Genomic DNA, 71,454 nt, shown 5'->3' with positions numbered 1-71,454 from the left:
CATGAGTGTAAAAATAGTTTAAATTATAATAAACTAATTGGTTTGCTACTTATATACATGTGCCCTCATTATCAACATTACTGATTAATTAGCATATTAGCATATCAGTAACTCTGACACAAAATTATACATTACGAGGAAATTGGCACCTAAAAATAATTACTATTTATTGATTACAAATAAACGCTGTTTAAATATTTTATTTAATTTCCTTTCGAGTTTGACCTAAGAGGAATATCGAAAAATTAGGAATGCCACACGTTCAACCATTATATTAGCCATATTATTTTGTTGGGTTATTTTAGTGGGTACACGCAGAGAAAAAAATATGTTTGATCCAACAATATTCCAAGAGCAAAATATGTATTGTTAACATATTGTTGGATTCCTTATGTGTAGACAGCGGAATTTTATGCAACCCCTATTTTTGGTCCGATTCATGTCAAATTTTGGGACTGGGCATATTTTTGGCTTCTGATTACATTGCAATCGAAACATATGACATATGCAAAATTATGCAAAATGCATAAAAATTTGCATATGCAAAATTTATGCATTTTGCATATCTTCGTATGCAACAAATATTTCAATAATAGATACAAAAAATGTTTGTATGTAAAATGTTTCTGTTTAAAACTCTCTTAAGACAAATCAATAAAATAGAGAAATGTATGATTTAACTGAAAATACATATGATAATTAGTTTCTAATCTAAATATATGGGAAATAATTTTAAAACTAAAGGATTCCAACCATTTTTGTTGTACTTACAAATTTGATTCAATTTTAAAAATCCACCTAGCTGCAATTTAAATAATTCATACCTAGTTTAAATTTAAATAAAGGCAGTTATTTTTTATTTATTAAAATACTATGAAATATAATTGATATTGCAGTATGTAAGAAGGATCATTTCCAAATTGTCTACGGTTAAATTTCGCCGTTTTTCTGAAAATATAATTTTGTAAGCGAAAAGCTTCGTTCGACGTCACATGAAGTCATTGGTGCAAATTTGTATTTCATAATATTTTTCTTGTTTACATCTTCGAAATCAGCCAATGCAGCATAGTTGTTGTTTATAATTTAGTTAAGATGTTTAATTGTCTGAAAATAGGGATTTCTTTCCAATATTTTATTTAATTTTGTACGTAGTGCATCACCCAAATCACCGTGTATTGTTTCTATTACATGCTCAGCATCATTAAATAGTTTAAAATATTCATTTAAAGGCATGCCCTTTTCTTTCATATGTTTAATAATAAAATAAAGCTGCTCGAAATTATTTTTAATAAAAACTAAGTCGTTAAACAACAGATTTTTTTCCAATAAATTTTGTGCAGATTTTATTGAAGCGGCTTCATCAGGGTCTAGTGATTTAATTACCTAAAACGATAGAGGATTACTTAATTATTGACAAATTAACCTTTTAAACTTTTTATGCCATTATAATTATTAGAATAGAATGCTGCCGCTTTAATCCACGTTCCCCATCTCGTTAGTTTAGGTTCTGGGGGAAGTTCGATATTTACCATACCTTTATATAAAGTTATTCGATGTGGAGCTTTCAAAAATATTTTTTTAACGTCAGATATATAATCATTGACCAAGGGAAATGCAAATCTTATTGATTCCGATATAAAATTGAGAGCATGTGCTAAGCTAAGCATGTTTGGATACACAACTTTCAAAGTTTTATCTGCTTTAATCGTATAAGAAGCTCCATCACTCACAAACAAGAGAACTTTTTCTTCATTCTTATAACAATCGGAGTCCACTGTTTACAAATCTTGTTATTGAACCACTGTTAACCTCGTGCAACTCTTTACAAGATCACAAATAAGGGCTAGTAGACAACACATCAAGTTTTCCAATAATTAAGTTTGCTATAGAGCGACCAGACTTGTCTGTGGTCTGATCAATTGCTTTTTAACTCTCTACGAATTTTAGTTAATTCAGTATTATAACATTTGGTAAGATATGATTTTCGTATTGCACTTTCATCAAGGATATTTTTCTTTGTATATTTCTTTAAAAAGGATTTAAATGTGTTTTTATTAAGGGCCCTCCATGGAATGTTGGCTCCTATTAAGGCTTTGCAGAGATCAAAGTTGAAATTATTAATATATGTAGTATCTATACATTCAATATCTGGTATTGAATGTTCTAACAGTTGTATAAATGAATGTATTTAATGAAGAAATAATAATCTGTTCTTGACGTTCCTTAGTTTACTTTATTTTTTTAACACAAATGTTGTCTAAAAATATTTCATAAAGCAAACGATAATTTTTTTCACTTTTATTTCTTTTCTGATTTGCTTTATGAAAAATATTAGACTACATTTATGTTTTTAAGAAATTAAAGTTATGAAACATCAAGAACAAATTATTATTATATTAATTCTCCATTAAATACTCTCATTTATCATTTTACTCTGCATTGGTTTACGCACGTACTTTTTCTTAAACCATTCTGTCTACCCGTTTTGTTTTTTTTCACTGATTCTCATTACCATTTACGTATACAGCACTAACAGAACACTCAATTATCTTTGACAATTTACTTTTGGCACTTAAATACTCTATTTTATTATTTTGCTCAGCATTTATATAAATGATTAAATTTAGTAAAATTAAGACACTTTTAGATTAAAAAATCAGATCTTTGAATACAGTAGCTCCAAGTAATTGTCTAATATTTGAATGGTTCCATTGACAAATACTTGGAGGTAAAAAAATAAATTAATTAATGCCGTTAAATAAACAGTTTATTATCATATCATTTCAATTACGTATGTATATTAATTATTGTTACAACACATTAATTACATAAATAATTCAATGTCTGAAATAAACCGAAAACTTGTTCTTGTTTGAATATAAGTTAACAATAATTGCTCTGTTACAGAACATCAAATGATCTACTAGTTTTACCTTTCTTCGATAATATACAGGAAAAAATTGTTATCCTAGCTATAAAATTGTAGATTATTCAAGTTTATGGAACAACAATAGTATAAATTAAAGACGTCCTCTTCGAAGACGTCAAAATGTGGGCGAGAATCACGGATATTTTCGAATATTTTTGATTCGTTGTTTAAAGTAATACATATATGATTTTTCAAAATAGTCTGGCTTAATCCCTTTTGTTGTTTTAATATTTATAACAACAAGTTTATAAGTGGAGAAGGTTTGGCATTGTTCGCCAAGGGGTAAGGCAAGGAAGACTAGTTTCGATCCACGCCACTGGATCTCATCAGTTCCCTTTGTTTCTTGTTTGTGGATATTCTCCACCGAAGTTATTTTTCAATAACTTCTTCAACAAGAAACTTTTTATACCCAAACATCAATCGTCAGCTCGAAGTATAAACGTAAACAAAGAAAAACATTCAATGAGAAGTTTTTCTTTGGTAACCTAACACAACTCCGACGAAAGTGTTTACGAAACAAAGCAAACCTTCTTCCACTCGTATGTGTCGTTGATTTTTCAACAAATGCACATACCCAAATGCTGTTTGGTAGCTTATATACCAACAACATACAAAACCGTGCCAGTGTTTCTCAAATAGAACATTGGTGGCGTTTATTTAATTGGGATAGCTGTTACAATTTTGATTTTTCAAAATAGTCTGGCTTAATCCCTTTTGTTGTTTTAATATTTATAACAACAAGTTTATAAGTGGAGAAGGTTTGGCATTGTTCGCCAAGGGGTAAGGCAAGGAAGACTAGTTTCGATCCACGCCACTGGATCTCATCAGTTCCCTTTGTTTCTTGTTTGTGGATATTCTCCACCGAAGTTATTTTTCAATAACTTCTTCAACAAGAAACTTTTTATACCCAAACATCAATCGTCAGCTCGAAGTATAAACGTAAACAAAGAAAAACATTCAATGAGAAGTTTTTCTTTGGTAACCTAACACAACTCCGACGAAAGTGTTTACGAAACAAAGCAAACCTTCTTCCACTCGTATGTGTCGTTGATTTTTCAACAAATGCACATACCCAAATGCTGTTTGGTAGCTTATATACCAACAACATACAAAACCGTGCCAGTGTTTCTCAAATAGAACATTGGTGGCGTTTATTTAATTGGGATAGCTGTTACAATTTTGATTTTTCAAAATAGTCTGGCTTAATCCCTTTTGTTGTTTTAATATTTAAAACAACAAGTTTATTAGTGGAGAAGGTTTGGCATTGTTCGCCAAGGGGTAAGGCAAGGAAGACTAGTTTCGATCCGCGCCACTGGATCTCATCAGTTCCCTTTGTTTCTTGTTTGTGGATATTCTCCACCGAAGTTATTTTTCAATAACTTCTTCAACAAGAAACTTTTTATACCCAAACATCAATCGTCAGCTCGAAGTATAAACGTAAACAAAGAAAAACATTCAATGAGAAGTTTTTCTTTGGTAACCTAACACAACTCCGACGAAAGTGTTTACGAAACAAAGCAAACCTTCTTCCACTCGTATGTGTCGTTGATTTTTCAACAAATGCACATACCCAAATGCTGTTTGGTAGCTTATATACCAACAACATACAAAACCGTGCCAGTGTTTCTCAAATAGAACATTGAAAAATAACTTCGGTGGAGAATATCCACAAACAAGAAACAAAGGGAACTGATGAGATCCAGTGGCGTGGATCGAAACTAGTCTTCCTTGCCTTACCCCTTGGCGAACAATGCCAAACCTTCTCCACTAATAAACTTGTTGTTTTAAATATTAAAACAACAAAAGGGATTAAGCCAGACTATTTTGAAAAATCAAAATTGTAACAGCTATCCCAATTAAATAAACGCCACCAATGTTCTATTTGAGAAACACTGGCACGGTTTTGTATGTTGTTGGTATATAAGCTACCAAACAGCATTTGGGTATGTGCATTTGTTGAAAAATCAACGACACATACGAGTGGAAGAAGGTTTGCTTTGTTTCGTAAACACTTTCGTCGGAGTTGTGTTAGGTTACCAAAGAAAAACTTCTCATTGAATGTTTTTCTTTGTTTACGTTTATACTTCGAGCTGACGATTGATGTTTGGGTATAAAAAGTTTCTTGTTGAAGAAGTTATTGAAAAATAACTTCGGTGGAGAATATCCACAAACAAGAAACAAAGGGAACTGATGAGATCCAGTGGCGTGGATCGAAACTAGTCTTCCTTGCCTTACCCCTTGGCGAACAATGCCAAACCTTCTCCACTAATAAACTTGTTGTTTTAAATATTAAAACAACAAAAGGGATTAAGCCAGACTATTTTGAAAAATCAAAATTGTAACAGCTATCCCACTTAAATAAACGCCACCAATGTAATACATATATGTTTTCTATTGTTTCGTCTTTTATTTTGGCCAATAGCTTTATGTATTTCGTCCGTATTTTAATCAACTTACAACAAACTACATTTTATCTTTCGATTTGGTGGAAAGTAAATATAACGATAAAAGTTATTTTCATATGAATGCAGAATTTTTTAGAGAAAGTCCAGATTCAGGGAAAACTATACGTTATAGAGGAAAAAGTTATTTGGTAAAAATGCTTGGAAAGAGCACAAAAATTAAATTTTCATAAAAAAATAAATTCTCTAAAAAAGGCTCAGAAAAATTTTGCATACGGTTTTGCATATGCTAATTTTATGCAGATATGTCAAAATATGTCAAAATATGCACGATATGCAAAATTTTCTGGGCCTAATTCGTTTTATTTTTTGATGAAACGAATTTCTGTCTAATCAGATTTTCTCTACGACCATCCTCACCAAATATGCATTTGCATAGGATTCCGCAGTCTACTTATGTGGTATTGTGAATCCAACAATCGGTTTTGTTAAATCCAAAAATAGTTTGTGTCAACTGAACAATATTTCTCTCTTTTCTTCGAAAAATTTGTTCTCTTCTCTCGCTATTCGATGCCGTGTTGAAAAAAAAATTTTGGTGAGTTGTGGTGTTTGTATGACATGCTGCCTTTATCTTTGTTTTTGTGTGTATGTATACCAGGGACGAGCTTCTTTGCTTAGATCGTATAGTGAGGGCGCCCACTGAGTTGTTCTTGCATTTGCTTCTCTCTCTCACGTACAGTGTAAATGAATGAAAACAAACAAAAACATAATGTGGCTGTTGCTTTTTTCACTCCTACGTTCATTCATGTCTTCGCTTTGGTTGTATTTCTGTGGTCGTCGCTGGTATATATTGGTATACATTGTATACCAACAATGAGACTCTTGTTTTTATTTGTTTCTGTTTTGGTTTCATTCTTTTTCTTTATTTCATTCTGCTTTCCTTTTCATGTTTGTTATGGTGTTTAATTATTCCTTATGTTGTGGTGGCTGCTTGTGGCTTTTTGTTTGTCTTTGTTGTCAGCTAAAGTAGCAAACCATGTATTGCGTTCATCAATGCTCGTAATATTATACGCGATATTTATATCAAAGTTGAAGAAAGTGTATATGAGAAGTATATACACTCAAATCAAAAAATTTAGTATCTGGTTTTCAGGGCTGACAATATGTTTTGTAAAAAATTTAGATTATGATTGTTCCTACAATCGGTATTGTTAACGATTTTTACAATATTGCGGAAATTCGAAAGTTGTTTTTGTTTTCTATGTTCGGAACAAAATATGGTATTTTTGGATTTGGATTACAATGTTTGCACAAAACGAACACATTTTTGGAACCAAAAGAGATATTTTTGTTCCAACAAAACCGAAAAATATTTTTTCTCTGCGTGTAGACGAAGACTAAGCTTGGTAACTACCATTTATACGTAAATCATATCAAAGACATAAATACAACAAGATAAGACATTTTTTTGCTATCATTCTTCAGTGAATGGCTTTTGAATTTAACATAATGTTATATTACGATATGGTGATATAACATTTTTTTCTTTTATACATTTTTACGTATTTAACCGAATTTACCGATCCAATTGACATAGAATTATTCTAGAATAGATCCTTGAATTCATAAATTTCGTTTCTGATACCATTACATGAAATGTTCCTCCTTGGTTGCGATTTTGAATTAACTGCAACCTGTTAAGGGTAATGTTTCTATACAAAGTTTCGTAAACATTTTTTGTTGCATGCATTTTGTCTAGTCTTAGTTGTATTTATGTCTTTGATCATATCGTATATTCGAATGTTAGTATTTTAAATCAAAACTTTTAATGTAATGCCTGTCCGTGTACTCGATAATTTGTAATGAACATTATTTATAAATATTTCCAATTATGACAGTTCCACAATGGAAAAGTTCCTAAACAACGTGTTTCATCAACATGTAGTAAAAATTATCAAATACAAGGACAAGCCAAAGTAGAGTTGTGCCAAAGGAACTATATGGAACTACCTAGTTTACTTCGCAGTTCCAATGGCCCACATTTTTTCTTTGAAAAAACTGCGTATACTTACTATCACACGTTATATTTCATGATGTTACTCATACGTTCTGGAACTAGTACAAGGAACTAGGAACTAGATTACCCAACTCTAAGCCAAAGACATAGAAGAAATAAGACTAGACAAAACGCATGCAACAAAACAATGTTATTGAAACAATGTATAGAAACATTACCCCTAACAGAAACAATGCAGGTTGCAGGTATTAGGTAACATTTTGTCCAAACTTAGTTAAAGTTTGAAGAAGAGCGATATCGGTCCACTCTTTCATGTACCTCCCCCACGAAAGTTCAAAAATATTCGGGAAAATTGTGTGCACGATATCTCTTGAAAGGAGTAACCAAATTGGTGCATATTTTATATATAAGGTTCCAATATGGAGTGTATCGGTTTAATCCTTCAGGTACCTCCCACACAAAGTTTCGGATAATTTCCGCTGAAGACATGCTCTTAAATAGCTTTGGTTTGTATTGTAATAACTTGTATTCGCTTCCACCATAAGAACGGTAACATTTTTTTAGGGACAACTCTCGAACGGATCGACCGATTTGCTCCAAAATTATGTATTATTATTTTGTCCAAACTTAGTTTAAGTTTAAAGATAGGCCATATCGGTCCACAACTCCGGTACCTTCCCCCAAAAAAATTAAAAAATGTCACTTAAATGTTACACGCTATATCTATTGAATGGTGCAACCGATTTGGTCCAAACTTTGGATCTCCTAATATTTCCTCCACAATCGAAAATGGCCCATATCGGTCTCCTCCTTAGGGTACCTCCCCCACAAAAGTCTTGTTTATAGCGATATTATGTTTTTCGTGGGCAAGTCCATGCTTCCTGACAAAAGTTATACGTTGTCCAACTGAAATGACTAGTGAGCGCGATATATATCGAAAAGAAATAATTCTCAAAAAAAGATCCACTTCCAAAATGGACTATGTCGCAACACTTTTTAGCATTAATCCTAATCCACAATTTTATTGGCAAGATTTAATGTCTAACAAGTAAAAAAGTGTCAGTCGGCTTTGCCGACAGAGGTATACCCTCAGCCAATGTGAAGTTAAACTTTCACCTACGGACAGATCGAATGTATTTAAGGTCTCTTCAGAATTTTGTGGCCCTTTTTGGACATTTGAACTTGCCGACAAAAATGTAGATTAGGAATTAACTGCACTAAGACACAAATGCTGAACTTTTATAGTGCAGGTACCCTTAGGGAGGACCGATATGGGCCAATTTAGAAGTGAAACTAAATTTTGATAAAATATTAGGAGATCCAAAGTTTGGACCAAATTGGTTGTCCCATTCAAGTGATATCGTCCTAGCATTTTAGTGACATTTTTTAAATATTGGGGAGAAGTACCGAAAGTTGTGGGCCAGTATTGCCTATGAAACTAAGTTTGGATATAATATGACGAAGACCAAATGTTGGACCAAATCGTTTGAACAGTTCGAGAGTTATCGTGCTCTCCGACCGCCACATATGGTGACATAGGGGGTTTTTACACCTTTCGGGCTGCCTTCCCAAAAAATATGGACTTGACCCTGAAAAAACTTTTACCGTCGTAATGGATGTGGAGAATGCAAATCGCTTCAACAAAAATCAAAGTGATTCGAGAGCAGGTCTTAAAGTGATCTTATCCGAAATTTTGTGTGAGAGGTACCAGAAGGAGTAGACAGATATAGTCCATATTCGAACCTGATCTATATCTGGTAGATATATTAGGATGTGAAAAGTATAGATTACATCGGTCACTCCCTTCAAGAGTTATTGGGCGCACAATTTTTACGAACATTTTTGAAGTTTTGTGGGGGAGGTACCTGAAGGGGTGGACCTATATAGCCCATCTTCGATTTTAAACAATGTTTTGATAAAATATTACGATGGCCAAATTATGGACCGAATCGACAGTTCCTTTCGAGAGTTATCTTGCCCTCCCTTTAACGAACGAACTGACGGACGGACGGACATGGTTATAGCGACGAATATTTCGATATGTTACAAACGTAATGACAAACATTATTATACCCTCTATATTATGGTGGAGGGTATAATAAACATTTCCGGAGATATCACCCACCCTGGGAAACCCCCTGTTTCACTTTACGGGACTTGAACATCTTGTTCCTGAATTCCATTAAGTATTGGCGTCCACACATACAATTGATCATCCAGTGTTTCAATGTGCTCAATGTCCTCAAACAACGTGGAGTGCTGGACAGTAACAAAGGCTTTTCATATGTCGACCTCCACCAACCCTGCCCGATCGCATAGCTTGCTATGGTTGAGTCCTCGACAAATATGTTTGCAGATGACGCGCATCGATGTTGGCATGCTGTGCTGCTTAGGGAAGGAGGAGTAAAGCCTCAAGAGACTTTGCTGTAGTCATATACTCGGCTCCCTGCTCATTCAGCATTACCATGCAGATTCCACAAGGTCTGAACACTTTGAGATTTGCAACACCATTGTGAATTGCGGTTGTTTCTCCTCGGCAGGAAGAGATCCTGTTTTCAATTGGTTTTGATGTAAAGAGTAATTACCGCACACGGAGTGATTACCAAATACACAATTTTATACCCTCCACCATAGTATGGAGGGTAGGTATGGTAAGTTTGTTTTTCCGTTGAAATAATCATTTGCCACCCTATAAAGTACATAAAATTAAAATTCTGAGTCGGTGTATGCATGTGCGTCCGTCCGTCTGTCGTAATCACTATATCATACCAATAAATTGAGATAGGACGCTAATTTTGCACAGATTTGTTTTTTGTTTGCAATCAGGTCAAGTTCGGAGATAGGCTATATCAGCCCACATTTTGAACTAGGCCCCGTATAACAGTAACACCCGATTTCAGGTAGTTTGAAGTTCTAAAATGTATTTTCGGCGCAAATTTGATATAAATGGTAATTTGGATTCCCAGTGGTCGCAATAAATTGTGGACGCTGCACAGTGGTCCCACTTGTATGGGAAGGTGCGACAAAAATATTTATAATCGTCGGATCAATCTGATTTTTTAAGTATATGCCAAAAATAATTAAAAAATACTTTAGCCAAAAAATCATCAATATCGGTCCAGTTTTTCCTATAGCTACGGTGACCAACCGTACTCTATTATAGAGGACAGTACTCTGTTAAGGGTACGCTTTCTTTACAGCGTACTCTATGTGTCCTCTATTTTCATCACGTGTACTCTATGTCCTCTATTTTTGATTTATTTTACAATTACATGTGAATACAAAGGTAATACAATGAAATCAGACAATTAACCAAATATTGTCGTTGTTTAAATGAAATCAGTGGTTTCTAATCTAATCAGATTTAAACACTTCTGCACGCGCTCAAACCAATTGATGAAGCACTTTTTCCACTCCTATTGAAACACCTCCAAAACGTGGTTTTTGAACGTGTCAACAGCGTGTTCTATCGATTGCTGTTTTGTTTCGGGCTTATACGCATCGTATAAGGCTTATATAGCGATCGTATTTTTTGGGATTTCTTGCACCAATCGGTACGGAATCCATCGATAAGAAACCTTTTTTACGGCCAGGTTTCCATGCAGTATGGAATTGAACCCGCTGAAAGAAATGTCCAAGGATGCCTCTATCAAGGTGATCTTGATTTATCAGTTTACTCACGGAATCAATATTTTCTGTCACATGATTGAATTCATTAAACCAGTTTTTCACAGAGCTACATATGCCGTAGTCACACGTAAACATTTTTCGGTGAAGGTAATTTTGGGACAGAGCTCGGTCAATGAGGATGCCCCTACCAGAATTAGTGGCAAGTGTAAGAGACATAACCATCGTGTCACCTGCCCGGCCAAATGATGCCGTTTCCCTTGGACATACAAAGTTTGAATAAATATATTGAGTGTTTGGTAGAGAGCGGAAAGGATAGAGCTCCTCTACAATCAATTTCACAAATCTCAAATTACTTTACACTAAACTTTTTATGTGTGACTACCAAGGTTCGGAGTCGAGCCATTTTTGATTCGACTCCGACTCCGGAGTCGACTCCGAGGGTAATTCCGAAAAGCACTCAACACGCAGAGAAAAAATATTTTTCGGTTTTGTTGGAACAAAAATATCTATTTTGGTTCCAAAAATGTGTTTGTTTTGTACAAACATTGTAATCCAAATCCAAAAATACCATATTTTGTTCCGAACATAGAAAACAAAAACAACTTTCGAATTTCAGCAATATTATCAAAATCGTTAACAATACCGATTGTAGGAACAATCATAATCTAAATTTTTTACAAAACATTCTGTCAGCCCTGAAAACCAGATACTAAATTTTTTGATTTGAGTGTATATACTTCTCATATACACTTTTCACATAACTTGGATATAAATGTCGCGTATAATATTGCAATCATTGATGAACACAATACATGGTTTGCTACTTTAGCTGACAACAAAGACAAACAAAAAGCCACAAACAGCCACCATAACATAAGGAATAATTAAACACCATAACAAACATGAAACAAAACAGAAACAAATAAAAACAATAAGTCTCATTGTTTGGTATACATCAGGGTCGTGCTTCTTTGCTTCTTTCTATAGTGAGGGCGCCCACTGAGTTGTTTTTGCATTTGCTTCTCTCTCTCACGTACAGTGTAAGTGTACATAAACAAACGATGAATATGATGTGGTTGTTGTTTTTTTCACCCATGCATAGGCATATGCTTTAGTATTGATGGAAATATTGTGGTCGACACTGGTATACATACACACAAAAACAAAGATAAAGGCAGCATGTCATACAACAATTACCACAACTCACCAAAATTGTTTTTTCAACACGGCATCGAATAGCGAGAGAAGAAAAAAAAATTTCGGAGAAAAGAGAGAAATATTGTTCAGTTGACACAAACTATTTTTGGATTTAACAAAAACGATTGTTGGATTCACAATACTACATGAGGAATCCAACAATATGTTAACAATACATATTTTGCTCTTGGAATATTGTTGGATCAAACATATTTTTTTTCTCCGCGTGAATATGAATAAAATATGCACAAGTTTCCATTTTGTCCTATATATTGGCATTTTCTGATGTGTTCCTTGAAAATAACATATACAACTACAATAACATATACAATAACAATATACAACTACAAAACTTCTTTGTTTAAAACTTCTACAATTATAATAAAAATACAAGATCACCGAAATTTGAAACTCTGTGTAAGAGGTTCTGAAGTGGGCAGGCTTTCGCTCAGGAATATAAACAATTTGAGATCATTATCTTCTTTGAATATCGTTTATCATATTCTAGATCAAGAATGTGTGGGATCTAAAACAAATATTCTAAAATACTATACATTTCTTATCGTATATTAAGAAATCGACCCAGCTTGCAAATTCACTATAAAGTTACAACTCAAAAAAGTTCTTGAAATTTAATTTTTGATAAATGTAAAAAAAAAAATGTTGCTCAGAGTTGGAGCCAATTTATTTTTTCGACTCAGTCTCCGACTACAGCTTAATTGCTCGACTCCAACTCAGACTACGAAACCGTGGTGAGTACTGACTATAGGATGTTGTTTCATCGCATCGTCGTCACGTAGAAAATTGTGAAAAATGGTCGGACGAAAATGTTCACAAGTAAATTCCATATTATTTGGGAAATTAATTCTTTAAGCGCAGTAAAAACGCAATACGTGGTACGTCAAACCGTACTGATTACTCTTATGCTAGAAAATGTTAAGCTTTCCAAAGGAAATGGCGCCTGGCATTGTTGCCTTGCCCAGAAACTTATTTAGTAGCCCTCGCATGTGTACTCTTTTTTCATTCAAAAATATTGGTCACCGTACCTATAGCCCCCATGTAGCGGCACCACCGGATTTCAGGTAATTTGAAGCTTTTATCTACATCTTAGGCCCTAATTGGCTGTACTTTGGTATTTGGGGTTCCCAATGGTAAAAACCTTCTGCGCCAAAAATTGTGGTCTTAGGTCCAGGTTTCATATTACGGTACCTCCCTTTTTAAGTTATTTTGAATTCGAATTGGTTGTAATTTGATTTTTGGAGTTCTTAGTGGTCAAAAAACGTCTCTGACTGGTACCGTGGACAGGAAATGAAACAAATTATTCCATTTGAGGTCACAATATTTCTTGGCAGGGGATATAACAAAGTTCGGTGCGACCGAACTTTACATTTTTACTTGTTTTTCATATTATATGTAGCATCATACATATATCAAAACAAGTAAGAACAGTCTATAGTCGGACGGAGCCGACCATGGGATACCCTATACCACTATCCCTGGACAATCGCTCTCCGCGGAACTTCTTTTCAATGATTGTGAAAATTTAATTATCAAATATCAGAGATGTAATGTATAATACTTATGACCAAAACCAAAAAGTTATCTAGCATGACAAAGACATTTTTGTAGCAGGAAAGGAAAATTTAGTTCACACAAACTAAAATTTATTGACACCCTACTACTTCCGTTCCGTTAACCGCTACGTTATTGAAATTTTTACCAATTTCACACGTTTCAGTCCATTTAACCCGCTAAGTATTATCTGATCTTCACGTTGGTTTGTACGCTTCTTCTTCATCATAAACTCAAACTTTGTTTAAAATTTTCCGGGTTATTATTTTGACCTACAGAGTCGCTACAAAATTGGTTAAAATTTTGTTTTTGGTCCATTTCATCCCCTGAACACTTCACGATCATCACCAAAAACTAATCATTTCTATTCTGGCCCGAACCCAACCTCCTTAAAAAATTCGTTACAATCGGTCCATAATTGCGGCCTTAAGCTTGTTTACAATTTTTAATGGACGGACACACATCGCTAAGTCGCTTTATCTCGTCGAGATTTGAATGTTGGCATACCAAATAAGGGATCTAGGACGAACTTTTGGAGAGACAACACGTAGCATGGGATAAAAATGTGGTTCTCTACACAGAACCCATTATATATTAGTCAGTAGGCCCGTTATCTAGCAAACACTTTATTGCAATTTACATCAGAGGAAAGGTCAGCATTTTTTTCCATATGTAGACTATGGAATTAAAATATCGACCAAAAATAAAATGTTTATATTTTTCATACAAAAGTAATGGTCCATTTCACCCGCTAAAGAATATCAGATCATCATTCAAAATTATAGGCATCTTTTTCGACCTATATCCTTACCCGGTGCAAAATTTCGTGACTATTGACGTATAATTGCGACTACTAGCGAGTTTATTATTACACTACAAACAAATAACGGAATATATTAGGCTGTAACTCTGTTATCCGATCATGCACATCAACATAATTGGCATCAATTGAAAGATCAAGCGTTCCACTTTCAAGTATATCTCACTTGTCCGGAATGTCACTTCCAGGAATTAAGATATAAGCTGTATATTAAAAATTTTCACAAATTTCTCACACAAGTTTTGGTCCATTTAACCCTCTAAATATTATCTGATCGCCATCTCAAATTGCAAGCTTCTCCTTTGTGATATACTCTTACCTTATTTAAAATTACGCGTTGATCGGACTATTATTGAGACCTACAGAGCCGCTAGAAAATTGTATAAATATTAAGTTTTTGGTCCATTTCACCCGCTAAATATTTCACGATCATCACTAATAAGAATAGGGATCTATTCTGATCTGAACCCGACCTCCATAGAAAATTTCGTGACGATCGGTACATAATTGCGGCCTGGAGCGTGTTTACAATTTATAATGGACAGACGGACGGACGGACGGACAGACACACATCTCAAAATCGCTTTATCTCGTCGAGATATGAAGATTGGTATACCACATTGGGGGTCTCCGACGAATATTTCGCGGTGTTACATGAATTTTTACCAAAACAAACTTATAATACCCTTTTCCACATTGTGGTATAGGGTATAAATATACAAATTTCAACAAGTATACACTCATAAGTAGATCCCGAAACAAAAATGTCTAAATCTTTAAAGAAAAAACCAAAACAAACAATTAAAACACAAAACAAAGAAGAAACTGAGCATACAGTAATACGGCATATTCACTGAAACGACCAGAGGCACCGTCAGTATTTTTAATATCACACACGGAAATGCAAATATATGCAGCTGGAACCAAATTTTTTGTAAACTTGACACTATTTTAAACATTCTTCAATAGATTTGGAGAGTGGCGAAGGATGGCGAAGTTAGTAAAACTCAACTTAAATTTTTAGGACTTGGTAAAAAAATCCACAAAAAAGTATTATAAAAAATGTGATTTCAAGCACATTTTATGCGAATAATGTGTACAAATTTTTATATAAAAGTAATAAGGAAACCTTGTACTAAATCATCCATTTCGAAAAAAAAATATTTTATCCTTTCAATTTTGAGTTTTTTGCCTTGTAAGAAGTCACAACCTTACTGATGTTTTTAATGTTTTTAAGAGATCATAGGTAAATGCCAACTTCTTCTGTTTTGTTTTGTTAAATACCGTCATAAATTATAAAAACAGTGCTGGAATATTAAAATATGATATGTTTAGAGACTATTTGCTGAATTGTCGCAGAGATTTGCTGGTATCGATTTTTCGATTTTTGTCGCAGGTTGGAACCAGTGTGCGCTGGTGCTTTCGAGTTACAAAATGAATAAATCGTAATATTTTTCCATATTATTTACATTTATTTTATAATTTAACCACTTAAAGACTTTGGGGATAAACATAAATGAGTGTACCCAAAAACTCCATTGAAATCCATGTGGCTGCATACAGGAACATCAAATTAATTGCCAATCTAGAACTTAAAAACTTAGCTGGATAAGTTTCTCCTTTTCTCTATAGTAAGTGGAGGATGGCTAGCCAAATGCAGGGAGAAATGATTGTGAAGCACTAAATTTTCCAATTTGGCTGTGGTTGAAAATTTATAACGCTTAATAATTTTGGCCAGCGCAACTCTAAGGGAGATTTCGGCATAACGCATACCTAGAGAACAAAAAATTATAAAAATAGTTTCAAGTTATTCAATTAAACGTGGGTCAAACAATGTTTTCATCTCACACCGATACAACTTCGCTTGCCTTTGGCAAATGGCATGTATGCATATGGATGACGTGCCTCAACATTACAGGGCAAAAAATTATCAGGATTAAATTGTTCGGCTTGTGGACCCCATATATCTTTACTACGATGTAATTCATAAATATCTATTTCTAATTCAAGGCCTTCGGGTATAACGGTTCCATTACTCAAGGTTAGGTTTCCATCAACAACTACACGGCCAATCATTGGAATTGTTGGAATTAAGCGCATTGTCTCCTTTATAAACATATCCAGGTAGATGAGTTGAGAGATTTGCTCATAAGACATTTCAAACTCTCCGTTATCGTTGTCGGGAAATAGTTCACATATTTCAGCATATGCTTTGCCTTGATATTCAGGATACATGGCTAACATAAGCATGGTAAAGTATAATGTAGATGAATTCGTTTCAAAGGACTGGAGTGCGTGAAAATATATTGGGTTTCAAACGTTTATATAAGACATGTATATCGTTTAACAAATAACATACCGCACCAAATAAATGCATCATACTCGATATGGCAAGGTCTTTTTCAAGTATATTACTTTCAATGGTATCACTGACGTGTTTGGCAACAGCAATATCATGGCTATCCAAATAATCTGGATTATTTCGAATGCCCGTTGCGTAATAATTGTATGCCTGAAAGGAATCGAAAATACTGACAATTTGTCTGACTTTGAGCAGAAATTTATCGATATATTTGAGTACTATATGTTGTGTATATATATACATATATAACTCTGTGCAACAGCGTTTTTGGGGGCTGCAAAAGATTCCTTTGTAAGTATATAAAAACCCAAAAGCTAATGTTTGCCATAGGTCAAGTTTCTGAGATTTCACGTGATGGCGATATTGTAGCTTCGTTTTGAGATTACCTGTCTTCAGTCAAATCGAATGACGAATCTTTCTGTTACTCAGTTCTTGTCATGTCCTTTTGGTCCTTTGGCTTTCAAAATCCAAATAAGGCGCTCAGCGCCTAAACGGCCTAATCCACATGGTCAAAAAAAATCAAACTGGCTTTCTGGCTTTTGGGAAAAAAGCAACTTAAAGCGATTCAAGAGCTGCCACTTCATCCAGAAAAAATAACGGTTTATGGGTTGGTGGAATCGTCGGACCCTATTTCTTCCAAATGATGCTGGTTAGGACTTCATCGTCAATGGCGACCGTTATTGCGCCGGGGTAACCGACTATTTGATGTCTGAGATTTAAGCTCGTAATCCCGGCAACAAACGGCACCACTTCCCACACATAACATCAATCAATGGATTGATGTTTATTTTATTTTTTGGGCCAGTCGATTGGTCACTAGGTCGATTGGTCTCTTATCACTCCGTTAGACTTTTTCCTGTAAGAATATGTAAAGTCAAAATTATATGCGGATAAAGCCACTTCGATTCCGGTCTTGGGGGAAAACATCAGAAGTGCCATTCGCCAGGTACCGGTCGAAAAGCTTGAACGAGTCATTGAAAATTAGACTCAAGGGATGGACCGTCTGAGACGTATCCTCGACCAATATTTGTTAGACATAATCTGCTAAAAATAAATGACATCGAAAGTTCTTTCAAAGGATAATAAACATTCCTCCTTCAATTTTTTCTGTGTTTTTTCTTTAAAGAAGAAACCTCTAAATGGATCACCCTTTACAATGCAATATGGAGTTTTTGAGTATATATTTATAGTAAGTCGTTCACCCATAAGAACGTTAAAAACTTGGGTTTGGGCGTCGGGTTAGTAACCCTCCCCCAGAAAAAACAGCCTACTATGAAATAACGAAAGAAAAGAAAAACAAACCCCTCTAAAGTTGACGAACCCCGCAAACGTTTTAGGGACCATGGTCTGCGAATCTGCACCTGGAATGTTCGCACTCTTTATAGAGAAGGTGCAGTTTACGTATTGGCAGATGCACTTGAAAAGTACAAGGCCGACATTACTGCCATACAGGAAATACGATGGAACGGGAATGGCGTTACAACAACACCTAAAGGTGACGCTCTGTATTATAGCTGCCATGACACAAAGCATGAGTTTGGTTGCGGATTTGTAGTTGGTCGGAGGTTAAAACAGCTTCACCCCAGTGAATGAAAGACTTGCTGCAATTCGATTAAAAGCTTAATTCTCATACTCCCACTGAAGACAAGGACGAACAGACCAAAGATATATTTTACAAGCGCCTAGAAAAAAATTATGACCGGAAGTTGGACATCGGTAAGCTGCAATCACAACAGATAGCCACAGCATATTCCATTCAACTGACCCACCTGCTTAATCAAAGCACTCCTCGTCCCGATAACATATTAGGACAATCGCAAAACATTGCCCACTCCATGCAAACAGCCTACCAGCCGAGCTGTTAAAAACCGGAGGCGACACGCTGATAAGTTGTATGCATCAGCTAGTAAGCTCTATCTGGCAGGAAGAACGCGTACCCGATGATTGGAACGTGCGCATCCTGTGTCCCGTCCATAAGAAAGGAGATAAGACTTTATGCTCCAACTATAGGGGCATAAGTTTTCTCCCTATCGCCTACATGATAGTGTCAGGGATATTGTGCGAACGAAAAAAGCCGATGGTCAACGAAATTATTGGACCATAGCAATGCGACTTTAGACCTGGCAAGTCCACCATTGACCAGATATTTACCCTGCGGCTAATCCTGGAGAAGACCCAAGAGATGCCGATCGACAACTACCAATTTTTGTGCTGATTATAAAATAGCCTTCGACAGCCCGCTTCGTTCAAAGGTATTCCAAGCCATGTCTGAATTTGGTATCCCCGCAAAGCTCATTCGGCTTTGTAAAATGACTCTAACTGACACAAGATCTTCAGTTAAAATAGGAAAGAACCTCTCCCAAGAGTTTTGTACCAAAAGAGGTTTCAGGCAAGGAGACAGTCTTTCGTGTGATATTTTCAACATCCTGCTAGAAAGGGTTATACGAGAGGCAAACGTCAAAAGAAGTGGCATAATCTACACAAATAGCCACATGTTACTTACTTATGCTGATGACATAGACATCATGGGACGATCAGTAAAAGAAGTAACCGATAACTTTATGATGGTCGAAGGAGAATCTGCTAAAGCAGTTCTGGCGATAAACGGCGACGCGCAATGCGTCCATTGAGATCGGACCTCGGCACCGCCGTAAACACAACAAACGACATCAGTTGTGAAATAGGAAGAAGAATTGTATTGACCAAAAGATGCTACTTTGGCAAACACACTTATACTACCCGTGCTGATGTATGGTTCCGAAGCCTGGGTACTTGCGCAAGCAGATAAGGTAGTGCTTGGCGTGTTTGAGAGAAAAATGCTTCGAAAGATCTACGGACCAATCTGCGTTGACGGTGAATATCGACGTCGAATAAACCACGAGCTGTGTCTGCTATGCAACGACATCAATATATGTAGTTAAACGTATAGACATGCAGCGATTGCGTTGGCTAGGGCATGTACTAAGAATGAGCGATGATGATCCCGCTAAATTGGCAGGCCAAAGAATAAATGGCGCAAACAAGTGGATGAAGAGATGACAAGGCGCGGTATTCCAGAAAGCGAAGCACTAAACAGAGAGAATTGGAGATCTTTTCGTAGTTCGGTCTATGGAACAAATGTTCTGTAATGGACCAGCTAAGTAAGTAAGTAATTTATAGTCAGTTTGATTTTTATGGGCATGTGGGTTGGGCCGTTTTAGCGCCGAGCGCCTCTAATCTTCTACAAAAATGTTGCTCAGAAGATTGTAGGTAGGGTTCTCGTTGGCAACATCATTGTTATCATTAGAAAAAACAAAAAACCCTTTTAAATACGCTTAAATATAAAACCCGATTTGGGCTTTTAATATACTCAGCAAGGGCTTTCATCTTGCTAATAGAATTCCACAAAAAAATCCCTAAATTAAGACAAATTAAAGATTCGAGAAATCTCCACAATATATCGACATAGATTTCCTCATATGCAACTATGTCGTACTTACCTCCTCAATTAAACACCGCATCAAACCCACCGTTTGTCGTGCTTCTTTATGTATTGTTTTTTCAGCTAATTTAAGAATTTGTTTACTTTTATAGAAAATATTAAACGATCTGTCTGAAATATATGCCATGACTCTATACAAAAGAAAAGAGAATATTATTCCAAAAAGTAAATTTATGCATGTTTGAAGTTGTTGTGTGATTATGGTGATTTGTTTAACTCGGTCGGGTTCTTACCCCGTTATTTGTTTGGCAAACTGTTTCACATCCAAAGACTTATCTAAGTCACGCCCCAACATGGTCTCTACAAGCAGAAACACTGAATTTAGACTACCCCTTTTGTTTCAGTTTTAGAAATCATAACTAGCTTACCGCCTGAAATACTAATTGTGTATTCGCGGCAAAGTACCAAAATGTCGTGCGAATTTTCCATAACATGACATTTATCCATTTCAGCAAATAATTTAGTCATCTTTTTATGAAAAACGGGTATAAATTCAATAACATTTGGCAGTTTAAGTGCAACATCCATTAGTTTTCTATGTGGCTGCCATTCGTTGACTATGAATATAAACAAATAAAATATGTTGTAATGTTATTCCCACCATCAAATCGTATGTATGCTAGGGTGATGACTTTTCAAATTTTGTTAATTTTTTGTTAAACGTTTATCCTATTAAATATTAAAAAATTTCACACGCAAACCACTTTAAATATTATTTTTGTTAATTTGTTTTATTTTTTATTTATATAAATTTAAAACGATAACAAGAGTAAAATTTTATACAGAAAGTCTGCGGTTCAATCTCCGACCTGAACATCAAAATTTTCGCTGGTGGCAAATCCCACCAGTATAATGTCGGCATCCATTTCATGAGTATTTTAGTCATGTAACTATCGATCTAGACGATAAAAAGTAGGTCCCATATCATTGAGGCAATATGCGTGCACATTGATTTAATTTTCTCTTCTTACTTTACATCAATGAACTTCGTTATTGTATTTGAAACACGACGCAGATTTTATGGAAGGCTCTCGAAACGTACAACTACGTGGTACCAAAATCTCAAAATTTACATAAGTCGACTTATGTCGCTTTGTTTGAAACCCACAAAGCTATTCTAGTGTTCATAGAATAACTAGTAATTCAGTGCGACATGCCCTTGTTAAAATAATGGGCTAGTAGGGGGTTTTGTAAATAGTTACAACAAGTTCTATAAAGACCCATTATTTAGTAAGGATTTTTTTTGATGGGGAGGTATTGGTTTTCAACTTTCGTAATTTGTCCGAAGTTGCCCTCCAAAATTTAAACAAGTGAGCCAAGGCTATAGTCGGGTCGGAGCCGACTATGTGATACCCTACACCACCATGCCTGAGCATAAGCTTTTGACTGGCAAAATTTAAAATATTAAAATAGGAATAGCTTAGCATTCCGATCCCTGAATAATATCCGACCATTACCAAAATCGATGGGTTTTTTCCTCTGTGGGACCCCCATTTACACCCAAAATTTCGGGGCGATCCAATCAAATTGCGACGTGTAGCGTGATTACCAAAAAATTAAAAATAGGGGTGTATTACCGACTCTTGCGATATCTCCGTTATTTGGCCACCTACGCCAACCTGCTTTACATCATTGTAAAGAGGGGATTTTCTACATTCATAGTCGGACTTTGTTTTTGGAAGCTGTGATGTTCGTCATATTTATTAAAATCGCAGAAATGAAAGGTTGTGTTCTATTAGCGGCTATTGCGATATCTTCGTTGTTTGACCACCTACGATAACCTCCTTTACATCGTTAGAAAGGTGATATATTCTGCTTTCATTAGGACTTTGGCGTCAATTTCTTTCAACCTAAATGCGCACGACAATTTACAAAGGAGTTCTAAAACAGGCATTTCCAGTAGTGAGAAGCATTTTCGGATATCCCGAGTGGCAAAACTTAAATGTTTGCAAAGAAATGCCGATATCCTGGAGGGACCATCATATGGAAATGACTTATGCGTAAAATATACGACTAAACTTGTTGAAAGAAAAAAGCCAGCTTTGTTAGGCATTACACCGGATTATTTTAAGAATTCTTGCCAAAGCAGGATAAGCGGGTGTCCCGTTAGACAGGGGTTCTATTCAAATGAGCCAATTTTTTTACTTAAATTTTTGACTTTATTTCGCTTTCCTTGTATAATTCTTATACACATTGGATTTGAATGCAAATGAATGACTACCCAGCAAACCAAATGTCTGATGTCCGACACGTCTGAACAATTTCGGAAGCAAAGTCGTTCAAATTTCGTTCCGATTTCTAAACGATTTTTCGGATAGAAAATAGTTTAGATTTTGTACCGATTTCGTTCCGATTTCGGAACGAATGTCGGAAAGAAATTTCCTATCCGAATTTCCCAAGGATTTTCTTCAGATTTCGTTACGAAATCGGACCGAAATCGATCCGATGTCGCTAAGACATTTCGTTCCGAAATTATGTCAACAACTTCATACAACTTTCGTTAAGATATCGTTACGATTTCGGATCAGATATCGGACGTATCGTCCGAATTTTGTTCCGATTTCGTTACGATGTCGGTACGATTGGTTTGCTGGGTAAGTTTACTCCAAACACATGAAGCAAAATATAACAAAGCTTCAAAACTTCATATCTTGTATAATTCAGAAAAAATTGAGGTTGAAAAAGTGAGCGGCAGTGTATAACTGCCACCTCTAGCGTGATTAGGGTTACACTACAACCAATTAAATGTGAGGGATCCCTGGTTTTGTAACTCTGTAAGGTCAAGAGTTCCTCTTCTAAATAAAACGTATGTGGTTTTAACATATTTTCCTGGAGTAAAGATATAGAGTGCCACCGTGGTGAAATGGTATGCACACCCGCCTTGCACACACAAGGTCGTGGGTTCGATTCCCCGGCCAGGCAACATCAAAACACTTTCAACGATGGCAAAATACCCCTCAGTAATGTTGGCGACATTTCCTGAGTATTTCAGCCATGTAAAACTTCTGTACAAGTGGTGTCTAGATACGTCGATCGGACTCGGCGATTAACTGTAGGTCCCATATCATTGAGCTAATATGAATCGGGGTGCACTCATTGATATGAGAGAAGTCTCCCTTGTCCCGCCTGGGATGTTTGTGGAACAATTATAAAGATATAGTCATTTCTAGAATGGTTTCTAACAATTGATGTCGGATTTGTGCGGAGCCCCCTAAATTGTTTAGTTTGGTAAATTTAAGATTGTCAAAGTTTGAGCACAATCGGGATATGTTAACACGTGCCACTGGGGCCTCAAAATTCCCATTGTAATTTGTATGGGGCCAAAGGTGAACTTTCACGAAATTGCCCTAATGCACAGTGGATCCACTTCCATGGAGAAAGTGGCCAAAAATAGTTAGCGTGTAAAAATCAAGCCAATGCGCCGGTTACAACTTTGTGCTGCTGCGAAGTGTGTTTCAAGAAACCAAGAGCGTAACATTCTACGCTTATACGCTTATATATCCATAGAAACCGTATTCAAGGGCAGCTTTAGTAAGCGACCCACCATTTATAATCTGGCACAAGATGGCAGCTGATTGTAATACTGAATGATCCTAAACCCATGACCTACTTTGGAAAATTATTCCCGAGGTGGGCACTGGTGGGCATCATGACTAAAACCTTAAGTAAAATTTAAGTATATAATCGAATTGGCATTACAAAATACACTGAAAAATATGCAGCTAACTAGAATTCCACAACACGCTAAAACACTATTTGTTAATGAAAATTAAGCTATTATTCAAAATCCACTACAATATTTTGCTATACGTATTAGTTTCGCGATATTTTGAATATATTTACTTGCACTTAAAGTATAGGTTGTACTCACAACAAAAAATATTAGTCAAATGTTCCGACTTTTATAGCTATTCTTAAGAAGATCGCGTTCGAATGAAACAAAAATTAATGTATTTTTTAAAAAGGTCCATGTCATAGCTGTCAGAGTTGCGAGATGTTGTACAAAATTTTGACATTCATTTTTTTTTTTTTTTCCCAATGGGTGGATCCACTGTGCACTGTGGTAAGGAGTATTATGTCTTTGTGCATTTCTATGTAACATACAAACGGAAACGAAATAGACATATAGTTCCATTTGGGGATATACATATAATCACTTTCTAAGTCGATTTATGCATGTCCGTCTGTTCATGTATTTTTGTTCGCAACGTTCATGTCGCATTTTTTCTCCGATTCAGCTGAAAATTGGGGACTATAATTTCTTCGGCTATAGGAAAAGCGCTATTGCTTTTGGTAAAAATCGGGTCAGATTAGGATATAGCTCCCATATATATTTTTGCCCGATTTCACGTATTTGCTGCACCAAACACGCTATATACGTTTGATTTTAATTTTAAGTGTGTGACTCAGTTCTGTCTAGAAATAAGGGTGCCAAATTATATCGAAATCGGTTCAGATTTGGATATAGCTCCCATATATATTTTAGCCCGATTTCACGTATTTTCTTTACCATACACGTTATATATGTCCGACTTCAATTAAATTTGGAATGTGTGACTGAATTCGGTCTAGAAATAAATGTGCCAAGTTATAACGAAATCGCTTCAGATTTGGATATAACTCCCATATATATTTTCGCCCGATTTCACGTATTTGCTGCGCCAAACACGCTATATACGTCCGATTTTGATGAAATTTGGAATGTTTGATTGAATTCGGACTAGAAATACGTGTACCAAAATAATATCGAAATCGGTTCAGATTTGGATATAGCTCCCATATATATTTTCGACCGATATCGCGTATTTGCTGCACCAAACACGATATATAAGTCTGATTTCAATGACATTTGGAATGTGTGACTGAATTCGGTCTGGAAATAAATGTGCGAAATTATATCGAATATACTTGTTTTACATATTCACATATTCAGAGTGGTTTAGGGTATCATATAGCCGGCCTCGCCCGACTTTGACCCTTTCCTTTCTGGTTTTTATTAGATAGCGGATAAAAAAAAAAAAACAAATAAAAAATCTATTTGGACCAATATTGAGGAAGTTATGAGTATTTCTTTGCATAAGTTATTACATGTGTTCTTTTACTATCTGATGGATATGTAGACGCAAAATAAACCAATTTGGAGGCATTAAAAATATACTTTTTACATTGAAAGTTAATTACAAGAAGCTCCTCCTTGAAATTCAATCAACACTTTTAACTTTAAGTTAACCGGAATCCAAACTATAACAAAAGAATTCTTATAATAATGGTGGTTATTCTTAAATGTTTTGCTGATAAACAGCACCAACGCTTGAAAAAATACAGGAAATGAAAAATCAATTTTTGCAAAATTGTCGGATTTCACTCAGAATTTTTCATATGTATGTATGTGGTTTTATCCCAGCTTACAGTGAATTCAAAAAAAAAATCCGCTAACTGCTAAGAAAATCGAATCATTTTGTGTGTGAGTTTTTTATCGAATTATCTTATATCTAAAATGTTATCTAATATTTACTAAAAACTCATCGAAACATGTACAAAAGTCATCACCCTAATATGGGTACAACTCAAAATGATGCAAGCTAAATTAAGAAAGATAAACGTTTATAACTTTCAAGTGATTTGCGGCATTGTAACCATTCAAAAGAGGACTTTGTAGTGCGAATAGTTTTCTTCTAGCAAACCCTATCGAAATGAGACTAAAGAAATGTTGTATCTGTGAAAAATTTCTACAACATTTTCTTAATCCCATTTCGATAGGGCTTGCGGTTTCCTATCAAAATCCAGAAAACCTAAAAACCGTAAAATGTGACCTTTGATCGCGATTTATTTAAAAATACCTTCGGCGATTTTTTTTTTTTATTTTTCTCATCTACGAACTTTGGATGCCACCGTGGTGCAATGGTATGCACACCCGCCATGCACGCTAAAGGTCGTTGGCTCGATTCCAAGGCCAGGAAACATCAAATTTTCAACGGTGGCAAAATACCCCTCAGTGATGTTGGCGACATTTCCTGAGTATTTCAGACATGTAAAACTTCTCTACAAGTGGTGTCTTAGGACACGCCGTTCGGACTCGGCAATAAACAGTAGGTCCCATATCATTGAGCTAATATGAATCAAGGTGCACTCACTGATATGAGAGAAGTCTCCCTTGTCCCATCTGGGATGTTTGTGGAACAAATATTATTTTATTATCTATGAACATTATAGTATCGGAATCGGCAACAATTTCCCAGGTTTAAGGACTTTTCATGTAAAGATAGTGAAGGCGCTCCGTGCATGACATTGCTTTAAAAGGAGGCGATACAGTCAATGCACTGTGCCAATTTGAACTTTTATATTTCAAAAATGGTAAAACCTAGGAAAAACTCATAAAGGTGAGTCTTGTAGAGAATTTTCACAGCTTAACCTCATTTCGATAGGACTTGCGGCTTCGAAGCAAAATCCTAAAAAACCGAATGAAACCCTAACCATGTGAACTTTGACCGCAACTTATTTAAAAACCCCACCGGTGATTTTTTTGTTTTTTGATTTTTCTCATCTATGAACATTTTTGCAGACAACTATTTACAAAAAATCCTCTTCCGAATGGTTAAACAAATATAATTGCTACCAAATAACTCAACTCGTGTACAATCTAGTAACGTTTGCATCATTTTGAGTGACATCCACTTAATGTGTTAGCTATTGAAAGCAATTTACCTTTCATTGTTACAAGTCCTTTACCCATAATATATCTAAATCCGTTATAGGCTATTCCTTTATTTGATGCTATTTTTGCCGTTAGAAGATGTTTTATGATTTCCGGATCACTGGTAACGAATTCGGGAATAGGTCCAACATATCTTATATAATTTGGGCCATGCTTTTGATAGTTATCGTGGGAGTTCTTCAAAACAGCTAAAGAAAGAAATAATAACAAAAATAAATAAAAATGTAATTACAGTCGAACTTCTCTAGAACATAGCAGTTGGGGTTCGACGAATTACCAAGTTAGAGAAAAAAATCTTTATAGAGAAGCCGGGACAAAATGTTTTAATTGGACCTACAATGTCCTACATACATACTTACTTACATAGCTGGCCCTTTACAGATCATTTCTTCCATAAACCGAACCAAAAAAGATCTGCATTCCTCTCTGTTTGTTGCTTTATTTTCCCAATTTGGGATAAGGAATTTTCTGATGTCGTATTTCACTTGTTCGCTCCATCGAAGCCTTGGTTTTCCAGTTCTGCGTTTGCCGCCATGCGGCTTATTTATAGGCCTATTTAGCGATACGTTTAACTATACTGATGTCGTTGTACCGCCAACGCAGATTGGCCCTTACATATTTCGAAGAATACTTCTCACGAACACACCAAGCACTGCCTTATCTGTCGGACCATACATGTTTCGGACCATACATTAGCACGGGTAGTATCAGTGTTTTGACATTTGAACTTGCGGATGAAAATGTGGATTAGGACTAAAGCCTTGCAGAGGAGGTACTTAAAGGAATGGGCCGACATATCTATTATGGAAGTGGATCTTATTTTGGGAGTTATATCTTTTCGATATATATCGAGACCACTAGTCATTTCAGTGGGTCATCGTATAACTTTTGGACCAGTATGCCAGGAAGCATGGACTTCTCCACGGAAAACATAATATCGCAGTAAACAGAACTTAAAGTGCACTTAGACACCAATGTTGAACTTTTGTGAGGGAGATACCTTAGGGTAAGTTAAACTAAATGTGGACAAAATATTAGGAGATCCAAAGTTTGGACCAAATTTGCTCAAAATATATCGTGCATATCAGTGACATTTTTTAATATTCGGGAGAAGTACCGGAAATTGGGAACTGGTATATCCTATTTTAGAACTGAAATTATGACTGAAAATATGACGATGGTCAAATTTTGGACCAAATCGGTTGATCAGTTCGAGAGTAATCGTGCCCCCGATCCACTACATATGGTTCCATAGGGTTTTATACACCTTTTGGGCTTTTTTCTCAAGAAGTATAGACTTGCCCCTAAAAAAAAACTTTTAACGTCGTAATTGAGGCAGCGAATGCATGTTGCTTCAACAAAAATCAAAGTGATACGAGGTCTTAATGTGAACTTATCCAAAATTTTGTGTGGGAAGTAGCCGAAGAAGTGGACAAATATAGTCTATATTCGAACCTGATCTATATCTGGTAGATTTATTAAGATGTGTAAAGTATGGACCAAATCGGTCACTGCCTTCAAGAGTTATCGTGCGAACAATTTTTCCGAACATGGCCATCTTCGAACTTAAACTAAGTTTGGACAAAATATTACGAAGACCAAATTTTGGACCAAATCGGTTGATCCGTTCGAGAGTTGGCTTGCGCTCCAACCACTACTCACGGTGTCATGGGGGTTTTTGCACCTTTCGGGCTATTTTCTAAGGAAGTTGGACTTGCCCCTAATGAGACATGTTCCGTCGTACGCGGGGAAGTGAATACAAGTTGCTACAACAAAAAGTAAAGAGATTCGAGAACAGGTCCTAAACTGAACTTTTCCGAAATTTTCTTTGGGAGGTACCCGAAGGAGTGGACCGAGTGAGTCCACCCTAGAACCTCATCTAAGTCTGGTCGAAATTTCACGACGTGCAAAGTATGGACCTAATCGGTTACTCCCTTCATGAGTTATATAGCGCACACCTTTTCCAAACTTTTGTGGAGGAGGTACCGGAAGGAGTGGACCGATATAAACCGTCTTCGAACTTAAACTAAGTTTGTACAACATATTACGAAAGCCAAATTTGGGACCAAATCGGTTCACCCGTTCGAGAGTTATCCTGCGCACCAGCCAACTAGACATACAGACGGACCGACATTGCTAAATCGACTCCAAATTGTCTGAAACCCATTTCGTCCAAACATACTTGGGTCTAAAAGCATTATTTCGATGAGACACATTTTTCCCGTATGAAAGTGTATATGTATAAAAATATGCTAGAAACAACGCGATAGATGCATTTTACAACAATGACATGTTCTCAATATTTTTTCAAAGATAATATTAAAAAAATTGCGGTTTTGGAGATACGCTGCGAAATAAATACATATTACGCAATTTTTATATGTATATACTATAAAATTTAAGACAGTAAATGATTTTATTCCTGCTTGTTTGTTGTTCTTATCTACAAGTTTGCACCGAATATCATGGAAAGATTCGTATTGGTTTCAAAGGTACAGCCCCGATTTGCTTTAAAATGTCAATATTTAACCATGTTTAGATAGGGCCATAAAATCCGAACCCGTTCTAACAAAACAAAACCCAAAAAGTGTCTTTTGTCTATTGGGTCTTTACTTTCATAAAAACACCATTAGAAGTTTTTTGCACAAAATTACCTTGAAAATGTTGCACAGTGTAATATAATTTATTAATTTTTGGAAAAATAGTCAAAAATACGGATTATCTACAATTGTGGGATTTAAAACCTCATACAGAAAAACTACTTGACGTATCAATACCAAAATTCAGATTCTTTCTAATTCATATGTTTTCTATCAATTCCCATCAATGCATTTGTGCTACGCGGTACATGGTTTTTACCGTTTTTGGCCACGGTCGTGACACTGTGCGTCACTGTGTACCGCTCCATCTAAAGTTCCAACAATTTCATCGAAATGCAGTTAATGCCTGCATTGGGTCGTTTTGAAATTGTTTGCAGCTTGTTGTCCTCGCGGCTAATATTTCGACGGTATATTTTTTTCGGGGTAAATACATACCGACTGAGACAATTACCTTAAAGCTGTGAATAAACAGTACATACTGGGTTTATTTCTTTTATGTCACACGCTGTCGACAAAGCGAATGACACTTTTTTACTTGTTTAAATATTCGTTTAACTTATTTACCAACATGCATTTTAACATTTATGAGTAGACTTATTAGATTATGTACGATTGCAAATAGTCATCATGAAGTCTCTCATATTCTTTCTACTTTGTAAAAACATATGTAATTTTATAGACCTTATTTATATCAGCAAATGCTTACTTTTCTGTGTAAATATTGGTCCGAAACCCAATATCATTTCTAGACTGTTTGTTGGCACCTTTTTGGACAATTCGAATATTTTCCCATGATTCCAACGATAATACAACCACAAACGTATTAGAAAAAGTACAACAAAAATTAAAACTGCGCTCATGTTTCCGACAAACAAATGCTTTGCTAACTTATCCAGAAATGAAAACAGAGAACAAACGAAACATTTTTAGATACATTTGTTTGTGCGTGCTTGTGTAACCTTTGCCCATAGACTAAATTTACCAAATATTTTATGTAGCAAACAATTTAATGGTTTGGGAATTAAGGTGTTAGCATATTTTATTTAAAACAAATTCCGACACAGGCACAGAGTAGTTTTAGAACCGAAATTAATTGTTGCCCAAAGTCGAATATAGACAAAACAACAAAGACATATTGCTCATTTACTCAATGAGTGGCATGAATCAAAAAATCAAATTTCGAGATTTAAAACGATTATTAACACAACTTTAAAAGTATATTACACAAAAGAAGTAAATAAAAAATAAATTGGACCATCTTTTTGAAAGAGCTAGCTAGATATCATTGCTAGGTTTATGCCAAATTCGTATTAAATAATATGAGTTTTAGAGATAACACAAAAAACGTATATTTTGAGTTATGCCACTCTTTGACTAAATGAACGTGAACGTTCCTAATAGTAAACTATTGATGTAGGTTAATTAAAACACTATGTTTATTTTTAGACGCAGGCGGTCTGCACTTTGGTTATTTATTCTACATTTATAAAAGAGGAAAAAGTTTGTACATTTGTTTGTTTACTGTTTGTTTGTAATTTATGGACTCGAAAACCATCGAACAGATCTTCCTGAAAATTCGAGGTTATGGTAACATGGGGCGGCTTCGTCATTGGAGCGGCTACGCCAGCCCCGATTTTCTCGCAAGCTACAAGTACATACTAGCAAAAACTGTTAAAAACAAAATTGTGAGTTTAACGAAGATCGATCATCTTCCAAAAGTTGGCAGTTGTGTCAAAGGTATGATAGCGAACGCACGCGGTTTTGTGTTTTCAGGGTATTGGGAAAAATAATTATGGTAGGTATGTTTTGTTATATCTTCTTTACCTTTTGTGATACCAAAAACACAATTTAAACCGTTAGAAGACAACTACTGAAGAATAGAAATCCCAATCATTTGCATGAAAAAAAGCAATTACAAATTTTAATATATTCATATTATGAAATATGTAAGGGGTGGGGCGCCTACGCCAAGATAGGGGTGTGGTGGGTTAATGTCAAAAATTGTTCATGTTTAACTTAAACTCTTTATACCGTAGATATACCACACTATAATATGAATTTAAAATCGAATATTATGCTAAACGTATCTTATTTTAGTAATATTATGATTTTTGTACCTAAAGTCTAGGTACCTACTTAATTTAAATGCTAGAATCTGTTTCTTTTTGTGAATTTTAGAATCACTTTTGATTATTCAATAGAAAACATGATCCCGTTTTGCATAATGTTTATATTTAAGGTAGAAGTATGGTAAATTACAGTTTTAGAGTACGTTAGTGAATGTCCAGTATCCCCAACCATGGGACGGTTTCACCACGTTTTGACCTTTTCTAAATTCCCCAAAATAATATTTTAAAATCGGGTGCCATCGTGGTGCAATGGTATGCACACCCGCCTTGCACGCTGAATGTAGTGGGTTCGATTCTCCGGCCAGGCAACAACAAATTTGCGAAGGTGTCAAAATACACCTCAGTAATGTTGGCTACATTTCCTGAGTATTCATCTTCTTATATATATAAAAGATCAGTGAGGTGAGGTATTCACTGACTGACTGACTGATTCATCAGCGCCCAGACGAAACCGCTGAAGCTAGAAACCTGAAATTTAGTGTGAGGGTTAGTCTTTGGGGCGAAGGTGCTCGATAAGGCTGGGTTTTTGGAAATTCGTCCTACAAGGGTGCGAAAAGCACTAAAATGTACTAAAAATGGTCTCATTTGTGTGGCTGATCGCCTAATAATCAACGCCCAGAAGAAACGGCTGAAGCTAGAAACCTGAAATTTTGCGTGAGAGTTAGTCTTGGGGCGAAGGTGCTCGATATGGCTGGGTTTTTGGATATTCGTCCTACAGGGGTGCGAAAAGCACTTAAATGCACTAAAAATGGTCTCATTTGTGTGGCTGACCGCCTAATAATCAACGGCCAGACGAAACGGCTGAAGCTAGAAACCTGAAATTTTGTGTGAGGGTTAGTCTTGGGGCGAAGGTGCTCGATAAGCCTGTGTTTTTGGAAATTTGTCCTACAAGGGTGCGAAAAGCACTAAAACGTACTAACAATGGTCTCATTTGTGTGGCTGACCGCCTAATAATCAACGCCCAGACGAAACGGCTGAAGCTAGAAACCTGAAATTTAGTGTGTGGGTTAGTCTTGGGGCGAAGGTGCTCGATAAGGCTGGGTTTTTGGAAATTCGTCCTACAAGGGTGCGAAAAGCACTAAAATATACTAACAATGATCTCATTTGTGTGACTTACCGCCTAATAATCAATGCCCAGACGAAAAGGCTGAAGCTAGAAACATGAAATGTTGTGTGAGGGTTAGTCTTGGGGCGAAGGTGCTCGATAAGGCTGCGTTTTTGGAAATTCGTCCTACAAGGGTGCGAAAAGCACTAAACTGTACTAAAAATGGTATCATTTGTGTGGCTGGCCGCCTAATAATCGTCCTACAAGGGTGCGAAAAGCACTAAAATGTACTAAAAATGGTCTCATTTGTGTGGCTGACCGCCTAATAATCAACGCCCAGACGAAACGACTGAAGCTAGAAACCTGAAATTTTGTGTGAGGGTTAGTCTTGGGGCGAAGGTGCTCGATAAGCCTGTGTTTTTGGAAATTTGTCCTACAAGGGTGCGAAAAGCACTACAATGTACTAAAAATGGTCTCATGTGTGTGGCTGACCGCCTAATAATCAACGCCCAGACGAAACGGCTGAAGGTAGAAACCTGAAATTTTGTGTGAGGGTTAGTCTTGGGGCGAAGGTGCTCGATAAGGCTGGGTTTTTGGAAATTCGTCCTACAAGGGTGCGAAAAGCACTACAATGTACTAAAAATTGTCTCATTTGTGTGGCCGACCGCCTAATAATCAACCCCCAGACGAAACGGCGGAAGCTAGAAACCTGAAATTTTGTGTGAGGGTTAGTCTTGGGGCGATGGTGCTCGATAAGGCTGGGTTTTTGGAAATTCGTCCTGGAAGGGTGCGAAAAGAATTAAAATGTACTAACAATGGTGCTTTTTGTATGGCTGACTGACTAATAAACAACGCCAAGACGAAACGGCTAAAGCTAGAATCTTGAAATTTTGGGTGCGGGTTACACTTGTGGCGAAGGTGCTCGATAAGGCTGGGTTTTTGGAAATTCGTCCTAGAAGGGTGCGAAAAGTACTAAAATGTACTAAAAGTAATAGTCAATCTTGAAATTTTGTGTGAGGGTTAATCTTCGGTATTACGTGAATTTGGGCGAAACTATAAAGTAGAAATTCTGAAATTTGGAATAACTATTACTGTTGGAGTGTAGGTTTTAGATATGGAGATAGTTTTCGAAATTCGTACATATGGGTACGGAAGGTACTAAATAGTACCAAATAAAGTACTATTTGGATGTGGGGAAACGGATGGAGCTGGAATCCTGAAATTTAGAATTAGGATTACTGTCGGAGTGTAGGATAGAGGTAGTTTGGAAATTCGTACTTTTGGGTACGAAAAGTACTAAATGGTACCGAATTTGGTACAATATGAGTTTAAGTGATCGGATAGAGCTAGAATAGTGAAATTTGGAATTAAGATTATTATTGGAGTTGGGATTGGGATACTTTTGGAAATTCGTACCTTTGGTACTAAATTCGTACTTGTGGGTACAAAAATTACTGAGTGATACTAAATTTTGTACAATTTGGACTTGGGTGAACGGATAAGCAGGAATTCTGAAATTTGGAATTAGGATTACTGTTGGAGTGTAGGATTGAGGTAGTTTTGGAAATTTTTTGGTTATGGGTACGAAAAGTACTAAATGGTACCAAACCTTGTACAATTTGGATTTGAGTGATCGGCTAGAACAGGAATAGTGAAATTTGAAATTATGATTACTATTGGAGTGTGGGATTGGGATACTTTTGAAAATTCGTACTTATGGCTACGAAAAGTACTAAATGGTGCCAAATTTGGCACAATTTGGATTTGGGTGATCGGGTACATTTGGAATCCTGAAATTCGAAATTAAGATTATTGTTGGAGTGTTGGATAGAGGTAGGTTTGGAAATTTGGACCTATGGGAACAAAAAGTACTAAATGGTACTTAATTTGGTACAATTTACATTTGGATGAACGGATACAGTTTTTGAATTAAGGTTACTTATGGATCGTAGGATTGAGGTAGTTATGGAAATTCGTAGTTATGTGTACGGAAAGTACTAAATGGTACTAAATTTGGTACAATTGGATTTGGGTGAACAGCTAGAGCTGGAATAATGAAATTTATATTTAAGATTACTTATGGAGTGCAGGATTGAGGTAGTTTTGGAAATTCGTACTTATGGGTATAAAAAGTACTAAATTTGGAACAATGTGGAGTTGGGTGAACGGATAGCTCTGGAATTCTGATATTTGAAATTAAGATTGCTGCTGGAGTGTAGGTTTGAGGTGGTTTTGGAAATTCGTACTTATGGGTACGGAAAGTAATAAATGGTACTAACTTTGGTTCAATTTGGATTTGGTTGATCGGATAGAGCTGGAATCCTGAAATTTGGAATTTAAATTACTGTTGCAGTGTAGGACTGAGATAGTTTTGGAAGTTCGTACTTATTGTTACGAAAAGTAAATGGTACTAAATATGGTACATTTTAGATTTGGGTGAAGGGATAGAGTTGGAATAATGAAATACGGAATTACTGTTGTTGAAATTCGTGCTTTCATACGAAAAGTATTAATGGTATTATGAATAGAGATGGAATTGGGAAATTTGGTATTATAGCCGTTGTTGGTGTGTAGGGTTGAGATATGGATGTGGTTGTGGATATACGTACAATAAGTGTACGAAAATTACTAAATGGCAGAATTTGGTTCAAATTGTTATTGTGTAAAGGGGTAGAGCTGAAATTGTGACATTCGGTATTAGTATAGCAGTTGGCGTTTAGAGTGGAGATAGAGAGGATGTTTCGGAAATTCGAACTTATGTATATGAAAAATACTAAATGGCGGTTGGGATATAGTTTTGGATATAAGAAAGTATTTTTTGAAACTATTACATATTCTTAATACTGAATATGGTACCAGTTTGGTGTTGCATGAATCGATTAGTTGTCAATGAGAACCGTACCTAACATTTTCTGAGCGAACATTTCGAAGCTGCAGAACATTTCGAAGCTGAAAAACGTAATTTTGTGGTACTTTTATAGCGGCTCTTAAAATAAAGGACGAAAAAGACATTGCATGAAGCGAGTTAGAAGGTCGAGGTGCTCTACGAAAATGATCCACATTCGATTCGACTGAAGACATGTCATCTCAAAAATAAGTTAAAGCAATAGTGAACAAAGATATAACGCCAATTCCTGATGGCTTACAGGGTCGCTAGCAAAAACTTCATCACGCCATAACGCGGAAGTTCGACTCACGGCGGATCTGTCCTTCGGGGTTCTTAATATACTCACCAAGGCCTTTCTTCCGTATGGAATTTTCCGTGACTCAGACTTTCACCTCCATTTTGTTGCACACTGTTATTTATTTGTCAGATTCATTGTTAGAGGTGGTCGTACAATAAGTGTACTAGAAGTATTAAAGAATATTAAATATAGAAGCACTGGTATTGTGTGAATCGATAAATACAATTTGTTATGAGAGTAACTGTTGAGATTGGATCAGAATGTTTATTAAAATCCGCCTTTAAATGTATAAAAGGTTTATACATGTAATACCATTGGCATTGGGTGAACAAGTAGAGCTAAAACTGAAAAATTTGAGGTAAGGTCCTGGATTTTAAAAATTGTACTGAATAGTGTACTGTTGCTTTCATGTTAACACGAATTCGGTTTCTAAATAATGTACTGAAATCAAACAGTCAAACGTATCGGTTCAACAACATTTGTATAGAGGGTAACATATTTTGAATAAAGGTTTTCTACATTTTGATATCACAAATTCACAAAATTCGGTTTGAAAATGGGGATAAAAAATTTGGATAAAATTTTCCAAATACCCATACCGTTCTAATAAAACATTGACTGGTATTTCAAATGTAGGCAGCTGTTGAAGTGTATAGGTGCGATAAGGCCTTTTTTGAAATTCGAACAAAAGGTGTACGAACAGTACTTAAAAAAAATTAAATATCAATTCAAAAATGTATAAGTGCATCAAACTTTTCAGTGTTCACCATATTAAATACTGTTTATTTGTATATTATTCCTTTTCCGCATACGAAGTAGCGGGCATTTTGCTAGTTTAAAATAAAATCTTATTCATAGACGAAAAGACACACTGCTTTTCATAGAACAACCGAAGATCACTTAATCATCTCTTAAAAAATAGAAGGCTTCCTCCAAAATAGTATATGAAAAGTTTTTTCTTAAAAAAAATACAGGAACATCATCTTACGGAAGACCCCAACTATTCTCATAAAATATTCAGAAAAAAGTTCAATTAAAGAACAATATCACTCTTGTAAAAGTCCAACTTTTCTTCTTATGGAAGATCAGTAGGATCTTAAAATGTCAAGGTTTTTCATAGAAGTCCAATAGATCCTTTCATACAAGAATAACAAAAAACCGGAGCGACTTCTAATAGAAGATGACATGAACGACTTCCAATAAAATAAAAACGAGAGACCTTGACCTTCCTTGAGATGAACATTAGGCTTCTGGCAGATCTTCTAAACATGTTATTCGACCAAAACATTTCCGATATGATTTTTGTAATCAAACTAAAAATTAGATGAGAAATGTTTCACGATAGTCCTTAACTGGTTAAAGAGTAGTCTTTGCTCACATGCCTTCTAATAGTTTTCTGATAACATGAATATCTCTATCATAAAAGATCTATATTAGAAATTTTGCCAATTTTCAGACAAAAATATTAATTTTTATAATCCGCAAAATTGGTTGGATTTTATTTTGTTTTGGAGATTGTTTTGTTTCCCCAAGCCTATTTTTGCATCATAAAATAATCGGGACCTTTGTTCATGTCATTTTGTATTAACAGCATAAAACAGTTCTTACCGTATACCCCCTCCAGAGGGGAAAGGGGGGGAGTATGTTTAGCACGTGGTTTCTTAAAACACTCTTCGCAGTAGCACAAATATGTAACCGGCGCATTGGCTTGATTTTTACACTCTAAATATTTTTGGCCACGTTCTCCATACAAGTGGATCCACTGTGCGTCGGTACTTTTGCGTACTCTCGAGGTGGAATTTGAAGAGATTTCGGCCACTGCTTCTACGGCTGTTCTTTAGTGATGTCAACATTTTTGATAATATCGATTGTATCGTGACCGCTACATTGCAAAACCGCTCCTCTGATATTACATCCAGTATCAATACAAAACTACCATATCAGTGCATGCATAATCCCAATTTCATGCATAGTTACAACTCCATTCATACATTATTTAAACTTCAGTGTATTTCCTAGTTGTCTCGCCTTACAAATAATTCTCCTTCACTCCGTAAACCCAGATGGATAAGATGTTTAGTTTTCGTCGCTGAATTTGTCGAGTGCTGGCGTTAACCGACGCGAAAGAAAAGACGTGTGGCATTGTCCGCAGTCCTATTCGATTGAACCGAATACTACATCAGCCATCGACCTAACGATACGCTCGCTCCTGCCGATTCGTTCGCTCCTGTCGATTCGTTCTCTCCCGCCGATTCTTTCGCTCCTTCCGATTTGTTCGCTCCTGTTGATTCGTTCACTCCTGTCGATTCGTTCTCTCCTGCCGATTCGTTCGCTCCTGTCGATTCGTTCGCTCCTGCCGATTCGTTCGCTCCTGTCGATTCGTTCGCTTCTGTCGATTCGTTCGCTCCTGTCGATTTGTTCGCTTCTGTCGATCCGTTTGCTCCTGCCGATTCGTTCGCTCCTGCCGATCCGTTCGCTCCTTGCGACTCGTTCGCTCTCTGCGATTCGTTCGCTCCGTTGTCTAACTATACCCGACTCTTTTGTTTACAGAACAGCAATCCGAATAGGAACGAACTGAACTCAACACCCGAAGACTACCGAGCCGAACTCAGCACCCGAAGACTACCAAGCCGAACTCAACACCCAAAGACTACCGAGCCGAACTTAACACCCGAAGACTACCGAGCCGAACTCAACACCCGAAGACTACAGAGCCGAACTCAATACCCGAAGACTACGGAGCCGAACTCAACACCCGAAGACTACCGATCCGACAGCAATCCGAGTAACACCGAGCCGTGCGATATCCCAACAACGGGAACTACCAACCCACTGCCAATCCGAGTATTGCCGAGCGAGGGCTGACGGTCAGAAGATTGCCGATTTCACTATTGCCGAGCCGAGCGTTATCGACCGACTGACAACGACCAACCCCATCTTGTACCCCTACTTTATACCGACCAATTCGAAGCGACTCCACCCGAGGCTGTTCCCCAACTTTACCAACAAATACTACAACATCAACCAATCTCCATACTATTTGAAACTTATGTTAACGAAATTATATAAGTAAAACTCTGCAGCACAGCTCCATCGTGTCTCATCTTACTTAAGGTTTGTGGGTCCTTGAGTCGTCCCTGGCAGCGGCTGAGCTAACCTCAGCCTTTGGTGAAACCACTCGTTATACGATATAATACACTATCCTGGCGTAAAAAATAAGTATCTATAATATCGATATTTCCATCGATGGTTTGCCAGCTCTATTGACTGTAAGTTGTCATTTAACCCTAAGTTTACACATGCCAGGATAGTTGAGTACATGTATTGATTGTCAAAAACCCAAAACTTGCCTGTGTGACGTATAGCGTCCAGACAACTGCAAAACAGTTGTAAAATCATGAATGAAAATCCATCCATCATTAAGAAGAATACAGTGCCCGGCATAATTATTTTGACAAGTTTGAAAAAATGATGTGTTTGGTTTTTTACCGGATTAGTCTTCTACAAAAATATGAAAAAATATTCTGGCTAATCCTTTACTAGAGTACTTATAATTAGTAATAAATTTTATCAATTTAAATTTACGCTTCCACTTTTGTGATGTAAATAAAATTTCACTGCGTGGCATAAGTATTTTGACAAAATTGTTTTATTGATTTTTAGACCTCAACAATTAAAAATGTTTTATTTATACTTATGATTATTATTAGTTACGGTAAAAATAATATGCTTCACACACATCTGTACCGCTATGGACCCATTTACGGATCGATATTTCAAGGATTTAGGGATTTATCACTAAACAACATTTTCGATTTGGGTGCCACCGTGGTGCAATGGTATGCACGCCCGCCTTGCACGCAGAAGGTCGGGGGTTCGATTCCCCGGCCAAGCAACATCAAACATTTTTCAACGGTGGCAAAATACCCCTCAGTAATGTTGGCGACATTTCCTGAGTATTTCAGCCTTGAAAAACTTCTCCATAAGTGGTGTCTTAAGACACGCCGTTCGGACTCGGCGATAAATAGTAGGTCCCATATCATTGAGCTAAATATGAATCGGGGTGCACTCATTGATATGAGAGAAGTCTCCCTTGTCCCGTATGGGATGTTGTGGAACAATGTTTTTTTTTGTTTTAACATTTTCGATCATTTTCTCCCATTATTTTCCACATTTCCACTTTTTAATGAGAGTAAGAACATTTTTCTCTTACAAATGTGATATTTGAAGGAGACTTTGAGTTTGAACCCGAAATACGCTCCAAACTTGCTTCACAAAATTCAGGCTTACCATAGTAGCAGTGTTCTGCAAATGAATACATAACATTTCGATCGGTTTAATACCATGTTGTTATGAAATATTGTTTAAAATGCCAAAATATTCATTATAGTCCACAGCATTACCGATAAAAATTAAATATCACAGTATTTTAAATGGTCGATCAACATATTCTAATGCCTGGAAATATTTGGGCATGGCAATAGCATTAGAAGGACATTTATTTCATAAAGATATCAAACTTTTTGGCGGTTTTTTGACTCAAGCATACTAAAAAGGTTATTTTAAGATGAATTATGTCCAAATTTATTTTTATCAGTCCACAATATGCTCTACCACAATGATTGGTGGGGTGCAAGTGATTTTTATTGAAAATCTAATTGAAATTTTTTGTGGCTATGATTTATAAATCGAGTGGAATAGCAAAAAATGACTTCAAATTGATTTTTTCTAATGTTTAGAGGTTCTAGTCTTAATAGAGAGTTTGCTATGACATCGAAATTATTCAGAATATGAGGATTTGTGTGCTTAAGTAAGATTAGATTTGCAATTCTGCTCTATTTACCGGAGAGCAACTTCTGTAATTTCACATTTTCTGCCTACATCGACCATATTTACAGCGTTTTCAGTATTTTGAGATTTATTCGTTTCAAAATAAATAGATAACTACAACAATGTCTAAACAATAGCTACATTTATCACCGAAACTGTAATTTTAAATTTCACTACAATTTTTGACACCAACATTCCCTATTTGAATTAAAAATCTATGACTGTCAAGAACATTTTTTCTTAAATGTTAATAATTTAGCTAAATCAATTAATTTTGTTACCAAAAAGTTCGATTAAGTACCAAAAGTAACATAATTAAAGCATGTCAAAATACTTATGCCGTTTTGCGTTTGCCTCCCTTTTTAAACATTCGCCTACCTAATCACAAATAAAGCTGGAATATTTTTGAACCACTAATTTTTATTTAGCTGAGAGGACAAAGAAAACCCCTAAGCTGTTAATATCCCGTTATATGAATGCTGGCAATAATTATATGCCTTTTAAGACAAATGTAAATTTTGTCAAAATAATTATGCCGGGCACTGTATGCTTATTGAGGCAAAGCGGAAAATTATTTTCTAATTATTAGTACATTTATAAATAAATCACTGTAACTTAAACGTATTTTTTTTCTTATTTTTTTATGGTTTGTCATCTTATGAGCTTTCTAATAAAAAATAGAAGAGAAGAATGCATTCCATGGAGAACATTTTGTTTGTTTTATTTTTATATCATCCATCATAGTATCGAGGGTATATTAAGTTTCCTTTTCCGTTTGTAACGCATTGAAATAATCATATATTCTTGATCAAGATAAAATTCTGAGTCGATTTAGCCTTGTCCCTCTGTAGTAATCACTCTACCGTCCGCCAAAAATTCAGCTATATCGCTAGATTTTTGCACCCGAGTATTTTTATATTCTCCAGACATAAAAAAGAAGACACGTGTATCGGCCCGTTTACGTCGGGAAGTAACCTAAATAGGCGTGTTAAGTTCCGCCCATTTCTACAGGTTTTGATATATTCAACATCAGATTCCTTGAAATACTTGCATTTTAGGCATAAAGTGCCTTTGGCTATATTACTGACAGCAATACGGGGTACCTTTTTATTAAAAAAAATTAACCCTCATGCGAGTCACTAAAGGGATCTTTTTGGTCCCTTTTTTTAAACGTTTAAAAACTCCTTTAAAATGTAATCATATCAAATCAAAATATTCTACAAAATTATTTGTTATAAAATGTTACTATAGGTCCCCGAATACACCAAAATTCTAAATCTTACTTAAACCCCAGGAATCTGCCAAAAGTAAAATAATGTTGTACTTTATCTGAGTGTATTAAGTTTTGTCCCACAAAACTTCATTCTAGATAGAAGACTTCAAAGACAAAAATATTCTCCATTAAATTTCAATATAAGTCGCCGAATAAATGAAATATGTATCAATATGTACATATCAAGAAAATATATGCATAAAATTTGCCAACAAAACACCCAAATATTTTTTGAATAAATTTGTTTTGTTCAGTCAATTTTGCCAGAGCAGGTGTAGCTACCATCATTATAATATTTAGGACCATGCCAAAATCATGGCTGTTAGGACTCGTGTGTCAGATTTATATTCACTGGACAATAGCCGTAGACTATCCCCGCATTTTCACATACAATATCAGGAACCTATGACTTATCCTGATGACGTTATTTTAGTTTATGGTATTAAAATACGTAATTTTTCAAAGTTCGATCTGGGTTATCAATATTTTCCCTATATATATTCACTATATATATTTCAAAAACAGTTTGGATCGAGCACACATAATCTTCTGAAAGAATTTATTATCAAAATACTTCAATAAAATATATTTTGTGACCGCAGATAACGAAAATGTGAATAAAACGGTAGAATATGGTCCTTAATCATATATAAAAAGTAAAAGCTTCCGGACATAATAAATATTATAGCTACAAATTCCTTTTGTTCAGAGACTCATAATGAAATTTGATTTGGAACATTTCTTCTTTTGACACAACCCCCAAAAAGTGAGGTATTTTAGGACATTTTGACTCAGTATGGAATAAATTTTAATTAAGAGTCTTAAAGTTTAAAAAATAATTTCTACCTATAATATCTAATTTTGTAACGTAATTTTGTTTACTCAGATATCTGGTTTGTTCTAGGACCTACAATGAATTTTTTTGTAGAATATTTCTTCTTTTAACACCTTTCGTCTAGAACTAAATTTCATGTAACTTTCATGCATCAACTCGAAAAAGGAACAAAACAAAAGTATTCAAAAAATATTTTGGTGTTTTGTTTGTATATATTATCTTGATATATATTGCAAATACATATTTCATTTATTAGGTGACTTATATTAAAATTTATTGGAGTATATTTTAGTCTTTGACGTCTTCTATCTAGAATGAAGTTTTGTGGGACAAAACTTAATAAACTCTGATAAAGTGCAACATTAACCCTACCTTAGCACATTGGGCCCAATGGCAGGTTTCTGAGGCAAAAAGTCTAGTTTTGAAGTCATATATTTGTATAAATTAGTAACGGGATTAGATTCTTAACACTTTGAGCCACTTAGAAACAAAATCATTTCAACCTGGCAACGCTTCGTGGTCACATACCGAGCTGTCAAAGATATTGCATGTTACTTTGTAAAATTTTATAAAAATTTATCCAACGAAGAACAAATTTGTTTCGCTCGGCAATTAAAAACCGCTGATTTAATAAACAGTTTTTTTAATGGATAAAACGTGTAAAGGTATATAAATTAATATTCTGATTAAGAAATAAAAGAAGTTAGATTTGGTAAGGAATATTTGAAGTAGACTTGTGGTGTATTTTTTGTGTAGTTCGTATTGTAGTTTAAATAGTTTTTGGAATAAAACTCGCGGTATTGCGACGTATTGTCGAAACTATATATATCTGATAGAAGGTAATAGTGAGTACTATATGTGTACAAAAATTTCATGTCCGTATGGATCCGAATACTTATAGAAAATTACTTACAGATAGCGTGACACTTAAAAATGTGGATATTTTAATTTATTAGACTGGGTTGGGACTGGACGATGCTCAATATGACACAAGTCGCCAAATTTTATAGTAATCTTATCCGAGTTACACCAAGCATTGAAATCTTCAATATTCTAGATCTTTAAATTTAATAACTGGTACTACAAACACCTACTAAATTTCAAGATCTTAACCTGTAATTATAAAGTTTTCAAATAACGGACGCGATCGCGGTTTTCTACTTCCAAAACATAAATTAATGATAGAGGTCACAATTACTATTGTTTTGTATACCAATGCGTCTAATAATCTCTGAGATTTCGCGTTTGGCTAAAACTTGTTGTGGGGGAGGTCCCCCTCCATTTTTCGGTATAAAAAGTACCTTACGATCTATTCTCAGACCTTATGAATCTACAAACAAAATTTTATCAAATTCGGTCCAGCCATTTCAGAAGATTTATATTTCGAACATCATGGTATACCTGAAAAGGTTTCTATATATATGTAGATATATATCTGAACCGATCAGAGCCAAATTTTCAGGACCTGATTCTAACCTGAACAGGATTTACCATATCAAATTTTAAGGCGATCGGATGCAAATTGTGACCTTTGTGGGGCTTAAAAATAAAATCGGATTAAATCGGATGAAACATATACATGAAAACTATATCTATATCTGAACCGATTCTTACCAAATTTTGCAGAAGTACTTTTATGCCCATTAAAAACATTGGAACGAAATTTGGTAGCTCTAGCTGCTTCCAGTGACTTGTTGCCTCAAAAACCTGTCATTGGGCCCAATGTGCTTAGGTACGATTTAGAGTTTTGGAGTATTCAGTGACCTATAATAAATTTTATGACAAATAATTTTTTAGAATATTTTGATCTGATACGATCACATTTCAAAGGAGTTTTTAAATGTTTTCGAAAAAAGGGACCAAAAAGACCCCTTTAGTGACTCGGATGAGGGTTAATTTTTTTCATTAAGAGATACCCCGCATTGTTGTCAGTAATACTGCTAAAGACACTTTATACCTAAAATGCAAGGATTCCAAGGAATATGATGTTGAATATATAAAACCTGTTGAAATGGGCGGAACTTGCCACGCCTAGTTAGGCTACTTCCCGACGTAAACTTCTAAAACGCCGATACACGTGTCTTCTTGTTTTCGGTCCACTTTCATAATCTGTGTGGGGTTTCTTGTAATTTTAAAAAAGTTAAATTTTGTTGTACAGTGTTATTATCAGCATAATATTCTAAGTCTGAATAGTCATGCCCGTCAGTTGAAATCAAGATACAGCCCGCATTGTTTAAGATAGAGCTTTATAATTTGCTGTAGAATTATGATGTTTTGTATTGAAAATTGACTATATCGGTATACATTTTGATAGAACAGTACGTCGCGATTTTCGGCATTTTAAAGGTTGTGACCTCAATATCGCCCCGAAATGGCTGAAAATTGGTGTGTAGTCATCGTTAGGGATATTAAAACATTCCACCTGAAATTTGTCGATATAGTATAGGTCCACGTCTTTATATAGCCCCCATAGAACGACATTTGGTATTTAGTCTTCGTAAAATATTACACCTGAGTTCTGTAGGTATAGATCCTCGTCTTCATATAGCCCCCATAGAACGGCACTTCCCGATTTTCTGTATTTTAAAGGTTGTGTCCTCAATATTCTGCTGAAATGGCTGAAATTTGGTATTAAGTTTTCGTTGGGGGTATAAATCTTTCCACCAAAAATATGTCGGTATAGGTAAACGTCTTCATATTGCCACACTAGAATGGTATCTCGCGATTTTTGGTATTTTCAAGGTTCTAGCCTTAATATACATACCACTGAAATGGCTGGAATTTGGTATTTTGTTTTCATTTGGGGTATAGAACTTTCCACCTGAAATTTGCCGGTAAGGTAGGTAAACGTCCTTATATACCCCCATAGAGCGGTTCCTCCCAATTTTCAGTATTTTGAAAGTTATGGCCTCAATATTCCCCCTGAAATGGCTGGAATTTGGTATTTAGTCCTTTCCATCTGAAATTTGTCGGTATAGGTCCACGTCTGCATTAGACTGGTTTTAACTCAAAGGGAAAAAATCGATGTCGGATTTTTTTATGCGGCACACCCTAAAATGTTTAGTCATGTTAAAAATTAAAATTGCCAAAGTTTGAGCTCAATCAGAATATGTTAACACGTGCCACTGGGACCTCAAAGTTTCCAAGGGCCCTTTATATAGCCAATATTAAAATCTGATCCGATTTTCAAAAATTTTTGTAGGATTACTTACTTAGCCACTACAAAGAACTGGTAAACAGTTTGCATCGATTGGACAGTAAATGTGGTGCATAGAGCGATTTCCCGTAGAAAACGTAGTAGTTAAAGTCCAACATGCACCAATCCTTACAATTTTTCGAATTGAGTTTTTGTATCCTCTGATAATACCGGTTTATAGGGCTAGACTAAAACCTGGATATATGTATATGGATAGTTCTTTTCTATCTTCTGTCACAAAATTCCAGTTAACCAAAACAATCCGAAATGTCTGATTTTTTGCAAAAGATGTTATATAACTGTTATAATTTTGTGTACCCCTAGCGGAGACTAAATACTAAATGTCAGTCATTTTGGTTAATTAATGAGGTTAAAGCCTTCAAAATACCGAAAATCGGGGGTTAATGTTCTATATAAAGACTTGGGCTGACCAATTCAACAGAAGGACGGATATCGTTATATAGTGAAACAAATTTCCAATTGGCTTTCAAAGTAACGGGTGATCCAAGAAGAGGAACTTTTTTCAACAGCTTTTTTGACAGATCACGCGTGAATCGTGTCACTGGTTCATGTTATTTTTGTTTAGTACTGTTTGCCATCTTATCATGGAAAAGCTTACGCTTCTACAACATTTACAAATTGTTTGTTACGAAAGTTCGCTTTATGTGGGGAGTGTGTTTTGAGCCAAATTTTGTTCAATGATGAGACACATTTCTGGCTTTTCTGGTTTTATAGGTATGTAAAGAAGCAAAATTGCCACATGTAGGAAGAAGAGCAGCTTAAAGAGATTCAAGAGCTGTCACTTCATTTAGAAAAAATAACGGTTTGTGGGTCGGACCCTATTTCTTCAAAATTATGCCGGTTAGGACTTCATCGTCAATGGCTACCATTATTGCGCCGTGATAACCGACTATTTGATGTCTGAAATTCAAGCTCGTAATCTCGGCTACAACGGCGCCACTTCCCACACGTCGCATCAATCAATGGATTTATTGAAAGAACACTTCGGTGAGCACGTTTTGGGCCAGTCGATTGGCCACCAAGATCGTCTCATATCAAATTGTTGGACTTTTTCCGGTGGGAATATGTAAAGTCGAAAGTGTATATAAAGACAACCCCGCTTCGATTCATGCCTTGGCGGAAAACATCACGCGTGTCATTCGTCAGTTACAAGTCGAAATGTTCGAATAATTCAGCGAAAATTGGACTCTACGGACAGACCGTCTAAGACGTAGCCTCAGGCAATATTTGTTAGACATAATCTGCATAAAATAAATGGCATCGAATGTTCTTTCAAATTACAAAAAAAAAACATTCCACATTCCGTTTCATTTTTCTGTGTTTTATACCCTCAGCCTTTAGGCTAAAGAGGGTATTTACACTTTGATACGACCAAAAATGTGCCTCGTCGAAATAATGGTTTTAGACCCCAAGTATGTTTGTACGATATCCGTTTCAGACAATATTGAGTAGACCTAGCAATGTCCGTCCGTCTGTCTGTCTGTCCGTCTGTCTGGCTGGCTGGTGCGCACGATAACTCTCGAACGGATCAATCGATTCGGTTCAAATTTTGGGTATCGAAATTTTTTGTCCAGATTTGATTTAAGTTCGAAGATGGGCCCTTCAGGTACCTCCCCCACAAATGTTCAAAAATTGTCGCAAAACTTGTGCGCACGATAACTCTCAAAGGGAGTAACCGAATTGAACCAAACTTTGCAAATGGTAATGCTACAAATCTAGGCATACATCAGGTTCGAATATGGATTATATGTCGCGAGTTCAATAAACGGTGACCAAATATAAAAGGAGTTGGCGTTGGCAGATGAATTTTGGTATAAATACTTATAGTTCACTGACAATGTCAAGAGCAAAAAATTGGGAAGGTCGGTCCACGTTTTGGGATAGTCCTCATGCAACGGTACTTCTTAATGTTTCGGTATTTTGAATATTTTAGCTAAACTTATCAACCAAATTGGTTGAATTTTGAGATGCGGGGTTTTCACTTTACAAAAAACTTTTCCGATAAAAATTATGGACATAGGTCCACGTTTTGATATAGACCCCACATAACGGTACCTCCCGATTTTCGGAATTTTGAAGATATTACATATGTTTCACTCCCAAATACGCCGAAATTTTGCATTGACGGTTCCCAATGGACCAAAAAAATGTTCTGATAAAAATTATGTAAATAGGTCCACGTTTTGATATAGCTCCAATAGAACGGTATCGCCCGATTTTCGGTATTTTCAAGGTTTTAGCCACATCAAACAACCAATGAAGCTGATATTTGGTATTTAGTCTTCGCCAGGTCTTGCGAAATACTTTTACAGAGAATTGTTGGTATTGGTTCACGTTTGATATAACCCCCGTGGAACGGTACCGCCCAATTTTCGGGTTTTTAAGGTTTTAGGCACATTATCCACCCAAAATTACAGAAATTTGGTGTTCAGTTTTCATATATTTTTGTGAGTTTATTGAATATATCAAAATTTTGTCTTCAAATAAGAGAATTTTCCTTAAAATTTTTTTGACCGATTAATGTTATTGACGGCACATTTTTTATTAAAAATCGAAATTTTGAAAGTTATGGCCACAATATCCCCCCGAAATGGCTGGAATTTAAATGTCTGATTTTTTGCAAGAACTGTTATATAACTGTTATAATTTTGTGTACCCCTAGCGGAGACTAAATACTAAATGTCAGTCATTTTGGTTAATTAATGAGGTTAAAGCCTTCACAATACCGAAAATCGGGGGGTAATGTTCTATATAGGCTATATGAAGACTTGGGCATATACCGACAAATTCAACAGAAGGACGGGTATTGTTATATAGTGAAAAAAATTTCTAATTGGCTTTCAAAGTAACGGGTGATCCAAGAAGAGGTAATTTTTTTCAACAGCCTTTTTTGACAAATCACGGGTGATTCTTCTCACTTGTTTATGTTATTTTTGTTTAGTACTGCCATCTTATCATGGAAACGCTTATGCCTCTACAACATTTACAAATTGTTCAAGTTTATTACGAAATTTCGCTTTATGTGGGGAGAGTGTGTTTTGAGCCTGGCTTTTTTTGGAGCACATTTCTGGCTTTTCTGGCTTTATAGGTATGTAAAGAAGCAAAATTGCCACATGTAGGAAGAAGAGCAGCTTAAAGAGATTCAAGCGCTGTCACTTTATCCAGAAGAAATAACGGTTTGTGGGTCGGTGGAATCGTCGTTCCCTATTTCGTCAAAATGATGCCGGTTAGGACTTCATCGTCAATGGCGACCGTTATTGCGCCGTGATAACCGACTATTTGATGTCTAAAATTGAAGCTCGTAATCTCGGCTACAACGGCGCCACTTCCCACACATCGCATCAATCAATGGATTTATTGAAAGAACATTTCGGTTTTGGGCCAGTCGATTGGCCACCAAGATCGTCTCATATCAAACTCTTAGACTTTTCCCTGTGGGAATATGTAAAGTCTAAACCGACAACCCCGCTTCGATTCATGCCTTGGTGGAAAACATCACGCGTGTCATTCGTCAGTTACAAGTCGAAATGTTCGAATAATTCAGCGAAAATTGGACTCTACGGCCAGACCGTCTAAGACGTAGCCTCAGGCAATATTTGTTAGACATAATCTGCAAAAAATTAATGGCATCGAATGTTCTTTCAAATGATAATAAACATTCCACATTCCATTTGATTTTTCAGTTTTTTTTTTTCTTTAAAGTAAGTTGGAACCTCTAAAGGGATCACCCAAAATCTTCATACGTTTTATCCTATAGACATTTTGTCATGCACTTCCATTCCCACAATACTGAACAGGATGAGTACAAAGCCTCCAGACGTCTATATAGCTCGAATATTGTATAACAAACATGGAGTATATTCATTTCGGAATTCGTATTTGATAGTGGAATGACATGACATGAAGAAGTAATCCAGATTTCATTTTTTGATGAGTATACAATCAAAAAATTTTAAAATATTTCTTACAAAACTTGTTAATGATGTACATTATTTGTTTAGAATCTTCAGAAAAATATAAGTTTTCATTTGAAATCACCAAACATAAAAAAATTAGAAGAAAGAAATATATAATAATTGTTTTACAATAGCTTAACAGATTTTGTTCGACTAAACCATTTCGTACCCCTGCGTAAGTCCCTGGTTAAGATATTATTGTTCTCCAAGGAGTTATACTTAACATAGAGAAGGAGCTTAGTAGTTACTAATTGGTAATATTTACTTCAATACAGTGGTGGTGGAGGGTATTAAAAGTTCTGCCGGGCTGAACTTAACGCTGTTCTTACTTGTTTTTTTCTGAACGCTCTAGTAAGTTCTTTTGGAAACATAGACATACTGTATGTGCAATTTTTATTTATTTATTTCGTCTATGGAGTACAAATTCCTTACAGACTAATGCATTAAAAATAAATTAATTCTAACATACTTTTGAATTTTATAATAGTACTAGCTGAAACAAACAAATCGGCCGGCCTACCAACACGTGAACATGCAACGTAGAGCTGACCATGAGAAAATCAAGAACATGCTAAATTTAGGCCGCATACACGAAGAGTCTGTCCTTGGAATTTATTTATAGTCATTGCAAATGCCAAACGTACAGGAAACTGCAATCTTTTAAAATTGAAGGGCGTTTCTGATGCTATTACCAACAGCAGTACATCTGAACCTATATACTTCCCAGTAATAATCGTTGCCTCAATTAAATAGTTATGTAGTTTTTTTCCTGTTAACCTTGTACCATTGCAAATGCGAGGTGGGTCTATGTTTCTTAATAAAATAATAGGAACACCAACTTTTAGCACTAAATTATGTGGTGGAAAGCCTGGAAGATCCAACGAATTTAGGAATTCAACTGGATAGGTAACCGCGTGGTCTTCAGTTGCCACAGTATCAATCGATTTGTATGTTCGTGCATTTCCTGAAATTCTATTGACTGAAATTCTTTCAATATAATTTAACAATTTGTTTTTCTGACCAATTTCCGCCACATATTCCAAATTTCATTGAAAGTGGTCTTACATAGCGTGTTTGGTGCATCAAATACATGAAATCGGCCGAAAATATATATGGGAGCTATATGTAAATCTAAACCGATTTCAATATAATTTGAAAATTTTTTTTGTAGATCAATTTCCGCCACTTATTTGAAATTTCATTGAAATTGGACATACATAAGGTGTTTATTGCATAAAATACATGAAATCGGCCAAAAATATATATTGGAGGTACATACATATATCCAAATCTGATCCGATTTCATTATACAGTCGAAATCGCTTATAACGTCGGTCAAGGGACCGACGGAATTTGTCGCTATAACCGATATGTCGTTATAATCGATAGGGCTATAAAGGGCCCCAGAGATTTGGGACTTTTGGATATCGTCGTTATAACCGATGTGACGTTATATACGACGACGTTATAAGCGATTTCGACTGTAATTTGGCAAACTAATTTCTAGGATCAATTCGTCAAAGATTCCAAATTTCGTCAAAATTGAACATACATGACTTGTTCGGTGTAGAAAATACATGAAATCGGCCGAAAATATATGTTTATGGGAGCTATATCCCAATCTGAACCGATTTCAAAATATTTTGGAACATTTATTTCTGCAATAAATTCCGTCACACATTCCAAATTTCATTGGAATTCGGCATACAAAACGTGTTTTATGCATCAAATGCATTAAATCGGCCGAAAATATATATCTAAATCTGAGCCGATTTCAAATTATAAAAATATTTTTAGACACACATCGCATTCCAAATTTGAAGACTGTATCGATAATCGTTCGTTAGATATCAGCTTACACAGTCTAAATTTTTTGGAGGTACCTTTCGATCCTGAGGCTATATCTCCAGATCGGGGCGGAATTTTTAAGAATTATATAGCCTGTGACACTTTCAGGCCATGTGGTAATATACTCTGAAAGTTTCAGGAAGATCGATTCAGCGGTTTTTGAGTCCATAAAGTTCAAACGAACAAACGTACAAACATTTTCCTCTTTTATAAATATAGATACCGCACAAATTTCATTGAAATAAATATGGGAGCTATAGCCAAATCAACACCGATTTCAATACTTATTTCTACCCCAAATTTAGTTACACATTGGACATACATAGCGTCTATGGGGCATCAAATACATGAAATCGGAAGAAAATATATATAGGAGCTATATCCAAATCTGAACCGATTTCAATATAATTTGACATACTCATTTCTACAACAAATTTAGTCACACATTCCAAATTTCATTGAAATTGGACAAACATAGTGGGTTGGGTGCATCAAATACATGAAATGGGCCGAAAATATATATAGGAGCTATATCCAAATCTGAACCGATTTCAATATAATTTGGCATACTCATTTCTACAACAAATTTAGTCACACATTCCAAATTTCATTGAAATTGGACAAACATAGTGGGTTGGGTGCATCAAATACATGAAATCGGCCGAAAATATATATAGGAGCTATATCCAAATCTGAACCGATTTCAATATAATTTGGCATACTCATTTCTACAACAAATTTAGTCACACATTCCAAATTTCATTGAAATTGGACATACATAGTGGGTTACGTGCATCAAATACATGAAATCGGCCGAAAATATATATAGGAGCTATATCCAAATCTGAACCGATTTCAATATATTTTTGCATACTCATTTCTACAACAAATTTAGTCACACATTCTAAATTTCATTGAAATTGGACATACATAGGGGTTGGGTGCATCAAATACATGAAATCGGCCGAAAATATATATAGGAGCTATATCCAAATCTGAACCGGTTTCAACATAATTTGGCATACTCATTTCTACGACAAATTTAGTCACACATTCTAAATTTCATTGAAATTGGACATACATAGTGGGTTGGGTGCATCAAATACATGAAATGGGCCGAAAATATATATAGGAGCTATATCCAAATCTGAACCGATTTCAATATAATTTGGCATACTCATTTCTACAACAAATTTAGTCACACATTCCAAATTTCATTGAAATTGGACATACATAGTGGGTTGGGTGCATCAAATACATGAAATCGGCCGAAAATATATATAGGAGCTATATCCAAATCTGAACCGATTTCAATATAATTTAGTATACTCATTTCTACAACAAATTTAGTCACACATTCCAAATTTCATGGAAATCGGACATATATAGCGTGTTTGGTACATCAAATACTTGAAATCGGACGAAAATATATATGGGAGGTATATCCAAATCTGGACCGATTTTGATATATTTTGGCACGTTTATTTTTAGGCTAAAATCCATCACACATTTCAAATTTGGAGTCTGTATCTGTAACCGTTCTATAGATATTTGCATACAAAGTTTAAATTTTTTGGAGGTACCTCCGATTCTGATGCTATATCTCCGGATCAGAGCGGAATTTCGAAACTTTTTATAGCCTATGTTACTTTCAGGCGATGTAGTAATATACCCTGAAAATTTCAGCAAGATCGGTTCAGCGGTTTTTGAGTCTATAAATTTCAAACAAACAAACAAACAAACAAACAAACATACAAACATTTTTCTATTTTATATATATAGATCAGAGAAATCTAAGTTTGACTGTACATTATTAATTTTATTAAATTTGCGACGGATTTTTAAGATTGGCTCATTCATTGCATACATTGTTCTATGACAAGGTATATAAAAATATTCAGTATTCCTCAGAGAAGGGATGGGAGCATTAAAACGTATTAATTCCAGAAGTTGGGGACAATCAATCAAACCATTAATAAGTTTGTACAAAAACATTATAGATTGTAAGTTTCTACGATTGTAAAGCATTAGCAAATATATGAGGGAAATCGAACGCTAAAATTTATTGAGAAAAGTGCAAACTTTATAAATTTTTTTCTAATCTAGATCTTAAAAGGAAGAGTAAATGGCCTTATGAACATACGGGTCCGTGAAATCAGAGCACTGACGTTTTATGAAGGCTAAAAAAAATCGAAGTAAACACCCAAATCTAGTATTTCTGAAACTTGTAAAATGCGCTTATGATTAACATAATACTCCATACTAATTGGAGATCGCAAACAACCGTAACATACGTAAAAACATTTATTACGATTAAGTAATATACAGTTACTTGCACACCAATTCACAATGTTAGTTAACTCAAGCTATAATAAAGTTGCATCTAAGAGATTTTAACGCTTTTAAATAGTTTTATATCATCAGCATAAAATAAACATTGTGCATTAGACAAACAACTGTATAGATCATTAATGAAGAAATTTAATAGAAGTGGGCCCAGGATACTACCTTGAGGAACACCAGAATTAGCAATATAAGCTTCAGAGTTTTTACCTTCAATTCATACAGTATAACTCCTACTAGATAAATATGATTTATCCAATTTAAACAATTAGAATGAATGCCCATTTTAGATAGCTTTTGTAGTAGAATGCAATGTGAGACCTTGTCAAATGCTTTGGAAAGATCTGAATAAATGGCATCAACTTGGCAATGATTCTCTATGCTCTGATTACAAAAAATAGGAAATTTTAACACATTTGTTGTTGTTTAACAAGTTTAACAAACCCATGCTGATTAGGAGATAAGAAATTTGTAAAGCAGCAATATAAGTTGCGATACATTGCATGCTCAAATATTTTCGAGATGTTAGATAATTTTGAGATAGTTCTATAATTTTTTATGTCTGATCTATCTTCAGACTTAAAAATTGCCGTAACATACGACACTTTCCAGCAATCAGAAAAAAACATATTTCCTTAAGGAAGTATTAAAGATATTAGTTAACGGAAAGGTGACAGAAACAGCAAGCTGTTTTTAAAGAAAAGCAGATAATCCATCTACATCGATCTTATTTGACATCTTTAAACAATCAATAGCTCTGATAACATCTTCATTATCTAATTGCATATATCCAAAATTCATACAAGGTTGCATCAATTCAAGAAATCCAGTTCCAGTATCTTGCAAATCATAATTAAAATTTGATTTAAAAAATGAAGCGAACAAATTGCATACATCAACAGTGTCTTCAGCAGCACCATCATCTAAATGCATTATTGACGGATAATCTCTAGAAGTTCTTTTAGAATTAATATACAGTATTTCCCGGATATTAGCACTGTGGAAAATGCAAGCAAAGCAGTGCATATAAGCGGGGGATTCATATATATCATATAAAAATCCCGCTTATAAGCACTATCTATCGGTGCATATATAAAAATCCCCCATATACAAATTCTCATTAAAATTGCAATTTATTAGTTTTTAATCAACCAAAAAGAAAACCATTTCATTCTTAAGAAAATATCTCAATTCTTTGTGCAGTATTAGGCTCGGATATCAATAGAAGTTACGTATATTTAAAGAGAGAAGGTACTTAATTATTTTTATTCTTAAACAAGTAAAAAAGCGTTAAGTTCGGCTGGGCCGAACCATATAATATTATGAACTAATATAGAATAGTTAGTTGTCTTGCTGTTACGAAAGCACCAATGTCCACAATTTTAGGCAGAGAAGTCTTTTACCACTTAGAACCCCAAATACCTAATTTTAGCTAATTCGGTCAGCTAAAAGTTTGAAAATATCTGAAATCGGGCGGAAAATTTATTTGGGGCTATACCAAAACATGGGCTTACAAATTATAGCTAATTCGGTCTGAAAATGTAGCTGAAAACCTCAAAATACATGACATCGGATGGTACCGTTATATGGGGGCTATAATAAAATTCGAACAGCAAACAAAAGACTCATCTTTCTGAAATTTCAGCATTCTATCTCTATTTTTGTGGATGCTAGAGTGATTACCACAGACGGAGGAATGGATATGCATAGATAGAATCCGAATTTTACCCTGATAAAGAATATTAATACTTCATAGTGTTGCAAGTGATCAGTTCAATGATTTACAAAGGAAAAACGAAGTTAATACACCCTTCATCCTATGGTGGAGGGTATAAAAAGTCCGTTATTTTTGCCTGTCCATTGTCTAAAATAGAATTGCTCTATGTTTTCTATTTACTGAAGAAATTTAATGGCTGGCCTTACGAATAATACTTATTAAATTTAAAACTTTTTTTTTTAAAGGAAATCTTATTTTCTGCACAATCGTTTTTATATAATTCATTATTCTCCGACAGCAGATGGAATAAATGGCTTATTTATTTTCATTGCAATTAGCTCAGCTTTCTCTATAAGCATATTGCCTGAAAGAACAGATTTCTTGACGAGCTTTTCTCCAATTAACTGTCCTTTTCACGTATATATATAATATATATAATGGTTCCACAAACATCCCGTATGGGACAAGGGAGACTTATCTCATATCAATGAGTGCACCCCGATTCATATTGGCTCAATGATATGGGACCTACTGTTTATTGCCGAGTCCGAACGGCGTGATCTAAGACACCACTTGTAGAGAAGTTTTACAAGGCTGAACTACTCAGGAAATGTCGCCAACATCACTGAGGGGTATTTTGCCACCGTTGAAAATTTGATGTTGCCTGGCCTGGGAATCGAACCCACGACCTTTAGCGTGCAAGGCGGGTGTGCATACCATTGCACCACGGTGGCACCCTTTTTTCACGTATATGCATGCCATATTTAACGCATATGAAAAATTTTACTATCATCCAAATTATTTTGAGCCGGTGCATATAAACGATTTTTTTAAGCCAAAATGAAAGAATGATGACCAAATTTCAAGTGCTTATAAGAGGGGAATGCATATAAGCGGGATGCATATATCGAAATAATGTCAATGCATTTTGAACTAAAAATAACATTTGCACAAATTTCAGTGCTATTAACCGGGGAATTCTTATATCCGGGGTGCATACAAGAGGGAAATACTGTACTGCCAGAACAACTTGGGATTATCTTTTATTTTATCCTGAAAACTGAGAATGTATTGTTTGTATAAAGAGAACTCACGAGAGTAATGCTTGTATAAGTCAAAACTGTGAGTACCATTATACTTTTTATAAGATTTCTGGAATTTATTTCTTAAGTTTTTCAACTTTTTTAAACCTAAGGTATACCATGGAAGTTTATACACCTTACCATTGTGCATTTTTATATATTCTTTAGTAAAAGAGCGCATTATATTTACAAATTTTATGTGATATTCGGTGACAGACAAGTTTTTAAAACAATTTGCCCAATCATATGGTTCTTTTAGCAGAACAAAAATAAAACACGTCTATTCAGTTGAACGATTTGAAAGTAATAGATAATTCACATTTATTGACAGAGGTTTCGAAGAATAAAAATGTAAACAAACAAATACAATTCTCATGGCATACATGTTTTGTTCGCACAAGTATATTTTTAAACAGTTTATTTCACCACCCCCACTCGAACAAAACTTACTTAAAATGTAAACCCATTTGAATTGAACAAAATGTATGTTTATCTGCAGGTACTGATTTAGTTAAATTGTCTGCTGCCATAACTTGAGTTTTGACACCAACCAATTGAACAATGTTTGACTCTTTCTTTTCCCGTATAAAATGATGGCGAACATCTATGTATTTCGATCGTGCCAAATATTTGCTGGTTGATGCCAAATGCATTGCACTTTGATTGTCGCAATATATTTTAGTTGGCTTTTCATTTGGTTTTGGGTCGAGTTCTGCTTTAAGACTTCTAAGCCACAAAATTTCTTGCACTGTAGCGGAAAGTGCCATGTATTCGGCTTGTATTGACGATAATGCTATGGTTGTTTGGTGTTTGGAAGCCCAATATACAGATCCTCCTTGAAGAATATTTACATACCCTGCAACTGAACGTCTTTCATCGGAATCGCTTGCCCAGTCTGAATCAGAATATGCAATAATATCTCCATTACCATTTTTAGAGAAGGTTAATTTTGCATTCTTTGTTTTCTTCAGATATTTAAAAACTCGCTTTACTTCACACCAATGTGCTTTTCCAGGACAATTGTTAAATGTACTTAGCTTATTTACCGCTTGCCATATATCTGGTCTAGTACACTGCGATGCAAAAAGTAAACTTCCAATTGCTTGTTGATACGGAATTTCGGATATCTCTTTGATTTCAGCGGCTGTTTTCGGAGACATATCTTTTGAAAGTTTTACATTCACATCAATTGGTGTTGACACAGGATTACAGTTTTCCATATTAAATTTCTTTAGCATTTCATCTATATATTCTTCCTGGTCCAAATAGATCTTGTCATCTTTTCATGTAATTCAGATTCCTAAACACTGCTTTGCTTCACCCAAAAACTTCATTTTGAAATCCTTCATTAATTGAACTTTTAGCTTTTTCCGGTATGGTATCTCATTGCTGAACAACAATATGTCGTCGACATATATGGCCAAAAAAGTCATCTTCGATCCATCTCTATGCATATAAATGCAAGGATCAACCTTGGATCTTATCAGTCCCAAATTGATAAGCGCTTTATCCAGTTTCGTATTCCAAACTAAACTCGACTGTTTAAGTCCATACACTGCTTTATTGAGCTTCAAAACTTGGTCATCACACTTCATTAGAATACCTTCAGGTTTTTCAACATAGATATCTTCATTTAACTCACCTTGCAGAAAAGCTGTGACTGCATCCATTTGTTCAATCTGCAGATCATATTTCGCTGCTAAGGCCATAAGAAAACGAATTGAAGTATACCTTACTGCAGGTGAATACGTTTCATCGTTGCTACTAATCTGGCCTTATATCGGATATTGTTACCTGGTTCTTTCTTCTTTTTAAATACCCACTTGGTTTTAATCACATTCACTCCAGTCGGCTTTTCTACAGAATTCCAATAATGGTTTTCTTCCAGGGACTTTATTTCGCTTTTCATAGCTTCAATCCATTTCAGCTTTTCCGGACTATACATGGCATCTTCTAAGCTTATTGGTTCGTCTGTGATATTTTCTTGTTCAACAGTTAGAGCTTTCTTCTTTGCTGCATTTCTTTCACTTCTGCGTGGAACCGATGAATCGTCTGTGTTATCTACTCCATCAGTTGGAGCAGGAAAATCATTTTGATCGCATTGAACTTCTCCAGAATACCCCACTTCATGTACATCTTCTACTACTGATAAAAATGACCCAAACTCGCTTTGACTATCGGGGATATTTACATTTTGTTCCCCCACTTGAATCGTATAAAGCGGAACTCCACTGTTGTTGTCCATTTTATCATCTGTTCTTGAAAAATGAAAATCGGTCTTGTGAAATATTACGTCTCGGCATACAAAAACTTGTTTTCGATTCAAACTGTAGACACGGTATCCTTTTGACGTATTAGAATAGCCGACAAATACACACTTTTCCGATTTAGAATCAAGTTTACGTCGGTTTTGTTTAGGGACATGACACATAGCGGTACATCCAAATATTTTAAAATAACTTTCGTTCGGCTTATGTCCAGACCACATTTCTTCCGGAGTCTTCTTCAACATTTTATGTGGCGATCTATTTATGACATGACTTGCGCAATATACAGCTTCCGCCCAGAAATTTTTCGGCATACATGCATTACATAACATTGCCCGATCTTTTTCCATCAAGTTTCGGTTCATCCTCTCAGCAAGACCGTTTTGCTCTGGGGTATAGGGAATCGTGATCTGATGAATTACATATGTCACTTTTTCTTAATTCAGCAGCCAGCTTCTTATTTACGTATTCCAACACCGTTGTCAGTTCTCAATACTTTAATTGATTTTCCCGTTTGATTTTCCACTTCGGCTTTATATTCCAGAAAACGATCCACAACTTCATCGAGTTGTAACGATCAAAAGTCGTAGCCTCGTTTTTGACTACAATCAGTATTTTATTTATTTCGTATTTCCATTACAATAATAAAATACTTAAATTATTTGAATTAACGGAAAAATGGATCATCTAGTGGCAATGCGAGGCACTAACCAACAGCAAAACAAACATGGGTAACCCTGGCGGCAATTACCAGAATTACCAAACGTCATCACACAATCAGTTGTGTTGCTGTGCTGTGTGTGTGTGGGCCTGTCCCCAACAGGTATAAAAGGAGGCTGCAAACAGACAATCTGGGCAGTCGTCTGTTGATGGCTGGTGTGCTAAGTGGGGTTTACAACGTTCCCTTGGCAAATTGTAGATGTAGTTTATTTGTAGTTCTGTGGAGTTGAGTGGGGTTTATAACGTTGCCCTCGGCTAAACAGAAAATAGTAGTGTTGTTGTTTAGAGTCAAGTGGGGTTTATAACGTGCCCTTGGCTTTAGACATATTATTTGTGGAGTGTTTGGAGTCAAGTGGGGGATTACCGTGCCCTTGACCCCAGACATATTTGTGGAACGTGTGTGTGCGTTTAGAGTCAGGTGGGGGATTGCCGTGCCCCTGGCTTTAGACATATTTGTGGAACGTGTGTGTGTGTTTAGAGTCAGGAGGGGGATTGCCGTGCCCCTGGCTTTAGACATCTGTGTGTGTGTGTGTTCGAAGTCAAGTGGGGGATTGCCGTGCCCTTGGCTTCAGACATATTTGTGGAACGTGTGTGTGCGTTTAGAGTCAGGTGGGGGATTACCGTGCCCCTGGCTTTAGACCTATTTGTGTAGTGTGTGTGTTTGCAGTCAAGTGGGGGATTGCCGTGCCCTTGGCTTCCGACGTATATACAACTGTAGTTCCGTGTCAACGTTCTTTGGCTTCTGCTGTGCCAAAAAGGTTACCAACAATTCTACCGTTAATATTCATCGGGACGCTGCCGTGCCAAAGCCGCTGTCAACTATTCTGCCGTTAACATTGATCGGACCGCTACCGTGCCAAAGCCGCTGCCAACTATTCATCATCATAATAATGCTCAATACAGTGTTGTGTAAAGTGTATTTTTTAATAATAAATAAAGGATTGTTTATAACGTTTTAAAGAAAAAGAAACTGTGTGCCTTCCCTCTCTCTAATGCCCTATAACAAATAAATTCTTGTGACGACCCTGGCCCCGCTGAACCTACCCCAGCTTCAAAGTGAAATTACGTCGTCACAATGGCGCCCGAGCAGGGACATTAAAAAGAGAGAAAGGTGAAAAATCAAAAAAAAATAAAAAATTTTGTAGACAATCGATAAGAATGTGGTGACAAATATTCCTTTTAAAAATACTATAAACATATAACCGTATGAGTGAGTGTTAAAACTTATTGTCAGCAGCAACCGGAAAAATAAAAAATTAAAGACATTAATGAACCCTATTTGTGTATAAAAAAAAAGGAAATATGTTGCGAGTGTTGTGGCGTATCTTCGCGTATCTTACGGAATTTCAACCGGATCCCACGGGAAAATGGGACGACATGCGTAAGCGATGGGCAAGATTGTTAAACATTGATCATGAAGAAGAAATATTAAAAAAATTTAAGAAATCACAACCTAAACCGGCGATGCTCACGGTAGCTTCAAACAATTCAATAGTGTTATCACCTGTAAAAACAGAAAGAATACATTATTCAGTGTCTACCGCAGTGAATTTCACTAAGGGATATACCGAACGAACTCCAAATCAAGCGCAGCCGTCAAGAAGCGGGTATGTGGATGCGATTCAGTATTCACAACAAATTCTGGATCTAATACATAGATGGAACATTAAGTTCGACTGGGGTAAGGATACTATCGAGTTTGTGGAACGGCTGGAAGAGCTTGCACGCATGTACAACGTGGATTTAGATCAACTAATAAAGTTTATGCCCGAACTACTACAAGGCAAGGCCTTGATCTGGCTAAGGAATAATAATAGTCATTGGAACTCATGGCAGATATTTAAAATCGATTTTCTAAATTTCTTTTTGCCTTCAAGGTATTTTGAAAAACTTGATGCGGAAATTTGCAAGAGGTTCCAAAGACCACGAGAACCTTTTAAAGAGTACGTTTTGGAAATACAAAGTCTAATGCATCATGCTGAAATGACCGAAGAACAAAAGTTAGAACGTATTTATCGAAATTCCCAACCAGATTTCCAGTGGTATATAAGGCGCAAGGATTTTACGTCATTGGCTGAACTACTCCAGCTGGCAGATGACTTGGAGAGTATCCCGAATTCAGCACTTGATGAACCGAATAGTCCTCCTCAAAGCTTCGGGAGAAGCGTAGACCATCCTAAAACAATGTGTTATCGTACAGAAAGTAGTGATGGGGAACAAAAACAAAACTCAATGCAGGGTGAACAATCAGGGGAAAGCAATGGAACATCGCTTATCTGCGAGGAGCTTCGGCTAACGGCAACTGTACTCATCGAAGAACGTGAAGTTAAAGCCACGATCGACACCGGAGCCACGAGCTGTTTTATAACAAAGGAGAATGCGGAGAAATTAAAGAAGGATCTGGATTATATGCGACATCAAACAAGTGTAAGATTGGCTAATGGTGCGACCGTCAATATTTCCCAATCGACAATACTCCAGGTTTCTTTTGGTAACCACTGCACTGATGTACCATTCTTAGTAATGCCAAAATGTAAGGATGAAATAATTCTGGGATTGGAATTCCTGAAGAGATTTTCGACTGAGCTGACCTGTGCAGGACTCAGCGTCGAATTATCGACACCGACACAGCAAATTGAGTACTGTACCATGGTTACTGAAGATCGGGCTGAGGTAGGAGAACCTGCTACATGCGAAACAGATTGCACCGTGATTTGTGAAAAATTAAGTTCCGAAAAAAAGAGACTGGTGAAAAATTTCCTTGCACGAGAACTACCATTTTTCAAAAACATTCAAGGACTCTCCCACATTGCAGAACACAAAATCATCATGACGGATGACCGCCCCATTAAATTAAGGTATGCTCCCCGCAATCCAGCCATGCAATCCATTATAGACGCAGAGGTAAACAAATTAATAGAACGAGGGTGTGTAGAACCATCAACAAGTCCGTACAGCTTCCCCATAACGCTGGTGCGAAAGAAAAATGGAGATTGGCGCACGTGTATGGATTTCCGACAGTTAAATAAGAGATCAGTGCCAGATGCGTATCCCTTGCCTCGCGTGGATACGATATTAAATCGCCTGAGAAATGCGAAGTATGTGAGCAGTCTAGATCTTAAAGATGGGTACTGGCAAATTCCGCTGGCCGTGGAGAGCCGCAAATATACTGCATTTGCCGTGGCAGGTAAAGGACTATACCAATGGAAGGTCATGCCATTTGGTTTGCATTCAGCACCCGCTACCTTCCAACGAGCTCTAGACAGCGTAATTGGGCCAGAAATGGAGCCACATGCCTTTGCATATTTAGACGACATAATCGTCATAGGGAGAACTTTTGAAGAGCATATGGACAATTTGCGAGAGGTTTTCCGAAGACTGCGGGCAGCGAAGCTAAAAATAAACGTGAACAAGTGCGAATTTTTTAAGAAAGAAACAAAATACTTAGGCCATGTTGTGAGTAGCGAAGGGATAAAAACGGATCCAGATAAGGTTGCAGCCATCGCCGAAATGAAACCTCCAACGTCGGTCAAAGAAGTACGTCGATTCCTAGGAGTGGCCTCGTGGTATAGAAGATTTGTTCCACAGTTTGCAACCATCTCACAGCCGTTAACAAGCCTGCTAAAGAAGGGAAAACATTTTAAATGGGGGAACGAACAACAGGAGGCATTTGTTCAATTAAAAACCAGGCTAACCGAGGCACCGGTACTTGCCTGTCCTGATTTCAGTGTAGCATTTACCCTGCAGACGGATGCGAGCGCCTATGGTTTAGGAGCGGTTCTCACGCAAGAATTGGATGGCGAGGAACGGGTGATAGCTTATGCTAGTAGACACCTGAACGGAGCCGAGAAGAACTACTCGGCAACCGAAAAAGAGTGCCTCGCCATTATTTGGGGCATTCGTCAAATGCGGCCATACATAGAAGGCTACGAATTTACGGTGATAACAGATCATCTCGCTCTGAAATGGTTAAATTCCATAGAGAGTCCGTCAGGAAGATTAGCACGTTGGGCCCTTGAGCTACAACAATATAATTTCGTAGTAAAGTATCGCAAGGGAAAACACAACGTTGTAGCAGATGCGCTCTCGAGGCAGACGTTGCAAATTTTTGAGTTAGTTACCTTGGAAAATACTGCACAGAACGCATGCCCATGGATAAAAAAGTTAAAAGAAGCAATTGCAAAGAACCCCAAGAAGTATCCCGATTATGCGGTTATAGCCGAACAAGTGTATGGACATTTACCTCGACAAGTGAACGAAGAAGACTGTACTCCATGGAAACTGTGCGTACCAACGGCATCCCGAGAACAAGTGCTCAAAGAAAACCACGACAGTTTAGCAGGTGGCCATCTCGGCATAAGGAAAACGATTCATAAGGCGGCGAATCGTTATTTTTGGCCTGGTATGTTCCAGGACATAAAGCGATACGTAAAAAAATGTGAATTGTGCCAAAAATATAAGGTCAGTCAGCAGAAACCACCAGGGGAAATGCTTACGCGCGTCCCGGAAGAACCTTGGGCAACCATATGCGCTGACTTTGTTGGGCCCCTTCCGCGGTCCAAACACGGAAATTCTATGCTGCTGGTTATAATGGACCGATTCTCAAAATGGACGGAACTTATTCCTCTTCGAAAGGCCACTACGGACGGACTTATTAAAGGTTGTAGAGAGAGGATAATTTCCAGGTATGGTGTTCCAAAGAGAATAATCACCGACAATGGGGCGCAATTTACCAGCCGGCAGTTCGGAAAGTTCTTGAGGGAGATGGGTATAGAACACCATCTAACAGCACCATATACTCCACAAGAGAACCCAACCGAAAGGACTAATAGAACCGTCAAAACCATGATCGCGCAAGTGTCACAACAACAGCACAATAAATGGGACGACGCATTGCCGGAAATAATGTTGGCAATTAATACGAGTGCCTCCGAATCGACTGGATATTCCCCCGCTTTTTTAACTCAGGGAAGAGAGCCCAGATTACCGCAAGCGTTATACGATCAAGTTACGACCGGTACCGGAGCACGAGCAGTCCAACCGGAAGAGCGAGCGCAGGAATTGAAGGAGATTTTCTCAATCGTTCGGCGAAACCTAGCGAAGGCGTCACAAAACCAAAAACGACACTATGACTTACGCCATCGAATATGGAAACCTAAGATTGGAGAAAAAGTTCTGCTGAGGCTGCATCCCCAATCAAAAGCTGTAGAAAATTTTGCTGCAAAACTAGCACCAAAATATGGAGGGCCATTTATCGTGGAATGTTACACATCACCGGTCATTGTGGTACTTCGGATGAGCAAAAACGAAAAGCGGGTGGCTCATATTAATAGCTTAAAAAAATATTTCGAATAAATTGATTGACCGTAATAGCATCGAAAGAGAAACTACATGCGTTCAACCTTCAGTAATAGCTTCGGAAATGTGTCACAGTACCGCCCAGTATCATATACACCACGATCAGCACATCATCAAGGACTGTAAAACCACATCCATAGGGTCTATTTTCCCCGTCTTCCAATGATACCGTGAGGAAATAATAATTTTCTCAGATAACAGCAACGTTATGACCTTCCGACGATCCTCTGCCAAGACCTCTGACATTTCACCCAATTCGCTTCAGACGAAATGACGTATCAATTGTGGAGGCGAGAATAGCATAGTGGTTTATTCCGGCTTCCTGCCGTTGACATACTAACAGCCAAGAGATAGCTACATTGGAAAAACAGAAACATCAGAGGGAAAACGGGAGGTACTGTAACGATCAAAAGTCGTAGCCTCGTTTTTGACTACAATCAGTATTTTATTTATTTCGTATTTCCATTACAATAATAAAATACTTAAATTATTTGAATTAACGGAAAAATGGATCATCTAGTGGCAATGCGAGGCACTAACCAACAGCAAAACAAACATGGGTAACCCTGGCGGCAATTACCAGAATTACCAAACGTCATCACACAATCAGTTGTGTTGCTGTGCTGTGTGTGTGTGGGCCTGTCCCCAACAGGTATAAAAGGAGGCTGCAAACAGACAATCTGGGCAGTCGTCTGTTGATGGCTGGTGTGCTAAGTGGGGTTTACAACGTTCCCTTGGCAAATTGTAGATGTAGTTTATTTGTAGTTCTGTGGAGTTGAGTGGGGTTTATAACGTTGCCCTCGGCTAAACAGAAAATAGTAGTGTTGTTGTTTAGAGTCAAGTGGGGTTTATAACGTGCCCTTGGCTTTAGACATATTATTTGTGGAGTGTTTGGAGTCAAGTGGGGGATTACCGTGCCCTTGACCCCAGACATATTTGTGGAACGTGTGTGTGCGTTTAGAGTCAGGTGGGGGATTGCCGTGCCCCTGGCTTTAGACATATTTGTGGAACGTGTGTGTGTGTTTAGAGTCAGGAGGGGGATTGCCGTGCCCCTGGCTTTAGACATCTGTGTGTGTGTGTGTTCGAAGTCAAGTGGGGGATTGCCGTGCCCTTGGCTTCAGACATATTTGTGGAACGTGTGTGTGCGTTTAGAGTCAGGTGGGGGATTACCGTGCCCCTGGCTTTAGACCTATTTGTGTAGTGTGTGTGTTTGCAGTCAAGTGGGGGATTGCCGTGCCCTTGGCTTCCGACGTATATACAACTGTAGTTCCGTGTCAACGTTCTTTGGCTTCTGCTGTGCCAAAAAGGTTACCAACAATTCTACCGTTAATATTCATCGGGACGCTGCCGTGCCAAAGCCGCTGTCAACTATTCTGCCGTTAACATTGATCGGACCGCTACCGTGCCAAAGCCGCTGCCAACTATTCATCATCATAATAATGCTCAATACAGTGTTGTGTAAAGTGTATTTTTTAATAATAAATAAAGGATTGTTTATAACGTTTTAAAGAAAAAGAAACTGTGTGCCTTCCCTCTCTCTAATGCCCTATAACAAATAAATTCTTGTGACGACCCTGGCCCCGCTGAACCTACCCCAGCTTCAAAGTGAAATTACGTCGTCACAGAGTATAATCATCCACAAACGTCACAAAGTCAAGATTTCCTCCTAATGACTTCACTTCCATTGGACCGCATACATCAGAACGTATAACGTCTAAACATTAGATGCTCTGGAGCCTTCTGAAGGAAAGCAGAGACGATGTTGTTTACCTTCTGCGCACGATATACGCGCCTCCACAGAATTCTTGCTCAAATTTACACCCTTCACATACCCGTTGGCTAGAAGCTTCAAATTTTCAAATCCTACATGTGCAAATCTACGATGATAAAGTTCCGTTGATTTGTCACTTGCCCCGTATGCGATTTCAGTTGAATGTACGTTCAATTTGCATAAGCCATTCACCTGTTTTGCAATTCCAATAACATCGTTGAAGGAATTTACAATACGACAACCAGATCGATCAAATACCACACTATTTTGATGATCCACAATCTTCCTTATAGACAAGAGATTCACTTCTACATCTGGGGCGTAAAGAACATCTTTAACTGTGACGATTTCATTACCTCTAGGCGTTGCAAGTTTCATCTCTATGTCACCCTTTCCAACAGCTTGCACTGTGGTGTTGTTCGCCGCTTTTATTTCACCAGAATACTCACAAAAAATTTTGAAATGTTCTTGTTTTGCTGTCATGTGATTGGTAGCACCACTATCAATATACCATTCCTCCGTTGAAGATTCCACTTTAAATGCTGCAAACATTGTACTTTCTTTACCTGTGAATTTCTTTTCCTTCTGTTTCGACGGGCAGTCGGACGCAAAATGGCCAATCCCATCACAAGTAAAGCATCGCGACTATCCTTTCTTGTCTTGTTTTGAAATATTTTTCTTTACATATTTGTTTCCTGCAAATGTTCCCTTCTTGGAAAGCAACGCACTATTTGAAGGTGAAGGAAGGTTCGAATTTGACATCCTGCAGGAGCTTCATCTTTACACTATCTGCTGTTAGTGGTTTACCTGTACTTCCAATTGTCATAATCATTGACTGGTATTCACTGGGAAGTCCTTTTAATAACAAACCTCCAATCCATTCGTCATTAACGCTGAATCCAATATCGTTCAACTTTTGTGCTGTCGTTATAATCTGGTTCACGTAGTCTTCCACTGAAAAACATTCCACTAATTGCACAGAACACAATTTTTGCAACAAACCAATTCGTCTGTCCAAACTTCTGCTGCTGTCTTGCAATCACGGACATGTACATACAGATTATTGTCAATTGCCAAAATAATCTTGCATCTTGCTTTTTGATCCTTTTCGGCATTCACTGCAGCTGCATTACCTACGGGCTCTATGTATGACCATGCATCCTTCAGTTCGAGCTGCGTCTTCATGGCGAAACTCCAAGTCGACCAGTTTTCGGAGCCAAACAGCTTCTTCATTTGTAGAATGGCACCAAGCGAATTCATTGCGTCACACATTCCTGGATATTCTATATTCCGAAATATATTATCCGCTAACAATCTGTATGTTTCCCTATCAGTTATGGCCTGGGCCCATAACCTTTTAGCAGAGCAAAAATAAAACACGTCTATTCAGTTGAACGATTTGAAAGTAAAAGATAATTCATATTTATTGACAGAGGTTTCGAAGAATAAAAAGGTAAACAAACAAATGCAATTCTCATGGCCTACATGTTTTGTTCGCACAAGTATATTTTTGAACAGTTTATTTCAACAGATTCAATAGAAGACTTTAAATTCTCATAATTACAGTTGACCAGATCTAAATATACATTATTCGATTCATTCATTTTGTACAAAAAGGTTTTTGTCCCTTGATTAAAATACCTTAAGAATATTGGTCGCTCTTGATATTTTGAGATGAGCCCGAGTTTTTGGAAATTCGAACTTAAATTAAACATTAATTAACAACAAAATTTTAATACTTCACCATTCTCATATAAAATATTGTTTATTTGTTTTTTGTTCCCTTTCCGCATACGAAATAGCGGGCACTTTGCTAATATAAAGTATACAGTATAGTCTCGATAATTCGGACACTCGTTAATCCGGACAACGCGGTAATCCGGAAACTAGAATTTTTTACATTGCAGACTCTATAATCCGCACATCAATATTTGTATACCCTCCACCATAGTATGGAGGGTATATTAAGTTTGTCATTCCGTTTGTAACACATCGAACTAATCAGTTGCGACCCTATAAAGTATATATATTCTTGATCAGGATACAATTCTAAGACGATCTAGCCATGTCCGTCTGTTGTAATCACTCTAGCGCCCGCAATAATTGAGATAGAGTGCTGAAATTTTGCACCCGAGGGTCTTTTTTCCATAGGCAGGTCAAGTTCGAAGATGGGCTATATCGGTCCACATTTGCAGACCGAATTAGCTATAATTTGGCACTTAGGGTTCCTAGTGATCAACAAACTTATATCCCAAAGGGTATGGGCATAGGTCCATGTTTTGGTATAGTCCCCATATAAGGGTACCTCCCGATTTTCGGTATTTTGAGAATTTTAGCCACAATTTCTAACCGAACTATCTGAAATTTGACATTTGAGGTTCTCAGTGGTCACGAAACATCTCCACGAAACATCGTCAACATAGGTAAAAGTTTTGGTATAGCCCCCATATATCGGTACCTCCCGATTTTCGGTATTTTGAGAATTTTAGCTACAATTTTTAACCGAACTAGCTGTAATTTGCCATTTAAGGTTCTAAGTGGTCATGAAATATTTCCACCAAACATCGTCAACATAGGTCCATGTTTTGGTACAGCCCCCATATAACGGTACCTCCCGATTTTCGGTATTTTAAGAATTTTAGCCACAATTTGTAACCGAACTATCTGCAATTTGACATTTGAGGTTCTCAGTGGTCATGAAACATCTCCACCAAACATCATCAACATAGGACCATGTTTTGGTATGGCCCCCATATAACGGTACCACCCGATTTTCGGTATTTTGAGAATTTTAGCTACAGTTTTTAACCGAAATAACTGTAATTTGGCATTTGAAGTTCTCAGTGGTCATAAAACATCTCCAACGAAACATCGTCAACATAGGTCCATGTTTTGGCATAGCCCCCATATAACGCTATCTCCCGATTTTCGGTATTTTGAGAATTTTAGCTGAACACATTTTTTTAGATTAGATTAGATAACACTGTGCAACAAAATGGAGGTGAAAGTCTGGGGCACCGAAAATTCCTCTTGGGGAAGAAAGGCCTTGGTGAACCCCTAAGGACAGATGCGCCGTGAGTCGAACTTCCGTGTTATGGCGCGATGAAATTTTTGTTAGAGACACTGTGGGCCATCAGGAATTAGCGTTATATCTTTGTTCACTGTGCTTAAGTGCTCTACAAAAACAACAAACAAAGATATAATGCTAATTCATGATGGCTTACAGGATCTCTTGCAAAAACTTCATCACGCCATAACGCGGAAGTTCGACTAACGGTGCATCTGTCCTTCGGGGTTTTTATTATACACACACTAAGGGCTTTCATCTCCAAATGGAATTATCTCTGCCCCAACATTTGTGTTCACAGTGTAATTTAAGCAATATTGGAGGCAGTAGGAGTCTATCGATTGTCGAAAAGTTGTTCCATCTAAAATTGTAAAGGACCCTAATTATTCCATTTTAATAAGGACTATTTTATGGTGGAGTGTATAAAAAGTTCGGCCCGTCCGAACTTAACGACTTTTTACTTGTTTTTCCTACCTTGGAGTATAAACAAGAAAAATTAAGTTTTTCCAAGTTTTCGGTCCAAATTTCTACTATAGAATGATTTTTCTACCGTTCAACCATTGATGGCTGACTATGATAAGCAACAGTATTTAAAACCTAGTGTTGGGTAGCCTACATAGTTCCCTGAAACATCAATGTTGAGTGTTCCAATTCTCTAAAGGAATTAGTTCACGTGCCTTCCCATTTTACTTAAAAAATTTTAATTCATTTAAAGCGTTGGGTTTAATAGCTTAGTTGTTATTGGTATTTAAAACTGAACGAAGAAACTAGTAGAGACCTTGTACAGAATTCAATAAATTATTAAAAAAAACTCGTATAATAAGAGGAGCTTATTTTCTTTTTTTGACATTCACAATCACCGGTAGGGCTATTATGCAACCAATAGATTTAAATTCCATTTTGTCTTATTGGTAGGTCATAACATTTATACAAAACAATATATCTTTTAGGTTTTGACGACGAGATAAAGTCATTTGCTGATGTTCATAGAAATGGTTTAAATGTCTTCAACATAATTAGAAGAGTAAATATGAGGCGCTCAGCGCCAAAACGGCCTAACCCACATAGAAATGGTTCTGAGAAAAA

At 36.4% G+C, this 71,454-nt stretch overlaps 1 protein-coding gene across 1 annotated transcript; it reads right to left on the bottom strand.

Moving 5' to 3' along the window:
* Positions 1 to 16,167: 16,167 nt before the first annotated feature.
* LOC141396732 (probable cytochrome P450 313a4) lies at positions 16,168 to 59,430 on the bottom strand. Its single transcript, XM_073972368.1, has 9 exons — positions 58,980 to 59,430; positions 58,828 to 58,884; positions 27,116 to 27,313; positions 20,779 to 20,967; positions 20,644 to 20,710; positions 20,409 to 20,541; positions 16,927 to 17,079; positions 16,418 to 16,853; positions 16,168 to 16,340 (listed from the first exon to the last, which is right to left on the bottom strand). Exons 1-9 carry the CDS (start codon positions 59,428 to 59,430, stop codon positions 16,168 to 16,170), a joined length of 1,857 nt encoding a protein of 618 aa, XP_073828469.1.
* Between the last annotated feature and the right edge of the window lie 12,024 nt (positions 59,431 to 71,454).

Source organism: Musca autumnalis, unplaced genomic scaffold (genome assembly GCF_047663935.1).
Source record: "Musca autumnalis isolate F117 unplaced genomic scaffold, ASM4766393v1 scaffold_3, whole genome shotgun sequence".
Taxonomy (NCBI): domain Eukaryota; kingdom Metazoa; phylum Arthropoda; class Insecta; order Diptera; family Muscidae; genus Musca; species Musca autumnalis.
This window is presented reverse-complemented; position numbering and strand designations above follow the sequence as displayed.

Bases quoted from the DNA above. Each gene is read 5' to 3' on its own strand.
- LOC141396732 (XM_073972368.1), bottom strand. From the start codon at position 59,430: ATGGACAACAACAGTGGAGTTCCGCTTTATACGATTCAAGTGGGGGAA. The intron at 58,885-58,979 runs GTAACAATATCC...TTATGGCCTTAG, and splicing joins TAAAAAGAAGAAAGAACCAG to CAGCGAAATATGATCTGCAG. The intron at 20,711-20,778 runs GTAAGCTAGTTA...TTCTGCTTGTAG, and splicing joins CACAATTAGTATTTCAGGCG to AGACCATGTTGGGGCGTGAC.